The 72089-nt window shown below is 48.2% G+C and overlaps 1 protein-coding gene, 1 long non-coding RNA gene and 1 pseudogene across 4 annotated transcripts in view; 2 read left to right on the top strand and 1 right to left on the bottom strand.

The window, feature by feature from the left end:
* Positions 1-9593, top strand: part of LOC125944513 (uncharacterized) — a 28521-nt gene extending 18928 nt beyond the window's left edge. For 2 of the 3 annotated variants that reach the window (XR_007466250.1, XR_007466249.1), the window contains exons 2-4: positions 1240-1283; positions 3050-3130; positions 9293-9588. This is a non-coding gene — a long non-coding RNA (uncharacterized LOC125944513). Of the gene's footprint in view, positions 1-1239; positions 1284-3049; positions 3131-9292 lie in introns of all 3 variants that reach the window. The other variant, XR_007466251.1, reaches the window with a different exon arrangement.
* Positions 9594-16883: 7290 nt separating this feature from the next.
* LOC125943877 (uncharacterized) lies at positions 16884-52839 on the bottom strand. Its single transcript, XM_049663436.1, has 2 exons — positions 52620-52839; positions 16884-17111 (listed from the first exon to the last, which is right to left on the bottom strand). The coding sequence occupies exons 1-2, from the start codon at positions 52750-52752 to the stop codon at positions 16891-16893; spliced, it is 354 nt and encodes a 117-aa protein (XP_049519393.1). The 5' UTR covers positions 52753-52839; the 3' UTR covers positions 16884-16890.
* Positions 52840-62011: 9172 nt separating this feature from the next.
* Positions 62012-64072, top strand: LOC125943876 (uncharacterized; annotated as a pseudogene).
* Positions 64073-72089: the final 8017 nt, after the last annotated feature.

The following is a 72089-nucleotide window of genomic DNA, read 5'->3' as shown; positions in this document are numbered from 1 at the left end:
AGCTATTCACTGCTCCTATTCTGGAGGCCACGCCGAAGACACGTGGCTGACTTCATGTGCGTGGTCGTACCGCAACAAGTCGCCCTCGGGGGCTATACCGAGCTGTGGGTACGTTGCCCAGGTAGCACGCTCGTTGGAAGCCATCCTCCCGTATAGCGGCGTGTTACAGCGTTGTCTCATACTGCTGTGCCACCCTTGATATGCGAGAGCTTCGGCTCGTGAGCACCACGCCGATAGGGTGACGCCAAGGTAGTCGTCTAATAAACGCCTCCCTTGTACCTTGGGTCTTCTCCTTGCAGCTTTCTGTCTCACTCCCAGTGGAGACCGAACGAGCGTACGCTTCCAGCACACGCAACACACGCGGCTGAGCTGATCGTCCGCCTGAGGAGCTCGATCCTCGGACCCACGCGGTGGTCTAGGTGACTCCCGGTGGAGCACCGCAAGACGGAGACCTCGACTAATAATAACATTTTTTTATTATGTTTTGTGCTGCTAGCTCTTCTCAACGGCTGCGTGCAAGTATAAACTTTGTAAGAAGCTTCTTATTCATGTCTGCTGCACCTAATATCTGCTTGTGGCAGTAAAATATCTGCCCGTTTCAAAGAGCATCTTGCATGTCCCTCAGCTTCATCTGGCGGTAAATAAAACTCCTAATAAAATAAATGTAATTTCTTGGTGCCAAGAGGTCCCGTTTCACGAGATTGCATTCTATCTAAAAACAGTCACAAGAATTTCTTTTTTTTTCTAACTACTGCCCAAGTTTTGTTATTCGATTTATGAACAAACCAGCCCACGGTTGCTTTGTAAAACGCCTCAATACAAAATTTAGCCATTCTAACTCATAAAAGGTATGCCAATTTCGTTTTCAGTTCATCGGTGAGGAATGAAACTATATACAATAATTTGTGTGACACTTACGCGATGGCTTTCTTTAATGAGTGCTGTAGTTCTGTGTCATTGTGATTGTTACAGAGGAATTCATGCCTGACGCTGGCGAACGACTACCCATAACAGATTTTTGTGAAGATAACGATCGCATAACCGTCAGGACTGAGGCAGGGCTTATGTATCGTTGTCAACTGCTTGTGCGTTAATTTATTGATTTTGTTTGCTGTGTCCGAAATTTATACTGTCTCTGAAATACAGACCCGTGAATTTACACTAAATATTGTTCTTCTCGCATGAAATATTATCTATTGACGTGAGCATATGAACTCTCCCATTGTTTATTTCTTGCAGCTGCACCAGCGATGTGCTATTGGACAAATTCGTCGGCGGGTCTGGTACGTGCTTAGAACATTCATATATTTCTTCATCTGTAGGAAAACGTTGCAGCATACCTATATCTCGAGAAATATATACAAAAGTTTCACTGATTCTATAATTATTCGCATGAAATTCAAGCAGAAATCGGTCGACATCAGTAATTCTTCGAGTTTGGAGTTCGTTTACTGCGATAGCATTGACACACCCTGCGCTCCGACGTGCTCTCAGTGCGCCAGCACTGACATTGAGTGTTTATTTTCGTCATATGTTTCAGCGCTGCTGCTTGTCAATAAAAAGAAAAGAACGCCGCTATTCGGCTAACCTTTATATACACTCTTAAACGCCGCGAAACTGTCGCGCATGTATAGACGTGTACCACCAATGCCACGACAGACCCTCCGAGTCATTTACTGTACATAGCGTTCAATGTTGTGCAGACTAGCGAGAGTTTTTGTTGTAGCTGCGTTCACACCAAGAAAGCTTTTTTTTTACTGGAAATTACGTTACATTCTTTTATTTATGTGGGCTCAGTAATAAATGAACTTTTTTTAATGTTCAAGTCAAGCTAACTGTAATCTACTCATATTTAAAAGTTGTTTTTGGTTATTTAGCATTTCGTTGTCTTTCCTTACGGGGGTTTAACTTGCAGCCCGGCGCGGCGCACCGGGCGCAAGCTGACGCTCAGCTTTACTTGACGACGAAATGCGCGCAGTTATACTTTCTGATAACCGAACTCCTTTCGTGGTAGATTTCACGGCGTTGCACGCTAAATATGAAACGGAGTACGAGTTACCAGACGACGTAGAACACCAGGCCGCGTCGCCCCTCCGCAGCTATAAAATATGAGTGCCCGGGTATAAGGTCTCATTATGAATATTTACAATGGTATCTTAAACTAGTCGATAACAGAAATTATTTGACTCGCATATGATAACATGACCCTCGTTCCCTGCGAATTTTGACGCACTAGTTTTCAGTGGCTGTCAGATTTCGTTCTGCCAGGATCCCGGTAAACTCAGAGTATAATGCTTTCGAACGCTTTCCCGCGCTCGAATAAGTTATTGTCTGATATAATTCAACTGCAGTTTTTGCTTTGGCTGCACATCACCTCTAGCATGATCTCCATTCCTACGAAATGTGAACTCGGTGCGACATTCTGGTCTCGGTGCGACATTCAGGCGGCTACCTGTGGTTAACAAGAAGTGTTTTACTATTGTACGAGCCAATGAAGTCACGCAAGAATTTTTTAGCAGTAATTGAGAAGTGGCCTTCTCTGTAAAACTTCATTGTAAATATTTAACAAACCATGACGGCTTCGCTGACCGTTCCAATACGCGCCGTAAAGGTTCTTTTGGTTCGGCTACCTGCTCTTGGTTTTGACATTGTCATGTTGCGGCACTCCACTTTGTGGAAAATGAGCCTGCCGGAAGTACAGGGCTTTCAGCAGAAACGAGTTGAATAGAGACTGTTGACAGCATCTAGTTATTCTTTCACAGTTCCGAAACATGCAGTGCGCAGTTCATAATGAACACATTAGGCGCACTTTTTAACCTGCTTTTGTGGGGGGCTTTTTTCCATAAGACTAAAAATAATTACATTTTCTTTTTTTTATAAACAACATCTATGGAAGTGGGGGGAGCGGCCAGTTTGGAGTGATTAAGAAGCACAAGAAGAATATAATATTCAGAAAGCAGAAATACTTCTGCGCAATAACCCAATCAATAACCTACTACAAAAGACTACTGCGCAATAACCTGCCGCGTTTCAATTTTTATTCCTTTAGATTTCAAACAACTGTACCGTGCCTTGTCACAATGACACGTCGTCGTGGAATCAAACCGATCTTGAGAATGCTACATGTTACGTGAGTACCTTGAGCAACGTCTTTACACGCGTTGAAAACGTACTTTATTTCAGGTTAAATTGGGGTTAACTTCCTGAATTCTTGGAACGTATAATTCCGCCTAGTAGTCTTAGGTGGTAATAAAACAAAGCTTTACCGAGATTTACTGGGTCTTTAGCGCTAGAGTGCGAAGAAACAATAACGTATAATAATTTGTCAATGAGAAAAAGCACTCCGTAGTACAAGAATCCCTGTGCGCTAGCATGCGAAGACTTCGTCTTGTCGAATGGGCCTTTATTCCTGGCGATCGAGAGTGAATCTCAAAACAACTTTTGAAATAATGCCCGAATTCGCATAGCAGTTCTGAGTTGAGGAGAAGCGAATGTCAGCAACACTTTTCATTTCCCATAAAGGGACAAAGGTCGAAGAAATTTCCCGTCTAGCATTTGGGTCTGAAGAGTCACTTTTGACTAAGCAAAAATATGCACATAGCTCACATCGGCAGTTTACCACCTACGGTATTGTCAATGCGCGATGCCACACCCGACAACAATGATTGGAAGCCCATTTTGGCAGAGCTTCGGCAACACTTCATTTCATGATTATACTGGGTGTTCAAACTTAAGCTTTACGGATTTTTAAAAATCGCCTGTGGCAGGTGGCATAATTCTTATCGTTGAGCTGGGTTATTCGCAGTAGCACGAGAGATCGGAACACATATTCAACTAATTAACAAAAATCACTAATTAACTTGTCAGTTAATTACTTTACGACAGATATTGCAATTTACGAATTGTAGCCGGTGCACTTGTAAGGCGTATCCACTTGAAATTAATTTCTAGAATGACACCAGTTTGGAGATATGTGCCATCAAACTCGCCGTAAAAATGCATTGTTGTTCCGCTTACTTTTTTACCAAAATGCAGTTTTACACATTGAAGCACAATAGTAACTGGAACGCCCATGTATTTTGTCCCACACTTTGGGAAATATTATCTCGAAACTGGTGTCATCCTGGAAATTAATTTCAAGTGGATACGTCTTGCAAACTCACCGGCTACAACTCGTAATTTGCTATTAATACGTGGCGTACAGTAATTATCTAAGAAGGGCATTAGTCAATTTTTGTTAATTAGATGAATACGTGTTTCCATTTCTCGTGCTACTAATGTCCACCTCTTCGAATAATAACCCAGCTCAGTGATAAGAATTATGCTACCTACCACAGGCGATCTTTAAAAATTCCGTAAAGCTTAATTTTGAATACTCGGTTCACTTGTGCAAGGGCCGCACTTTTTCTTTCGCGATTTTCACGAGATGTGGCCTTTACACAGGGTCGGCCCATTTGGTCTAATTTTTCCGCCTACGTATTCTGCCAACTTGCACGCTCTTGCACAGAACGCCTTCCCCGATTTGTTCGTTGCAGCGAGCTTCTCGTTCAGCGTCCGCCAACGATGTATTCGCAGGTTGTCAAAGCTGTAGTTGCAGCCAGCTTCTCGTTTTTCGTGTTCCTCGTCTTACGCGACACATTGATTTTAAATACAGCGCCGAACGTCATCAAAAGTTTCCTCTTGATTATGGACTCCCGGCAGGCAGCTGGCCGATTAGCCGAAGGAGCTGGCTGAGCTGGCTGCAAAAACTAACCACTCAGAAAATATGGTGACTGCGCCTTGCCCACTGCCACGTAGGAACACGGAGGAGCAGGTCCTGGGGCCACATCCCAGATGTCAGAGGTGAAAGCTCAGCTTTTGCGATCTAGTAATGGAGCGCGAAAGTAAGCTGCCCGCCGAAATTCAATGAAGCACGCGCGTGCGGCATCCGCGCACCGAGCGCGATTGCTTCTCGGTTCGAACTTTTTTGCTATAAATTTTGAGTTGCAGAGTTGGAGTTGCGGCCCATGTATGGGTGCAGCTTTTAGTCGAGATTATACGGTAGTTACAAAGGCATGAGTTATCGTGGAGATGGCTGTAGTAAGTAGTGTCCTCCCTCCGGTCCCCGAGGGCGTGCAGGATAGCAGTAGTTTTCAATGAATAAAAAAGGGCTTAGACAAGAGGCACCTCAAAGGAATTCTTTCCAGTTTATGCGTGTTCTGAGAGCTCCGAAAGTGCCATGGCCTTGCATTTGAGCGGGAAGTCTGAAGCGCTACTGGTCACTTAATCTGCTGCGCTACCACATCGTCCACAATGCCTCGAGTAACGTGCTATGTTCTCTTTATAGAAAAGGGCGCGAAATGCAAAAGCGCTGGTGTGTTCTCTATAATATGCAGGATTCAGCGTTTTCGGAGTTTCTTTGAGGGGTAAATCGGAAGGTGTTCTTCACACTTTCTTTTTTTTTTTGTTCACAGAAAACGAAGCTTATTGGAGCTTTCATTTTATGTGCAATAAAATTCCGATGTTGCCGGCTTTTTTAGCCATAGTCGCCTTTTACTTCCGTCTCATTTCACAAAAATAGCCTAGACTGTAAATGAACAACGAAAATGATATAGCCGCAAGAACGTTTTTATTTAGTTACAACTCACAACAGCAGAAATCTTATCGCCGTTGCAATTTCGTGTAATATTTCCATGCACATTGGAACATCCTTCATCGTCGCCGCGTGTATGTGACAGGCCATGAAAACGAATCTCGCCACTATCGTTACTGCTCCAAACGCCGGCAGCATCTGCCCGAAATTGTGCACTTACATCGTATGAAGCCATACTTCTCCTACTGACATCAAGTTTGCACATTCTCTACACCACTCCTTCTCTACAGAGCTTGGTGCATCGGGACGATTTTTTTTTCAAAGGAAGGGCTAATGCCACATTCTGTATCGTCTCCGCGTGTGTGTGCCAGGCCAGGCCATGAAAACGACGCTGAAGTAGCGCGCGGGTAGAAAAACAGAGGCAACGACGTCGCGTTCACTGTTCTTATATCTCACAGAATCTTACTTTCTAAGCTCCAGCTTTCAAATTGATAGTTCCCCTGTTCCTATAGACCGAATTTAACCACCCAATTTACGGCCAATCCCCCACTGTGGGTATGCGCTACAACCACTCAGGTCAACAGCAACAACATGTCCGTGATGTACACCGGCTTTCTCGTCTCCTACTATGTCGTGACAATATTTACAAACCTTGCACTCGGTTATTGCGGCATGCTTTCCTGTTAACAAAACGAAACATCGTGCACGCCGTTTCCACGTTGGCAATCGATACACAAAGAGGCAAGGCATCCGGCGCATGACTTGAAAGGACGGGCTAGCCGTAACCTGCTACCTGCCTAAAACTATGGGCTCAACAAATTTTTCAACAGTATGCGCCTGATATTCTGAGAGCTTCCTTGCTAGCTAGTTGATGTCAAGTACCAGAGGGAAAACGGCAGAAAGCAACTATTCATACGTGTCGAACGCTGCCCGCAGTTCTGCCTTCATGTTTCAGAGAAAAAGGAGGACAAATGCGAGACAGGGCTGTCAACCAGGTCTGAGCCCAGTTCGATAAGCTGCACTTTTTGAAGAGAAATGGGAGGAAATGGCTAAGAGAATGGGGAAAGTCCAGTGTTGATGTCGTCGACGTATTGAAAATTCTGAATACCTTTTGTATCACAGTCGGTCCCTCAGTCTGGTTCCCTTCAGGAATCGCAGCAGTGCGTTTGTGACTTTCTGGAGCTGCGATATGCTAGGCCATGTTCTCATTTTCTTGTTTAACGAGAAAGGTCTTCTGTCCTGCTGGTTGAGAGGGGTGCAGAGGGAAAGCGTGTCATTTTCGAAGAATGGGCAGTATTATAGCCTGAAGGCATTATGCTCCACAAATTAACATATTAAAGTCAGCCTCCTTCTGCCAATTAGCGAACACTGGTTTTTTTTCTTTTTTTTCGCTACTGAGTATTTGCGAAGAGAAAGAACCGAATTAATTCTGTCTGGTTGCGGAACAACTTAAAATGGAGCAATTACACAAAAATCGAACCAAGTTTATTGAATACAACCAAACATTTCGGAGTTCTTCCGATTACTTCATTAGGGGTAACATTGTAACAGTGAGCTACAATTAAACCATCCGAAGCTTTTTATGGACCGCGCATGCAATCCTAGCTTTTTTTGTGGTCCCGAGACGAACTTGCGTAGACCGCTTATGTAAAGCAGTGGCAAAGCTCACAATGACTGATTCAGTGCTTTCGATGGCAGCCCGACTGTTATACAGCTCCTTGCGTAGGTTAGTCGGGGTGTAAAATTATGGGCTCCATCGGTATCATGATTATACTAGATCCAGGATATCATTTAGCATGCGCAAATAAAAATAACACTGACATACGAAGGCCTCAAGGGGGCACTTGTGATTTTGAGGGGGGAGCCGCAGCATCTCCAGGGCACCCAAGGCACAGTGTAGGAATCAACGCTGCAACCAGGGTACGAAAGCGCGGCTCTAAAGGCAAAGAAAATATGGCTTTGAATTAAAGTGGCCCTGAACCACCCCTCGCGCTTTGCGAAGTAACATAGCCCGCGGGTAGCATACGCTGCTGTGAACGCCTCAGCCAAGTTTTGCCTTCGTACGCGGTGCGTGGAGCCTGCAAGCGGTGCGCGAAATCACCTTTTTTTTTTTCAAACGCTCTCTTTTCAATAGAAGTCATGTTCCTCATTCTTTTCTGGACGCTTTATTTCCTAATAAAGCGGATTCCCATACGCGGTTGCTATTGTTAGCTGCGGTCGGTTACGTGGCGTAATATCCTTTAGTGCGTCGTAGGCACAAATATCAGAAGTCGTGGAGTCTGCATTAACATCTTAAATCAAATTTGGCCACGACCCACTCCGCCGTAGCCTTCGCAGTGCAAGGCATTGAAGAAGAAACAGGAGCCCAGGGGAGACCGTATTTATTGCAATAACTCCGTTTCTGCTGAACGCATTGAATTACTTTTTATTTGCGGCAAGTTTTCTGAAATAGCCTATTCTCACTTCAAATGCCTTTCTTCACTTCGATAAAAAAAAGTCACAGGCCTGCGCGGCACACGCAGCACAGTCATAGCGTAAGCTGGTGAACCGGCTCAAGAGTAACTGCAATTTCGGCACCACGCACAACAGGGTCTTCGCGGCAAAGTCTGTTCGCCTCGTTTTGACGAGAACAATATGAACTGTCCGCCCGGCGTCGACGGCGAGCTGCGGCTTGTAATTCTCTCTGCACAGCAGTCTGCTCAGCCCGATGATTCTTGGTTGTAGCCGCGCACGTAGCTCTACGATTCGCTTCTTCAGCAGCGGTTCATACCTTGCGAGGAGACGCCATAACATGTGCCGAACAGGTATCCAGAATACGTGGCGCACATCTCACATCCCTTGACCCATGGCACGGTTCGTTGTTGGTGTGGTGATGATGATGATGATTTTTTATTGGAATCTTCAAAACGGGCTGGTGACAAATAGTCACCTAGCCTGCTTGAGTTACTTAAGGCCAGTTACATGCAGCATGCAACTGCTATATGCAACTTACATGTCGGGCACGCTGCGTTTCCAGGCACCTTAACTAGATGGCGCCATCATACTGGCAGAGGCTCGGGATAGCGTTGATTGCGCGCTTTGTCTGCATCGCATCTCGTCGTTTGCGCCTGCGCGCCGGCCCAGGGTGAATTTATAGGGCATTTTTCGGCTGCCTGACAGCAAGCGCTTGCGTGGCTCAGTGGTATAGCGTCTGACTCCCACGAGGCCGGCACAGATCCGATCCCGGCGGGAACTGGATACTCTTTTTCGCATTTCCGGTGATAGCAGTTACGTACACCGGCCGCCGGCGGCGGAGGCAGACACCATCCGAACCGAAACGGCTATTGGAATGAGCCCATAACAGCTTACGCTGTAAAAGTGGTTCAAGGCCCCTTTAAGTACTGTGTTGAACCAAATCCATCGGTCAACTTAAACTACAACATGGGTGATGAGGATAGTTCGAGGCCTCACTCTTCGACAGCAGCCACCACCTGTAAAGCGGAAGGAAGAGGGGGGAAACTTGGCGTTGCTTCAAGAGGAGGAAAGCCATTTTAGGCTGCCAAAAGCAAATTATGATAAAGATAAGCATTGCGTTTTAGGTAATTCTTATCAGGTGAGCAGTAGCGGCACAAATCCAAACGCGCGAATTAGCGCGTGCATGCTAAGACAGTGTTAAAATTTCTTACAAATGCAGTGGTAATAGGTCAGTTTCTGGAACTTAACAGTTTATTTCTCTTTCAGTACGATTACACTGGGCCAGAACAACTTCTGGGAGAATACATATATATAACTGCAGTTTGGGTCACTGCGTCAATGGCAGTTGCATCCCAGACGGTACATGCGGTGACTGCTGGTCACGGAAGCAAGAGGAAGCATGACGTATTCGCTGAAAGTGCTTACAACCCCACGAGTGAAGAAAACCAGCACTTCCATTTGGCGTTTAGGCTTAATAAGGTCATCTAGAAGCAGTTCAGCAGAAGTTGTGGGTTGGTAAAAGGAAATAAATTTTTCATTGGATGAGAAACGTTGTGCCGTGACGTAAAGACTTGAGTACTGCTTCGTATAATATCACATGTACTAGTGCGTCGTTTAAAGTGTTCGATGCAATATTTTGCATGAGCACAGTTATGTCAATTAATTCTTAAGCACCCTAGGTGGAATAGGTTCTTCATCTCGGATATATATTTTTCATCACGCACCGAAGCAGTGAATAATGTTTATAAGAACTTGGCAACTCTACGAAAAAAAATATATTGCATACTTTTGCTACATTGCAGAGTTACAACTACTTTTTGAAACTCCGTGATGGCACCCCCGCCCCACCTCACCATCCGCCTAACAGAATTTGTTAATATGTTCCGGTACTCATGCCCCTCTCTGCACAACCGCGCGAGCGGCAGCTCCTGTGCAGATTTCGGTGGCTGTGAACGCCGTGTCCACTTGTAGTTAACACTCGCAATTCCACAAATATTAACTTCGCGACAGCCCAAGAAAAATATTTATCTAAGATTTTCGAGCCTTTAAATGTGTTTTTCCGACCGTGAAAGCAGCCGCGAATACACGCAAAGTGCCTCGAGCGGCCAGTCGCGCGGCAATTCTGCGTGTAATTCGCGGGATCCTTTCACACTCGGAAAAATACTTTTATGTATACCAAGTATTGAGCAACAGAAAGCTGTTTCGGAAGTTTTTCATGTTCCTCTAAAATATTCTCAGTATGAAACTTTTCATCTAATTATATTAGAGAAATTGATTAATAAATTAGGACTTAGTATGTAATTAGGCGGTATGAAAAAAAAAATATCTGAGTATTTCCAAGCGGCGGCAAACAATAGTACTTTGCAACTGTTTAGGTACGTAGCATTTGTACTGTGTAAGTTGGTATAAAGATGGACAATGTGCATGTATAGGTGTTGCTTGTTTTTATTCTGCGATTTTCCGTGCCAAGGAAAACGGGATAGTGGCGTTGTCACGCTAATAACACAGCAGCCTTTTGCTCCTATGCTAGCGTTTTCTTTTTTTTCGCCATCTTTTTCTGTAAATAGGGGGAAAAGGGAAACGCAAAAATGGGGAACAAGAGAAATGATGAAAAAAATTGGAGTGGATTGCTTGATATGCACATTTTTAAACCTTGGGGCATGATAGCTGGGACACGCTGCATATCTATACGCACACACACACACACATATATATATATATATATATATATATATATATATATATATATATATATATATATATATATATGAACGCGAAGAACGGGAACCGGAGGCGGAGTTGGCCTCCCATGATATATATATATATATATATATATATATATATATATATATTGTAACGGATGGGATGGATTTATGTACAAGAATGACGGATGGTTAGGGCAGCGCAAGGGACAGGACGGTCATCCATGCCCAACAGGCAGCGGCCAGCTCCTCGCGCACCTTTCTACTTCCTCTTCCTTCGGCTGCGCCGTGCAGCGTGACAATTTCTCTGAGGGCATACGAAGCTCTCCGAGCGAGTTACATAGCCCGATGGTGGTACAGTTTGAGTCGGGCGACGTGCACGACTTGGGTGTTACGTGACCGCCGGTTGTGCGAAGTCACTGTTGCGATGACGTAGGTCACATCACTCAGTGGTTTCAGTATGACGTATGGGCCAGTGTATCGAGACAGAAACTTCGTGCACAGCCCCTTTTTCCGCACAGGTGTCCAAAGCCAAACAAAGTCCCTAGGAGCATATGTGACGAGTACATGTCGAGCGTCATAACGAGTCTTGGCACGATCTTGAGAGGAGAGAGTCCTGAGGCGGGCCAGTCGACGCGCTTCTTCGGCACGACATAAGTCTGGCCAAATGAGTAGTCATCATGTGGCGACCATGCAGGGAAGGATGTTGTCGATAAAGCTTTGGGAGTTGCGAGCATAGAGAAGAAAGAAAGGCGCATAGCCGGTGACTTCGTGCTTGGCAGTATTGTAAGCGTACGTAACAAATGTTAAGATTGAATCCCCGTTTTTGTGATTGGTGGAGGCATACATGGCAAGCATGATGGTCAGTGTACGATTCGTGCGCTCAGTGAGTCCGTTTGTTTGCGGATGGTAAGGGGTCGAATGCTGGTAATCAGATCCACAAAGACGTAGTAGTTCTTCAACAACGTCCGCAGTAAACTGCCGTCCACGATCACTAATCACAACGCGTGGAGCACCATGGCGGAGAATGACGGAGTACAGCAGGAACGGTGAAACGTCTGCTCCCGTAGCCGAAGCGAGCGCCGCCGTCTCAGTGTACTGGGTCAAATAGTCCACACACACATTAATCCAGCGACGACCGGAAGTAGACTTGGGGAAGGGACCTAGCAAGTCGACACCAACTTTTTCAAATGGCACGGTCGGCGGTTTACCTGGCTGCAAGGCACCCGCAGGAGGCGTCGTTGGCTACTCATGGCAATGGCAAACGGCACAGCTGGAAACGTACTGCTTCACCGTCTTCCAGAGCTTGGGCTAATAGAAACGCTGGCGCAGTCGGTGAAGTGTCCGGGCAAAGCCAAGGTGGCCTGACGTGATGTCATCGTGCGTGGCGTGAATTTTCATAGGCCTCAACGGCTGAGGAACCACGAGCAGAAGTGGAGCGCCTTCTGCAGAATAATTCGTCTTATACAATAAATCTTCAAAAATAATGAAAGGTGAGCCACGTGCCGGTGACCGCGCGGCGTCAAGAATAGCTCGAATAGAAAGGTCATTCTGTTGCTCACGCTTGAAGGCGGTGGCACCAGGAAGCTCTGAGGAGATGGCAAGGAGGTATTCATCTAAGTCATCGTCCTTATCTCGCGTGCTTGCTGACGGAAGGCGAGATGAACAGCCAGCATCGGTGTGACAGCGACCACTCTTGTAAGTGATAGAAAAGTCGTATTCTTGAAGCCGTAATGACCACCGAGCTAATCGGCTAGATGGATCGCGTAGTCCAACCAACCAGCAAAGAGAATAGTGGTCTGCCAATATCGTGAAGCAGCGGCCGTACAAGTATGGTCGAAACTTGTAGATGGCGAAGACTACCGCGAGGCATCCCATTTCTGTTACGGTGTAATTCCGCTCAGCCTTGGTAAGAGTACGGCTTGCATATGCGATGACTTATTGGCGTCAGCTATGTATCGGTACGAGTACAGCTCCAACACCCAGACCACTAGCATCGGTGTGAAGCTCATTTGGGGCCTCAGGGTCAAAGTGGCGCAAACTTGGAACTGAGGTGAGCAGAAATTTTAATTGACGGAATGCAGACTCACATTCAGCAGTTCATCTAAACGGTGAGTCCTTGTGAAGGAGTGACGTGAGTGGATCAGCTAGGCGTGCAAAGTCCTTAATGAAACGGCGAAAGTACGAACATAGTCCCAGGAAGCTGCAGAGGTCTTTCACCGTCTTCAGCTGGTTGAAGCCACGAACGGCCTCAAGCTTCCGGGGGTCAGGGCGGATGCCTTCTTTGTCGACGAGGAAACCCAAAACAAGCGTTTGACGTTCGCCAAAGTGGCACTTTTCGGAGTTTAGTATCAGTCCAGCTCGCCGTATGCAGTCAAGCACAACTTCGTGTCGTTGGTTGTGCTCGTGAAATGTCTTGCCGTAAATGACAATGTCGTCCAGGTAACACATACAGATTTCCCATCGAAGTCCCCACAGGATGGTGTCCATGAATCGCTCGAATGTCGCCGGAGCATTACACAAACCGAAAGGCATTACGTTAAACTCGAAGAGTCCATCCGGCGTTACGAAGGCATTCTTCTCCTTGTCTGGCGGGTGCATCGGTATTTGCCAGTAGCCTGAGCGCAGATCGACAGAGGAGAAGTACGAGGCAGAATGTAAACAGTCAATGGCGTCATCTATACGTGGCAGAGGATACACATCCTTCTTCGTTACTGCGTTTCGGCGTCTGTAATCGACGCAGAATCGCCACGAATCGTCTTCTTGATGAATATGACTGGAGCCACCCAGGGACTATTGCACTCCTGGATGACGCCTTTCTGTAGCATGTCTGTAACTTGCTCGGCGATCACTTTGCGCTCGGCAGGAGAGACGTGGTACGGTTTCTGTCGTATTGGCGACGCTGTTCCAGTATTGATGCGGTGGTGTACGCGGGAGTGCGGCGGTGACCGCAGACGCTCTTGAGCAAAGTCAAACACTGGCGCATAGCGGGCAAGGAACTCTTGGAGCGCTTGTTGGTGGGAAGATGGGAGCGGTTTATTAATCATGCTCCTAAATTTTGAAGAGTGGTCACTGAGTGGCGACCTTGCGTCCATAGAAATAGCAACCGTACGAATGCTCGCAACACTATCTTCTTCAAAGCGTGCTACCTTCAGTCTGGCAGCCAAAACAACTGACTCGGAGGACACATTCACCGTCCAAGCGTGAGCACAACCTTCTATGACTTCCATCAATGACCGAGGGACAAGTGCATTCTTCTTTAGAGTGTAGGCTCCCTCCCTACCTCGCCAGTGTTTGCTCCGACGCCTGGACTACTGTCTACTATTATGTTCCTGTTTCCTGTAGTGTAATAACTCGTCGGCAGCCAACTACGGCTGTACAGACGCAACAATTGACGACGAGTAAGACTCTGGACTCACCGGCACTTCACTGAAGGAACAACATGGCGACGCCGTACTTTGGTCGCCTACACGAATTCAGTGGTAGTTCCGGCTCATGAATATCCTGGTATGGGAGGCTTCCATTCTTTTTCGAAGCTAACGACATTTCGGGCGCAACCAAGAAACGTGCTCATCTGCTCACGTTGTGCGGGGAACAGACTTACAACATTGTGTGCGCTCTCGTTCAACCCAAGCAGCCCAGCCTGGTGAGCTACGAGGACGTCCTCGAGATGCTCACTGCTTATTTTGATCCACGACCTTGTGAAGTCTTCAGCAGAGCACGCTTCCAACGACGTGACCAACTGCACGGCGAAACGGTAAGTGATTACGTGACAGCGCAAGAAACTAGCAGCTGATTGTAATTTTGGAACCAGCACAGACATGGCTGCGAATCCGACAATGCTGCCTATTGACGTAATGTGGTGGGATCGTTTCGTTTGTGGTCTCCGGGACGAGCAGGTCCAGCAATGGTTGTTCGCAGAAAATGACTTGACGTTCAAGAAAACGTTTGACTTTGCACTGGGAGCTGAAAACGCCGTTGAAGATAAAAAAAACGTGAAGGCGGAATTCAAAGACTTTCACGAAGCCAGTACGAGCATCTTCAAGACAGAAAATCAAGGTAGTTGTAATACTTATGCCCCAAAGAAAAATCAACGCTGTTGGCATTGTGACGCGCAGAATAGTGCGGACATTTGCAAGTTTCAGACAGCTTCCTGCAACTACTGCAAGAAACGCGGAAACATTGAAAAAGTGTGCATAAAGAAGCGGAAAGAAGCAAGAACTAAGAGGAACAACAATATCGAAAATCCACGACAAGGAATTTCGCCAACTCGCCAAACCTCACCCACCAACACCCACCGCACTAACACTACACGCATCATATCTACGGCCGAGCAGTGGAAGACTTTGCTGCTCAGTTTGGACCCAGAAGAGCAGCTGTGGGCCGTCCGGATGGCCAAGGGCACCGCCAGAAAGCAAGTACTGGCCACCGTCTGGGGAAGGGGGTACTGGGAGTTGGTCTCCCAAACTCCGCCACCCCCGGACCTCATCATGGACAAAATAAAGTTTTATCTCTCTCTCAGCAATATCGTCCAAGTGATTCCGGTCTACAGCCAACATACTAGCGTAGAAACTGTAAAAAGTCACAGGCCTGCGCGGCGCATGCAGCACAGTCACAGCGTAAGTTGGCTGAGCGGCGCAAGAGTAGCTCCAATTTCAGCACCACGCACAACAAGGTCTTCGCGGCAAAGTGTCTTCGCCTCAATTTTGACGAAAAAGATCTGAACTGTTCGGCCGGTGTCGACGGCGAGCTGCGGCTTGTAATGCTCTCTGCACAACAGTCTGCTGAGCCCGATGATGCCTGGTGGTAGCCGCACACGTAGCTCTACAATTCGCTTCTTCAGCAGCGGTTCGTACCTTGCGAGGAGACGCCATAACGTGTACCGAAGAGGTACCCAGAATACGTGGCGCACACGTAACATCGGGATAGCGCTGATTGCGCGCCTCGTCTGAATCGCATCTCGTCACACGCGGCGGTTGCAGGCACGTTAACTAGATGGCGCCATCATACTGGCGGAGACTCGGGTCGCCTGCGCCTGCGCGCCTGCGTATAGGGCACGTATAAAGGATTTTTTTTTCTGCCAGGTAGCAATCGTTTGTGTGGCTCCATGGTAAAGTATCCGACTCCCACGCAGCGGGCCTGGGTTCGATCCCGGTGGAGAGCGGGTACTTTTCTTCGCATTTCCGTCGACAGCGGTTACAGGGCGGCGGCAGTATCATCGCGACCAGAAACGGTTATTGGAATGAGCCCATAACAGATTACGCTGTAAAAAAAAATAACCCGAACCAATTAAATCGTACAACTCTATACCATAGCATGCAGCAACACTCGAAAACATTACTCGCAGTGCGAAACTCGAAGGACCGCTCAGCGGCGTTCAATTGAACATTAATGCTTTCGCATTCACAACACATAAGAAGTGCTTAGGTATCCTGGGTTTTCTATTATTATTATTTTTACTGCTATGCAAACGGACTCGTTGTTATCATTGTACTGTGACTCTATAGATCTCTTTCTTTTATTTTCATTTCGATAAAAAAATAACAAACTTTGCTAGGAACAGTTTCCTGGCGCGGTAGCGACTCCGTCTACATTGGCGACTTTGGCGACTTTGTCACGCTTGTGACAAAGGCTTGTGTTCTCTGGCGCTGTTTTACTGCGGATATGAACCAACTGGCCCAAAAATACGTCTTGACCAATTTTGAAAAGTGCCTCAAACAACATATGTACGATGTCAAAACAAAAAACTAAAAAAGAGTGCCGCACGACTAGTCGCGGACTTTGACGCACTGCTTTAAGGCTTGGAAGATACTTTTACGTAGCACGTATTGAGCAAAAGAAAGCTGCATCGGCCATTTTTCCGGATGGTCTAGAATTTTGCAAGTGACTCTTTTGCTCTGAATAATATCATTTATTGATGACAGTTATTTAATTATAACTAAATATGCATTTAGGCGAAATACAAAAAAGTAGTCTGACTTGCCCGAAGGGAAGGCAACCTCCAACGCCTAGGATCTGTCCAGCTACGGGGCACTTGCATATTTTTAAATGTTCGCACTAGTTACCTGGGACACATGGTAGATGTTTATGTGCCAGCTAATTACTGTGCCGAAGAAACGACGCCGACCGTGGAGAGACAAAATATCTTTTTTTTTGCATTTATTAGCTGGCTTGAGGCTGCTCAATGGGCACTTCAGCAGACGCTGGAGTTGCAGTGGGTAGTAGAAGACCCAGCAGGCTCAGACCTTCCTTGATTCCATGACCCACCAGGTTCAGTCCTTCCTTTATTCCAGCGTCGACGACCTCTATAATATTGTTGAAGAGGTCTGCGATGAAACCGGTCACTGGTCCCAGCTGACTACTTGCGCCTGCTGGGGCAGCAGCTGCAGTGCAAACACAGTTATTTGTAGCCAAAAAAAAAAACATGACATTTTATTTGTGCTATCAAAGGGATATCGGGGACATTTGTGACCGAAAGAATCAATCTCGCGATACATGATTAGCGCAAGCTAAAGCTCGGAGTATAATTGCATTACACGTCGAATCGGTTTATGAATGTAATTAACCAGTTGAGGGAAAAACAGTCTATAGGCACGCAGAAGCATGCTTTCTCAATCAGAATGCACATTTTACTCATGTGCGTGAAATTTTATAGAACGTGAAATGGTAACCACTACACAACATGCGTGTGGTAAAGCGTTCTTCGGGAATATTTGGATAATAGCTGGAGATGTTCCAGCAGGGAAACTGCCTGTTTAATCGCTTACGTTCCTTTCTTTTTTTTGCAAAGTGCTCCAGGTTGCTTTTGTCCAGGGTCTATTCGTCTACTGCACGACCAAAAATTCTGTTTGCTTGTTTCTTTGCGTGTAGCTAAAGATACAAATACGCTAACAGAAAGCCACCTGCAGCAGCAAGCCGCGTTATGATGCGAAGGCCCATGGCGAGAATATAGCACATGACCATCGCTCGTGGCTCGGAGCCAGCCGAGTTACTATAGGTAATGCCCGCTTCGATGCGAGAGCGTAGTGGACAGCGCTTCAAAAACAACCCCCCCCCCCCCCCGTCTGGTAACAAGAGGTGCTGTTTTGTCACACCTTAATATCTACTCATCATCATATTCATAGACAGAAAAAGATTGGATGAAATTTCCTGCCTTGGGGGGGGGGGGGGGGGCTATACAAAGCATGGGTGGTATTTGGCAATGAACCAATGGGTGCAGCACTCACTGCTGTCGTTGCTCATAGAGAAGATTGACAGCTGTTCTAGCTTAGCATAAAATACATCTCAAAGCATGAAATACATCTTAAGCATGAAAACATCTGTCTGGTCTTTGCAGTGACGGCGCTCAGGTGGCCTGTGGCCACGGTCGACCGTGCGCAACATTTAGTGGTGCCGCTAATGTCTCGCCTGCAGAAATAACGCTTGAACCCATTCGCTCCCTGGCAGGGAAATATTGAGCCGCCAGTTCCCCTTGCGCCCGGTCGCAAGATACACGACGGAAGACATTGCGTTTGCTCTCAGCCGTGCGTTCGCTCTCCATGAAAGGGCGCGTCCCTCGCGCGCTTTCACTCGCACATACAGCACACAGCGCGCGGCGACGATTTTATCACTCTTGGACTTTATATGGAACCTCACTGCGACGACGACGCCGGCGGCAGAAATCCGCTTGGATGGTCCATATAATTGCTATCGCAATAATAAAATAGTGGCGATCGGTATTTCCGAAGGGTCCAATGGCCTTTAGTACTGCCCTCTTACTTGAACCGCGCTTCACTGCACCACCGTCGCCCAAGATCTACAACCATGTTAATGGTTTCCTGATATGATTGTGGACACAGAAGCGACAAGCTCCAGACGAAAAAGAAATTTCACTTTAACGGAACAATGTGTTGCAGTCTTGATTGCGAAGTACACAACCCAGGGACTTAAGCTCCACATTCGGATCAGGCACCTCGGTGGTGCCTATGATGACGTCACGTTCGTTTTCGCCAATCAGAGCCCCTTATCCATCCCGCGGCGTCCCCCGCAGCCCCTACTGCTCGTTTTCGCTTAATTAAAGCGACTTGCGGTGTTCTATAGACCTGATAAATAGCGATTATGGTATTCAAGGGCTGAATAACTATTATAACTCGCTGTAAGCGCACTTCTTTTTAAAGTGCTTCAGCTTCCCTTAATCAAGTTATCGAAAGCGTAACATGCAGGCAACATTCAAACGGGTGGATCATATGCCAGCAGCGTTTTAAGGCGAAAGCCTTTTATAGTGGCTCGTACTCGCGGCGTCCGACCGTGCGTCCGCGCCCTGGAACGGTGCCAGCTGTGGTCTCTCCCCCTCACACTCTCTCAGCAATCACGTGATGGCACAGTGGCGCATAGCAACACTTGCGCCGTCACCTCAGGCCCTGGAAGGGTGCCAACTGTGGTCTCTCCCACTCCCTCATCAATCACGTGATGACACAGCGGCGGCGTCCGACCGTCCGTCCGTCCGTCCGTGCCCTGGAACGGTGCCAACTGTGGCCTCTCCCCCTCACACCCTCTCAGCAATCGCATGAAGGCACAGCGTCGCATAGCAACAGTTGCGCCGCCACAGCTGTGGCCTCTCTCCCTTACACTCTCTCAGCAATCACGCGATCGCACAGCGGCGGCGTCCGACCGTCCGTGCAGTGGAACGGTGTCAGCTGTGGCCTCTCCACCTCACACCCTCTCGGCAATCACGTGAAGGCACAGCGGCGCATAGCAACAGTTGCGCCGCCACAGCTGTGGCCTCTCCCGCTTAAACTCTCTCAGCAATCACGTGATGGCACAGCAGCGTGCGCGGCAACGCTCCTTCGTCAGACGTCTCGTTGCAGCAGTCGAGTTAGTCGGGTGGCTCCCAAGCGGCCCGGTGATGATTCCACGGCAAGAGGTTCGGAGAAGCACCCCAAGAACGTGGATTCCCCCTATACCAGACGTGGCATAGTTCCAGACATGGCATAGTGCCAAACATGGCATAGTCAGTCGAATGGCCACAGGCTTTCGCCGAACACACTTTGGAATTTAGTGCCCTTCAAATTTTAAAGTATGCGGTTTAACTTGAGAAACTGAAATTCACAATGCGACGGCTTGAAAGAAGCAGCTACCCTGTAAATTTTGAGATTGTTCTGCGAAGTCCCACAAGTCTGCCTTCTTTCGCATTAAACCAAAAATCAAAGCTTTCAGAGGACGTGCTAACCTTACCGGACAACGAAATCAGGCGCCAAATTTCAACTTGATTGTAATGGGGTTCATGTTATGAGCCATTTTCTGGTGAAGCTTAACATGTCGAGTTTAACTGCAGCCTTTACCGTTACTTACATATATAAGCCTCTTCAATACTTTGTACCCCTGTTTTACGAACCGCGCAGAATGTTTGCGTGCATGCTGTCTTAAAAGAACGAAATAAGGCGCCAGGATAAATTTTCTTGGAAATAGAAGCCGCGTTATGGCTGACTAATTTGTAAAGTCATCGCGATTTTGCAGTTAATTACATGCCAAGGTTATAAAGGCATTACATACGCACCTTGTGACAGCTTCCTGCGAGAACATGTTACACTCAGTTTACTTGCCATAGAGGGGGCCATTTTATTGGTCATATGTGGGCAAAGTTTAAAATCTGTGGCTTGTTGCCTTGCACTAGAACATTATTACAACTGCTCGAAAAAAAATGGCTTCAGTTGAGATTGGGCTATAATGCACCAGGAACGCAGATCTTTTTTTTTATTTTATTACATGTTTCATTTCGGCTGTTATTTATTTTAGTGTAGTGTCCTACATTGCTCTGTTGCGTTAGGGTGATTCAATGAAAGATCAAAAGGCGTACAAAAATTGATATTTCAGATTTCATAGAATATTTTATATTTTATGCGCATATCGTCCACTTTACGCATGCTTCAGACTAAGTCCTATCCCAACCTGGCCCTTTTCATTCGATCACTCCAGAGGCTTTTAGCTCTACTTGCCCCGACTGTGCGGCTGTTAGCAATCTAGAACACATGCTCTGGCGATGCCCCTCGTTACAGGGGCCCAATCGCATCACGGAAGAATGGAGCTCTGCCATCCAGAGCTCAGAACTGTCACGACAAACTTGGGCTGTCCAGAGAGCCCACGATGCGGCGGTTAGGCTCGGCCTACCCGTCCCCACGTGGGAGCGGCCCGCAGCTCTGCCCTAGGGCAGGGCTTCTCAGGACCTATTTAATAAAGTTCTTTGTCTGTCTGCGCATATCACTTGTTAGCACGAAGGCAAACTTCGTTTGTTTACTAATTAGGTAGTTTAGGAGAAAGAAAATGTCGAATTTCTTCAGTGTAAAGGCGCCATTTTTATGCACTGGGCTTTCTCGCAAATGCACCGTGATATAAAATACAAAAAATACGGCTACCAAGAACGCGCTTTGTTGCGTGAAACGTAAACATAAAGAAGACTAAGGTACCGTGGTTTGAGGTCTCTGGGCAAAACGGCAATATTTATGACAACTTTCAATATATGCGGCACCTTTTAAAGGTTGGTAGTTTACGAAATTCTTGTCTCGTAGGCTTCCAATTGCCCGGCACTGCCTAGTGGTTTACCTCGCGCCGGAGAACTGCTTCTTTTCAGGCAGCAGTCTGGCTTTGCCCCCATGTTAGCGTACTAGAAAAGTGCCAGGCTTACACAAGACGTCGAGCAGAAGCGAGTAAGGTGTTTAAACTAACGACGACGTACATACATGGCGCTTAGAAAAGCGGCCACACCTGCCCCGACTGCAAACAACTAGTACGACACATCGCCAAGCACCTGGGGCCAGATTCACAAAGCTTTTCTTTCGTAAGTGCTATTTGCCATTATCAAGCAGCCTTAGATAATAATACGTCTTGCATCCGGATTGGCTGAAATTCTTTTTTACGAACAATTCCAACGTAAGAAGTTTTTGTGAATTCGGGCGCTCATCCGTGAATGTCCGGCACAGCGGTGGTGCGGAGAAACCACCTTCGCCAGAAAGACATGCCGGGCTACGTGGAGTGAATCTGACCGGTGGGCGGTCTCGGGGGACCGCCACGCCTCCCTGGAGTGCTCCTGTGACTTTTGTGAGGAATTCGTGGATTTACACAACTGTGTAGACCCTCCTCCTCGCATAGTGCCTTCCACGTACGTCACACTTTTTCGTTATCCTCATTACTCGCATTGGACAAAAGCGACATCCAACAAACAAAACATCTATTCAATCAATGAAACAATTTCCTAGACCAGTGCATGCATCTTTTGAAACCTGATGGGGTGTAAGAGCTTACTTTTTCAGAAATTTTGCTCAATATTGCTGCTCAAGAACAAATATAATTTTTTACAAATTGCCTCAACTTTTCAGTCTAAACAAAAGTGGCGCCTACATCAAAACACAAAAAACTACCTTTCGTTTTCCGAAAAATCTCCTAAACAGCTGTTCAGACACTGAAAAGTGAACATAAAAAATCAGGTTGCATTAACTGCTTTGCAACGACCGTATAGGTGGTCGAAATCAGAGCTTCGCCAGGATGCCGTGATGTGCGAAGAAAAAGATACATCGGGATAAAAAAAAACGTCGATAAGCCTCTGACTTGTCAAAACGTGACCGTTATTGCAAGAGAAAGGCCGTTTTGGTAAATTAGAACTAGTTGCGCAATGCCTTCTGCCCTAAACTAAAGCACCGAGCCTTCTCCTTGACCGTCGTTCGCGCCTTCATGTTGTTCCCGCTTTCGGGTAAGGCTGTTGTATGTGTATTTTGTTTTCAACGTATTGGTATACTGTAACCCGCCGTGGTTGCTCAGTGGCTATGGTGTTCGGCTGCTGAGCACGAGGTCGCGGGATCGAATCCCGGCCACGGCGGCTGCATTTCGATGGGGGCGAAATGCGAAAACACCCGTGTACTTAGATTTAGGCGCTCGTTAAAAAAACCCTGGTGGTCCAAATTTCCGGAGTCGCCCACTACGGCGTGCCTCATAATCAGAACTGGTTTTGGCACGTAAAACCTCATTTTTTTTTTTAATAGGTATAGTGTAGTAGAATGGGGAGTGGGTCTACAAGAGGCAGAGGCAGACGAAGCAAGTGAAGCAAAAGAAAAAAAAAACTGTCAGCCCTTCCACTGGGGTGGAGATGGAAGACCAGCGAAGCTATACTATGGTGGGAATTACGTATTTCCAATTATGACTATTAAGATCTGATGGTGTAATTAGTTATTTCAACTATTAAAGAATGAGAAATATACAGGGTGTTTCAGGCGAACACTTTCAAAATTCTTAAAGGTTGCCTGTGGCAAATAGCACAATTCTAGTTCTTCTAGTTCATGAGCTGGTCTACTCGAAGAGGCGGACATTACTTGCACAAGAAATTGAAATGCATAATCCATAGGTAACAGAAATTCACTAATTAAGTTTTTAACTAATTACCTAATGGCCATATTGCAATTTACAAATTGTAGCCGTGGAGTTCGCAAGGCGGATCCACTTGGAACGAATTCTCGGTATGACACCAGTTTCGAGATGGATCGATGGATGGGATAACTTTATTGCAAGCTCCTGCGGGCTACGGGGCGCAAGGCCCCATAGAGCGGGCTACTCCCACGTTGGGACCGGGAGTTTAGCTCCCTGGCCGCATCGTGGGCTCTCTGGACGGCCCTGAGCTGTTCTGCCAGGTCTGTGCTGCGTAGTGCTTCTTGTAGCCTGGCGGAGTCTTGATTCTTGTTTGCGTGGGTCCGACCACACGGCCAAAGCAAGTGATGTACGTCTAGTACTCTAAGGCAATTTTCGCAATATGATGTTGTGTATAGCTCAGGCATGTAGTGATGCAGTCTATTCTGCGTGGGGTACGTGTTGGTTTGAAGCATTCTGAAGGTGATGGCTTGAGGCCTGGTCAGCTTATTGTGAGGTGTGCTGTATATTCTGCGGTCTAGAAAAAAGTGCATTGTGACCTCGTTGTATGTGGAGGGAGGGTCCCGATTCTCGCGGGGATGGTCACGACCAGAATAGGTGGCGTCGCGGAGGGTTAGGTCTCGCGCGCTCCTGTGAGCCATCTCGTTGAGATTGGGAGGGGCGTCCTCGATCTCTCCGAGGTGTGCCGGGAACCAGCAGATGGTGTGATGCTGCAGCGGTGTGGATGTGTTGATTATTTGTAGTGCTTGTCCTGCAACGGCGCCTTTCTGAAAGGCTTCGACGGCCGAGCGTGAATTGCTGTAGACGTGGGTGGTGGTCGGGTCTGTGAGCGCGAGTGCGATGGCGACCTGTTCTGCTATCTCGGACTTGTGGGTCTTGACTGTGAGAGCGTTTGTGACTTGACCTTGCTTATTGTCCGTGGTGGCAACGAAGGCCTGCCTGGACAGGTACTGTGCCGCGTCTGTGAAACAGGCTTGGATCTTCTTATCACGTATTTCGCGCGGGATGAACGATCCGCGTGCCAGCCTTCTGGGTTGATGGTGCGCGGGGTCCATGTTGCGCGGGAGTGGGCGAACCGTGTATGAGTTGCGTGTGTCCGTCGGAACACTTTCATATAGATTTCTCGAATGTGCGAATGAAAGCGTCCGACCATTCCAACTGGGACGCTGTGCTTCCGTCACAATATATTATTCTATTTTAGCAAGCTGTACGTACGCTACATTGCTATATAATTTGTGGATACGCTTTATTTTACCAAGAATTCAACGACAATGTTCCTGCGAAAATCTATTAAGCGAAGCATCGAACTGTGAAATTTCAATAAAAGAAGAAGAGGTGGGGGCAGCGATGTGGATGCGTCGTAAAGCAGCTGTGAGTTAGAACATAAGCGATGTGGAAGTCCTGTTATGACAAACCATACCATCTGTGCAGTGAGAGCGATAGCACCTAGCGCAGTAAACTTTGTGCCTGTTTTTCATGCCAACGGTAGAACTCTGTCTTTGGAGTTCGAGTTGCATTATTTAGAGAATCCCTAAATAAAACGTGCATTTAATTATTCTAGAGAAGCTGCTGTGACGTAACACTGCATTCTGAGATCAAATTTGTTGCCGCTCCAATTGGTACTCGAAAAAATACGACGGTAAGTGTACGAGGCCTCTCCCAGAAGTTAAGCGTTTTCGTAACGATTTCATTTCCACTTGAATTGTCGTTACATCCCCGAAATGCAGCCACCAGAGCTCCAACCAGTTTGCATTTCGGAAGATAAAAATGTCGCAGGTGATTTAATCCGCAAAGTAGGAAGAGTGTTCCAGCAAAATAATGATATTGCTTGCACAAGCTCACGGAATATCAGTTTGAAGTTAGGAGAGTGTTCGAGCACAGAAGTTGCAGAAGCTGACGTAATCTTAATCTAAAGAGCGCAGAAGCATTATCGTGGTGCGGAATTAAGCACCCCTCTTTCAACAAATCCGTCGCACACGGCGCACCCGATATTTCTGATCTTTAAGACCTCCACGAAGAAAGCTGCGTTGACAGCAGTTACCAATTCGTGGGGGACAATTAGGTGGCAGTACATAAACACTATAAACATGGCTTTCACATTGACTTTGTTTTAGCGCTTTTTTGCTGATCTATAAGTTTACACTTCTTGCTCTGCGACTCCTTCGCGATGTCGTCTGCGTAAATCCATGTTTCGTCGCTGGTGACAACGCTTTGCGAGAATTCAGTGCTCTCCTCTGAATGCAACATTCTTTAAGTGGCAACTTTGGTCACGACTCAGCAGTTTCGACGCCATCTCGTCGTAAACCTTTTCCCTTTTCTGAAAGGAAGGCATTCCTAAACCAAGCACTTCTGATATCATGGTAATAGTCATTCGGCGGTGACTCAGCACAAGAGAACGCGCATGATCGATGTTTTCATTTTTGCGCGGAGTGTGTGTGTGTTTGGGGAGGCGGGTTCTGACCTTGCATGGTCCTTCAGGTCTTCAGGGCCTTCCTGACATACTTGAACACATTTCTTTCTTTTTCGGCATCCTTTGTGCAGTCCTCTTGCTACATTTGATGACTGCCTGACCATTTCAAGCCCAATTTCACAAGGAATGTGGTATTGATCATTTTTCGTCTGTTCGTCGATCGCCCTTTCGACAAGGACTAAGAATAGGTTGCACAAAGAGTGCACGCCTATAATTCTGCCTTGGCATACCGCGGTCCTGCTCGTGCTACAGGCCGAGCGGGTTCTTTCGAATAAAGAAAGCCAGAGAGCGGCGTCGCTGCGCCCTCTCTCCCTGTTTGTTTAGAGTATCACTGCATGAACTTTTGGGACAGATGTTCTAAAGACACACACACGCGGGCGCCAATTTCCAAATGTGCATTCGTTTCTTCAGGACCCGCAATCGTATGCATCCTGCAGCCGCTGCTAATGTACTACTGTGAGCTTCAGGGATTGCCGCGTACGTTTTATCTTTTATTTACCTCGCAACAGCACTTGAATTTTGTCATCAATAAGCTGTTTCGCTGCCTGGTAGATAGCTGGCTTGCGGCGGGGATTGAGGCAGGGGGTAGCGAGATAGAGAGAGAGGATGGGGTGGAGGAAAACATTTTTAGCATAATTTTGTGTGAAAAGAATGCACGCGCAAATATCTTAAGCGGTGATACTTAAAAATAACACGAAATAAAGGATACTAGAGCACTATAACGTAAAACTATGCCATACTATTTCTATTCCATTTCAGCAATCAGCCCTCCACAATTGGTCAAAACTTTCCCGGGCCAACCCCACTTCTCCTGTCTGTCACGCGACGTCAAAAAATTGCGAAAAAAATCCCCATATGATATTGCCACGAGACTGTGAAGGGGCTGCTACTGTCGGTCGGACGAAGACTACGGCGACGAAGAAGTCAGAGGCGTGCGACAGCCTTACATCCGTCGCCGCTGCTTGTCCAAACCTTGCATATAGCAATAGTTCCTGAATAAACGTTATTCCCGTAACATCTTCTGTTGGAAGTGCTGGGTAAACCTGCCAGCGTGCCGGCCGGCTCCGTCAACCAAACACGGAACTTCGAAGCGGTCGCCATCTTGGTTGCTACGCGATGACCAGCGAAGTGCCGACGGTGCAGCAGCCACCGGATCCTGTGATTCTTTTGCACCCACAAGACCCGGGAACCTTTTCTGGCACAGATGGCTTGGAGGTCGAAGACTGGATCGACATGTACGAACGCGTCAGCAACCACAACAGGTGGGACCCCACGGTTATGTTAGCCAATGTCATATTCTATCTCAAAGGAACGGCACGCGTGTGGTACCAGACGCATGAAGAAGATCTTACAAGTTGGGACGCTTGCAAGGCGAAGCTGCGTGAGTTGTTCGGCAGATCATTTGGCCGACATCAGGCCGACAGCAGGCCGCCAAAAGGAGGTGGGATCTCGTCTGAATCGTACATTTCGTACATACAGGACGTACTGGGCCTTTGTCGAAAAGTTGACGCTAAAATGGCCGAAGATGACAAGATATCGCGTATTTTGAAAGGGATAGCCGACGACGCGTTTAATCTACTTGTATGTAAGCACTGTACGATGGTCGACGCCATAGTCAAGGAATGCCAGCGCTTTGAACAAGCGAAGAGTCGCCGCATCACCCGCCAGTTGCTTCGGCTACCTAACACCGCCGCCACATGACCATGCGAAGACCCACCGATGCCTGTACAGGCTACAGCGTCAGAAGATGTAATGCGCATTGGCCGCCACGAACTCGAAGCACTAGTTTCTACGGCCGTTCTTCCAGACGTTCAGTCAGGCAACCTGCCCACCGTGTCGATCATACAAGTAGTCGGCCGCCACGAGTTCGCGAACATTGGATTATCATCGGCCGTCTGTTCCATCCTTACATCCGAACGTACCCCTGCAAATGTCACCCAGAACCAGGTCTACTCTTCACGCTACAGAAACCCGGCTGACTGAAGGACGGCAGACGGCCGACCCATATGTTTCAACTGCTCTCGCGTTGGACACATTGCCCGTCACTGCCGCAGTAGCTGGTCGTCGCCTTCAAGCTGGAGCACTGGATCTTGATGTCGTCCTGGAGGCAGCATTCGACGGTTTTCCTCTCGCTCTGATCCACATGCTTCTGATGCTTCCGATGTCACCGTTCCACACTCCAGGTTTAGCCGCTCATCGTCCCCACAAGGCCGTCGATGTCGATCGCCACGACCATACGGGTCATCGTCCCCTGCACGGCCTGGCACCTACGCTCCGGAAAACTAAGCCGTGCAACTCCCGAAGGTGACGCTGCATCAGTGACCCGATATACCAATCCTCTGTTGACTGTACCTATGCGCCGAAACCTTCTGGACATTCAAGTGGACGACGTCACCGTTACAGCCCTCATAGACACCGGAGCGCAGATTTCAATAATGAGCGCTGCTCTCCGTACTCAGCTCCGCAAAGTGATTACGTCCGCAATTCAGAGCACAGTACGGGTCGCTGATGGCAGCTCGTCTGCCGTTCTTGGAATGTGCACTGCCCGAGTGTGCATTGCTGGCCATCAGACATTGGTTTGTTTGCCGTGCTTGCGCAGTGTCCCCACGACGTGATCATCGGCCTAGACTTTCTCTCGACGCACTCAGCCCTTATCGACTGCTCCACAGGTGTTCTTCAACTGGAACTCCGTTTTGACGCCCACGTACTATCGGCCACTCCCAGCCGCTTATGTTCTGTCGAGTTCCTCTACCTGCCACCGCAAGCCTCCCCGTACGTCCCATTAAGTCCCTCTCCTCCTGTGTGCGATGGTGAATACGTTGATTCCCCGATTCTCGACGTGGACCTGATGCACTCTGTCGTCCTCCTGCACACTGTGGTTACCGTACGCGACAACAAAACCTGCCTGCCGCTTTTGAACTTTGGTCTTTCTACCCACGTGCTACCTGCTGGTATCGCGCTTGCCACATTGTCGTCGTTGTAGGAATGCGCGATGTCTGTGTTAGCCATCGACGGCCCTCGAACTGTTTCCGGCTCTCTCACAGCCACCTCGTCGCTATGTGCCAATTCCGAAAAAAAAATTATATCAGCCGACCTCCCGCATTCGCAAGCAGATCTTCGTCGGGTCTTGTTATCGTATTCTGATATCTTTGATCTCGAAAATCGCCCTTTAGGCCATACATCAGTTGTAAAGCACTCCATCCACACCGGTGATGCTCAACCGGTTCACCGGCGCCCTTACCGTGTTTCCGCTGCGGAACGCGTCATAATCCAAAAAGAAGTCGACAAAATGCTCGCCATGAACATCATCGAACCGTCCTCGAGTCCTTGGGCCGCTCCTGTTGTGCTGGTCAAGCAGAAAGGCAACACCAGGCGATTTTGTGTTGTATATCTACACCTCAACAAAATCACGAAAAAGGACATTTATCCCTTGCCCCGTATCGATGACGCACTCAACTGTTTTCACGGCGCCCAATATTTCTCGTCTATTGACCTTCGCTCAAGTTATTGGCAGATTGCTGTTGACCCACTGGACTGCAAAAAAACCGCATTCGTAACTCCCGATGGCCTCTATCACTTTAAAGTGACGCCTTTCGGTCTTTGCAAAGCGCCGGCCACATTCGAGCGTATGACGGATTCGCTTCTTCGTGACTTGAAATGGTTAACCTGCTTGTGCTATCTTGACGATGTCATTGTTTTTTCGCAAACATTTTACAGCCATCTTCAGCGCCTCTCCGCCATTCTCAAGGTATTCAGCAATGCCGGTCTCCAACTCAACGCCTCAAAATGTCGTTTCTGACGCCGTGAAATAACCGTACTTGGCCATCTCGTCAACGAGACAGGTGTCCAGCCCAATCCTGAAGAAGTTCGCGCCATGAAGCATTTTCCTGTACCTTGTTCGGCTAAAGATGTACGCAGTTTCATAGGATTATGCTCCTATTTCCCACGTTTTATTCGTAATTTCGCCGACATTGCGTGTCCCCTTACTGCATTCCTCAAAATAGACGTTGCTTTTACACGGGGCTCACCCCAAGCTGCTGCCTTTTCAGCGCTTATCGATGCCCTCACGACTTCTCCTGTTTTAGCGCATTTTGATCCGACTGCACAGACGGAACTTCGCACAGATGCCAGCGGCCCTGGAATCGGTGCTGTCCTCGCTCAGCGTCAGGGTGGCCACGACTGTGTTATTGCGCACGCTAGCCGCTTCCTGTCCGCACCGGAGAAAAATTACTCCATCACGGAACGAAAAATTCTTGCTCTTGTCTGGGCTGTCGTCAAATTTCGTCCCTACTTGTTTGGCCGCACCTTTACCGTCGTAACTGATCATCATGCCCTCTGTTGGCTTTCTTCGCTCAATGAAACTACAGGCCGCCTTGGTCGTTGGACTCTGCGCCTCCAAGAATACTCGTTTTCAGTGGTGCACAAGTCCGGTCAGCTTCATCAAGATGCCGACTGTCTATAACAGCATCCCGTGGATTCCCCTGACGTCATCGAGCAAGACACCGACGCATGCGTCTTGTCTATCTCGGACCTAGTTGATATACGGGACGAACAACGCCGCGATTCGGCTTTACGGTCTATCATCGACAGTCTCAACTCCGTCACACCCGACCCTTCACTCCACTTGTTCTTCCTTCGGGACGGCACCTTATACAGCCATAATATGCATCCTGAAGGCCCTGAACACCTCCTTGTCGTGCCTGCTCATCTGCAGTCAGCTCTCCTTCCCCAGCTTCACGATGAGCCCACTGCTGGTCACCTTGGTGTCACCCGCACTTATGATCGCGTCAGGCGCCGTTTCTTCTGGCCTGGTCTCTATCGCTCCGTCCAACGATATGTCGCTGCCTGCGACAAATGCCAGCGCCGCAAGAGGCCAGCTATGTTAACTGCCGGCCTGCTTCATCCTATAGACATTCCCGCCGAACTGTTCTTTCGTGTTGGGCTCGACCTTCTTGGCCCATTTCCAACCTCGACATCAGGCCACAAGTGGGTCGCCGTCGCGACCGACTACGCGACGCGATACGCCATTACCCCCCCCCCCCCCGACCAACTGCGCTACGGATATCGCCGACTTTCTCCTTCATGACATCATCCTGCATCAGGGTGCTCCTCGAAAGCCTCTGACCAATCAAGGCCGATACCTTTTGTTTCGCGTCATCGATGACATCTTTCGTTCCTGCTCTACCCGCCACAAGCTCAAAACTGCTTATCACCCGCAAACGAATGGACTCACAGAGCGCCTGAACCGAACTCTGACCGATATGCTTGCAATGTACGTCTCCGCCGATCACCGCGACTGGGACGCTACTTTGCCGTACGTTACTTTCGCCTACAACCCGTCACGACATTACACCACTGGCTACTCCGTTTTATCTCCTCTATGGACGCAAACCTTCTCTGCCTATCGATACTTCCTGCCAGCTCAACCACTACGTACGTTCGCGACGCCATAGCGCGCACCGACACAGCTCGCCAGATCGCTCGTGAACGGCTCACAGTGTTTCAGGCTTCCCAAAAAGGCCTGTATGATAGTCGCCACAGAGACGTTTGTTACTCCCCAGGTGCCATCGTGCTGCTGTGGTCTCCGTCCCGCCGCATCGGTCTCTCCGAAAAGCTATTGTCCCGCTACGATGGTCCTTACAGGGTGCTACGTCAAGTCACCGACGTTACGTATGAGATCGAGCCAGTCATCACGCCAGCGCCGTCTACGCCATCACCCTCTGCTATCGTGCACGTTGCGAGACTTAAGCCCAAACTGGCCCCTCTGGTCCGTCGTAGCAAGCACTGGTTTGGTGCTCTCACCCGAGGGGGGGGGGGGGGGGGGATAGTGCCACGAGACAGTGAAGGGGCTGCTACTGTCGGTCGGACGAAGACGACGGCGACGAAGTTGGCAGAGGCGCGCGATAGCCTTGCATCCGTTCTAACACCACTAAAAAATGTTTGCTGTTTCTATACAACTACAATTATTTTAATTGCGCCTCTGCCCTGTAAATCTCTTTCCAAATTATCATAAACATTATACTTCACCCTCATTTACTTTTTCGTCTGTATTTTTTTCTTTCTCCCCCTTCCCTTTAACCTTTAACCGCCGGCTTCTTGGCCAATCCCCCGTAGTGGGTAAGCGCCACGGATGAGGATCAAGCAAGCAAGCAAGCATCCGTCGCCGCTGCTTGTCCAAACCTTGTATATAGTAATACTTCCTAAATAAACGTTATCCCCGTAACAATATGACGGTACACACTGATTATGCATGATTAGACCGAACAAAAGGAAATTATTTTTGATTCATGCCTTTTTTGGCATTGGCCCACTGCTATTGGTCAGCATGTTTTCGGGCTGCTCCCACTTCTCCTGTCTGTCACCCGACATCACAAAACCGCAAAAACTCCCTATGTCAGCGTGACGTGTACGCAATAAAAACGGACTATTTGCCGAACAAAACGGCATTTTTTTTTTCGAAATAGCCAGAGACTGCACCGTTCCGTAATGAATAGAAGATGTCTGCCCGCCGGTCGCTGTGGTAATGGCTACTCGGAGCTGCCGGGCAGAATTATTTATTCGCTTATAATAAAAAAAAATGTGTAGCAGTATAACGTTGTCGAGCATTTTTGGCCACGTATGCGACACCCCTCTGCCAACTCATATAAACTAAGCACCCGCTTAAGCAGGCATTTTAACAGCGAAGCTGTTTAATTAAGCCAGCCGTGACTTGTGGTTTGTTGTTCGGATCAAGAAACTACTGCGCTGTAGCCATGGCAACCAGGAGGAGAAGACCGCGTGCATGCACACGCGGTCACCTCCTCGCCAGTTCCTTCTCTTCCCAACCCCCGCCTCTCTTCTCTCCGCGGCGCGCTGAGTCAGGAGAAAGAAAAAATGTGGTTGATCCCTCTTATATAGGAATCGGTATAGAACACGAAAGTGAAACGTGTCTTCACAGAAGTAGTGTAATGTTCATTGCACATTGATATATAATGTCTATTGGTGTTTTGTGGCTAAAGCACCCTTAGGCGTTGATGCACCCACGCTGACGCCTGGTGGCACGTCTCCTCCATCACGACTACCAACGTCGATGACCATGAGCAACCGTCGTGCATATGGAAGCTGCACTACGCTGCACACGCTAGCACAACGCGAAAGACGAAGCACGTAACTGACACACTAATACAACGCGCAAGACAAAGCACGTAACTGAATCGTCACCGAGTCAAATCAGCGCGTACAGCGCGTCGTAATTGCAGCCTCCGCGATCAACTTCAGAAACATTTTCAGAGCTAATTGCGGAGGCCACGCTCCGCTGTGCTGAGTACGGTGAACGCCACCTAGGTGGCGTTGGTAGTGCTTCTTGATGCCAGCGTCCCTTCGAATGCTGGCATCGAGGCGTCGTAGTGCTGAGACCACCGAAGCGTTCACTGTCGGTGCGCGTTAGTGTCATAATGCAGTACTTCTCTTTTCTGCTCGTAGGCGGCGGCACCGCCCCGAGCAAGAGCGCGGGTACACGGAGGAGTGTTAGATATATAAGGCGCGTCTGTGTAGCTCTCTGCAAATGCGTTTGTGGCGCAATGGGTTAAACGCTCGGCGATCTATCGTCGCGGACCGAGAGGTCGTGGGTTCGATTTCCAAATTTTGCATGTTTGTGGAACTTTTTCTTCTGGTTTCTTTCTTTGTATTATGTTCGTGTACATTGTAAGCTGACGTATTTCCGTGACGGAAATACGTCAGTGAAGTCTTGGTGGACCCCGGCATAAAACACTTTCGTGTTAAAAGCTGGCCGATTGATATCGAGTGGCTAGCCTCCAACGCGTTCGGCGTCGGCAAGCAACAACGTTCTTGGCACTGTGCCAACCTTGGTTTGCCTGCCTGCGTTTGTGGCATGCCAGGAACGCTGTCGCTCGTAGGCGCCGACGAGTCCAGCGCTATATCACGCGAAATGTCGCGAAAGGGAAGGTACCTCCGAAAATTATCGCTCGAGAATACTTTCCTACATGCAAGTTAAACCAAGTTAAGACCTTGCAGCAACCACTACCTAGCAGTAGCTGCCAGTAAGACTTGAGAATCGACAGTTTCGCTGTGTCTAAGCTATGCACGACCGCGTGCAAACTTGCCCTTTTAGGGGCGAAGCTCCTTAGGGCGTGGGTCTGTCCTTCCTCCGATGTAGTATGTAGCCACCTGTAGTTTTATGAAGTGTTCACTAGATGGCATAAGTGTCGATCTTTCTATATATATATATATATATATATATAATGTCACTAGATGGCGCTAGTTTTTCGTATAGTTGATGAGATAACCTACAATGTAGTGCGACGGGTTACCGCTAGGGGTGTTATAATAAAAGGTGCTCGCTCTTGGCGCGCTTTCTCTTTCGCTCGGAGTCGCCGGATGGAAGACAAGGCTGCGGAGCGGAGAGCGCGGAAGGCGGCGGCGGCGCGCTACAATGCAGTGCGACGCGTTACCGCTAGAGGGTGTTGTAATAAAAGGTGCTCGCTCTTGGCGCTAGGGTTGCCAGATTGGGCTATTAATAGCCAAATTGGGCTACTTTTTACGCAGCTTGGCGTCGAAAATTCCGAGTTGGCTACATGGCTATATTTGGGCTATTTTTGTATTAAGGACGTCAGCACTGACAAAATTTGGGAACGCCGGTTTATCAATACCCAAAGCTCATTCCTTATGTAGGCAATCTCGAAGGCTGTGTTTTTAGGCAATGTCGGCGCTGATTGGATGGCGTTAAGTCATCTCTGCCGTGTTTACACGTCTTTCCAGGCTAAGCTCTCTTTTGTTTTGGTTTCGGCGCTATCTACTGCTGTCGCTTCACACGTGGTTCAGTAAGAAAACCGCTCTCAAAACTTACCATGGGCAAGTGGGCGAAATATGCACGGCTGTATTTCGTGCACTTGCCCATGCTAAGTTTGAGAGCGAAGGAATGGGAGAAGGTTCCCTCTTTCAAAGGTAAATTTTACTTTATGCGCATATTTGGTTTTGAAAGCGTCTGGTGGTGCATTGTTTCGGAATGCAGTAAGAAATTCGGCAAATTTCTTACTCTATTAGAAAATGTCCGAAGTTCATTCCGCATTCGACGGCAACTATTGCATCTGAAAAGCATTAAGCCATTCAGAATTTAAATTATTGCAGTTGAAAATGAGGATGTTATAAGGTAGCGTGAAGGTCTTGCGTGAGGCTCCCACATGATCACGAACTTCAGCACAGGCACGAGCGCGATGTCGCACTTCGTACTTACGGTGGACGTACTCGCTCGTCGTCTGCCGTTATCTCAAGATCGGTAGCCACGGCACGGTGCGCGTGGAGGACCGCTGCCGTTCCGTCCCCTCTTGCCCTTCCAGTCTTTGGAAACACGCAGATATTGCCGGCCCACCGGCTTTAATAAAGAAAGGATAATCGAATGCGCTACAGGATATTTAATGCGTTTCGCTTTTGCAGAAGTAAGACCACAGGTGCGCCATTTTCAGTTAGTGTGGCGTAGTGACAGTAACGGAGGGTGCGCCAGCCTGGTCGAGCCGATTGTGTTCGCGAAGAACGGGTTATCAGAGTGCGCGGGCTCGTTTCCTTTACTGTTCTCTGCCCCGGCGGGCTGACCACCCGTAAAATGAGTATTTTTGGAACGTGAGAATTCTTTCACTAGGTTTAACAAAAGTGGTTGTCTGAGTTAAAATAACAGGTAACCGAGCAAGAGGTATTTCCTGTTATTGCGATAGAAATTATATGGTCACTCCAAGCGCGTTTCTACCATGGTCGTCGTCGTCGCTGTGAGGTTGCGTCTAAAGTTCAAACACGGTAACATCGTCGCCGCGCGCGTATGTGTTCCCTAGTGGAATTACAATTCTTTATATTTTTTTTCAAGTCACACTGAAGGTAAGATACACAGCCCCCCTCGGAAATTTGGCAACACACGCATTCATGTCTGCATTCACAGAAACTTACGCACACGTTTTCAGATTGCAGGAATCTTGCCAGGGAATCCCCGTTTAAAAATTGCACAGTTCAACGCTTAGATACTAATACCCCCTGGGTTATTGTCAGCGCCGTAATCCAGGTGGCAATTGATACTGTAAACTTTAATTCACCTCTTCTGCTACGGGCCAGCAGGTCGTTCCGTTTTTGCACTCAAAGGCAAATTGCAGTCACAACTGTCCCTTCTACGAGAAGGTTTCAAGTTTTCTCCAGATTCCAGTGTGCCTCTAAGCGGCAGCATTTGCTAACTCAGCGTCAAGCTGCTTTGAGTAAAGAATACAAAATGAAGAAAGAGAGAGAGTGGGAAAGAAATAACATGCATGCTCATTTTATTAATCAAGTTTAGGAAAGGCATGACTATTCTAAAATGCATTGAGCTCGGGCCGCCTCTTGGGCACTCGATCGTGACCAGCCGAAGGTGATCCTAGAGGCTGAAGCTGGCAGTATTTTGCCGGACAGTTATAGCGAAATGCCTCGAGTAAAGCGAGGCGTCAGCTAAAGTTAGCTCACAACGTGGCTCAGTAAATACTGACAGCGTCATGAATCAATCGGAAACGAAATCCTTCAGCTCGTTGTAACAATAAGTGGTGTCCAAATCCACGTCTGAGTGACAGCTCTCACTAGAATTTTTTGCGCAGATCTTGAGGGCACTGTTGTGCTGGTAGCATGCGCCGGAAGTAATTTTGGAGCCTGAAATACGCGGGGAACCATCTGCACCATCAAACTTTTGGCTATGTTTTTGGCTACTTTTGGGTCACAAAAAATTTGGGTCTGGCTATCTTTGGGCTACATTTTGAGATCATTTGGCTACTTTTTGTTGGGGCCATCTGGCAACCCTACTTGGCGCGCTTTCTCTTTCGCTCGGAGTCGCCGGATGGAAGACAAGGCTGCGGAGCGGAGAGCACGGAATGCGGCGGCGGCGCGCGCTCGCCGGCAGAATCCCGCGGTGAGAGCCCGCGAGGCCGCGGCTTCACTACAGGCAGCGCGGCGGCGGCGCGAAGACCCCGTAGTGCGAGAACGAGAGGCAGAAGCGGCACGGCTGCGGCACGAAGACTCAGGCGTTCGCGAACGCGAAGCAGCGGCGCTACGGCGGCGGCTCGAAGCGGATCATCAAAATGTAAGGAACAGGGAAATGGCGCGAAAGCGCGCGTATCGACAGCCAGATCCCGAGGCTGTGAGAGCTAGTTAAGTGGCCACAAAACGCATCAGGCGAGCTCGGTCACAAGGTGCCGACGCGCGTTTCAAGCGGGACTTCCTCGACGTTACGGTCGGCCACAGCTGCGATGTATGCGACAGATTGTGGTTTTCCAATAATCTCGTCACGGTGTCCGGAATCAAGAACGATCATTACCGATGATCCCTCCGGAGCTTCGCTCCATCATCATAATTCACCTCGTGGATATGCTGTAATTTTTTTTTACCTTCCGTTGCATGCCGCGGCGATTTTCATTCAGCTGTAGCAAACTAAGCAAGGGGAAATGGACCAATCGCTGACATCGGCACCGCCCATCTCATTTGTTTATCTACTTTCACTGCGCTCGCTCGGCCCCACTGAAACACGAAGTTGCTCTTTGCTAGAACGCATCTATCTCGGCTAGCTGTATTTCGTCCAAGTTTCCACGATTGCCGGGGCGCTTTATTCATCCAGCCTTGCGGCTATGGACGCGGAGTGGCCAGAAGTCTACCACGGCGAGCTCTTCGTTGACAAGGGGCAACCGGTCCACCAGCCGTGAAGACTCCACTGAGGCTTCTGCTCTCGTGGCCATGGATGCGGATCCTGCAATCCCGCCGGGCCAGAGGTCTACTTTGACAAGCTCCTCAAGGAAGCGAGGTACTTGGTCTAGCACCAGCGAAGACACTGAGATTTACTCAGTCACAGGCGACGACTCATCGGACGGCAGCTTTGTATCGGTGAGGAGCCGAAAGGCAAAAAGGAGACTCATCAAGACGTCCCCACCCGGGAGTACATGAACCCTGCATGCAAAACCTGAGCGCTGGCTGCACACCATCCTTCTCATACCTGTGGATCATTCCATCAGCCTTCGAGGATGAAGCAGGCAAGCTCTCTCAGTTTTCCTTGAGGGAATGGCGCCAAACGAAATTAAGGAGGTCCGAATAAACACGCGAAAGAATGTATTGGCTGTCGACACGACCCGGGGAAATGCGCTGGATAAGCTCCGACAGATAACAAAATTGGGAAACATCAAAGTAAGGCCGCTTATACCAATGGAGGAAACCTGCACTGCCGGCGTAATCTACGACATTGACCTGGCAATTACGAACTCAGACCTGCCCATTCTGATTAAACCGACGTATGAAGGAGTAGTCATAACGCACGTATGCCGCCTCAGAAACAGCCCCTGCGTGAAGATAGTTTTCAAGGCCGACTCTATCCCTTCGCATGTCAAGGTCGGTCACTTCCGACATGTTGTTCGGCCGTTTGTCCCTAAGCCACTTCAATGCCACAAGTGCTTCAGGATTGGACATGTCAAGGGCGCCTGTGAAAAATCTAGTGTGCCCTCGGTGCGCGGAGTCGCACACTGCAGACGTCTGCCGCGCAACCAATATTAGATATGGCAACTGTAACGGTTCTCATGAAGCCACATCTAAAGACTGCCCGCGGATCAAAAAAGAATTTGCTATCCTGAAACAGATGGTTAGGGACAGCTCATCTCACAGTGAAGCTTCTGAAAAGATCCGGCGTCGACGTCGTCATCGACGGAAACGTACAACGCAAGGTGCAGTTCATGCACAGATTGTGCCAACGAGATCTGCTTCAAGTACAAGCAGACCCGAGATCACAAGGAGGCCTCCAACGAAAAATGCTTCTCTTGTAAAAGACTGGCCGGCACTCCCGAGCACCCAGCCTTCCAAGGAGCCTACACGTTTGATGCCTCCATCGAAGCAACCTTCAGTTGATGTTCTGCCAACAGTAGACCGCCAAATCATTCCGATGCTGTGGTCCATGATGGATGTCATCAGAGTAATGCTGACCAGCATGGAAACTCCATTCGCTCAAAGGGGACTACGAGTGCTGCACTCGCTGAGCCCAGTCCTAGCAACCCTCGAGTGAACCATGGCTGACAACCACCAGCCATTTCGTAAGGAGGTCAGAGAAGCATCGATTATTCAGTGAAACGCCAGAGGTCTAAGATCTCGCATTGCTGATTTTCGCCAGTTTGTACATGTTAACCGATTTCCAATAATCGTTATCTGCGAACCAAATTTAACACACCCTATCAGACTATCCGGCTACGAGTCAATTACGTCCTCAAATAATAACGGAAATGGCAAGGTAGTCGTCTTTATTCGCCGTGAGCTTACTTACGTCATCCAGTCTGTGCAACCTCATGGCGACAATCAGTATGTCTGCTTAACCGTCAAAAATAGGAAGCTCACATTTACACTTGTAGGCGCGTACCTATCTCCATCAAGCCCGTTTGACACCAAAAGACTAGAAGACATAATGAAAGCGTCTCCTGGTCCTTGGATTATCACCGGGGACTTTAACGCCCATCACACCATTTGGGGAAGCTCAAAAGTCAACGCAACCGGAGGAAGACTCGCTTCATTTTTCTCCAATCATGACCTCTTGCTGCTGAATGACACTAGTCCTACGTTTCTACGGGACACAGTGTACAGCGGCTGCCTGGACTTGACCTTTGTATCACGCCACATTTTCACGCGCGTTAAGTGGTTTTTGGACATTGAAACACATGGCAGTGATCACATCCCCACTTACCTCAAGATCGACGGCATGTCTAACACTCACCCGCCAAGTACACTACGAATAATTGATTGGACTGTGTTTAAAAACCACCTGGAGGACGCTTGTCAGAAAGGTCTCTTATCTGGACTGCAGGAAGCTATTAAAGAAGCGTCGCAGACCGCTATGTGCACGCTCATGTGCTCATCGAAGTACTCGCAATTCGACCTGGAGTTGGAGCGACTTTTTGCTATTCGTCGTCGCGCCGAACGAAGATACCGACGCACGAAGTCCATTCACAATCTCAGGACAGCCCGGCGCACTCAAAAGAAGATACAACGCCGCATAGATAAACTGGAATCCGAGCGATGGACAAAGTTTCGTGAGTCCCTTGACCCCCGCAAGCCACCGTCACAAATATGAAGAACTGCGAGAGGCCTACGTTCTGTTCCGGAACAACGCTTTCCATTCAAGGCACTAGCACTTTTCCAACGCCGACAAGACCTCGACTTAGCGGAAGATTTCTGTGCCATGATTACAGACAGACCAGTAAGCGGGATCAGTTCCCTTACCTTTGAGTACGTTCCGGACACACGGGACTCACACACGGATCTGCCGTTCACCACTCAAGAGCTCGACGCGGCACTTGCCCTATGTAATCGGTCGTCTTCACCTGGACCAGATGGTATTTCTTACCGTACCTTGTGCCACTTCGGTGAACTAGCGCGAAGGGCCCTGCTGAACATCTTCAATGAGTCCTGGGAGAATGTAAACGTTCCTCAAGAATGGAAGACGAGCCGCCTGGTACCACTCCTCAAACCTGGCAAGTCTCCTCTAGAGATTACTTCCTACCGCCCAATCGCGCTGGCTAGTTGCACTGGGAAGGTGATGGAACGAATGATCCTCGCCAGACTTGAATGGTACCTGGAACGCTATGAAGTTTATCCGGACGCAATGGCTGGCTTTCGACGTCACCGATGTTCCACTGACAACGTCGTCGATTTGGTTACTTACGTTCAACATCAAAAGACGTGTAAGCGATTATCCGTCGCCATGTTCCTCGACATCAAAGGAGCATATGACAATGTTCTTCATGAGGCTATATTAGAGGCTCTGGAAATGGTTGGCCTCGGCGGTCGGCTTTATTGTTGGACACGCAGTTATTTACATTTGCGGTCTCTATTTGTGAATACTGAAGACGGCCCAACTTCTCAACACTATACCCACCATGGAGTACCACAGGGTGGTGTGTTGAGCCCAACACTCTTCAACCTTGTGCTCATTGCTCTCGTAGAATGCCTACCAAATACGGTGAAGTTGTCAATATATGCGGATGACATATGCGTCTGGGCATCTGGCGTGACGCGTCCTCAAGTACGTGCAAAGCTCCAAAAATCTGCGGCGTTGATAACGCATACCTTAGTGAACAAGGCCTCAATATTTCTCCAGAAAAATGCGCATTGGTCGCATTTAGCCGGAAACGAATGACACCATACACCATATCCATCGATGGACAAAATATCTCTTACGTCAGAACGCACAGGTTCTTAGGGGTAATCATCGATCGTGACCTCTGTTGGAGTCCCCATGTCACCTACCTAAAGAAGCGCCTGACAGCCATCTCTCATCTCTTCAAGTTTCTTGGAGGAAAATCCTGGGGTACTTCAGTACACGCAATGATGCAACTCTACAGGACGCTGTTTCTCAGGTATCTGAGGCACAGCTTGGAAGTGCTGACCAATACCTGTAGAACTAACATTCGTACAATCGAAAGTGCTCAGGCACAGGCACTTAGGGTCTGTCTAGGATTGCCACGATGTACATCAACATCAGAAACCAGTCCAATTGCACATGATTACCAATTCAAGATTCACATTGTTATGGAAGCGCTCAGAGCACACGTCAGGCACCTTTCTCGCGCCCCTTTCCACTATCTAGCCTCACTGCCAGAAGACCGACCACGTGCCTCTTTTTGTCAGACTATACTGCCTTATCGTATATACCTTCCATCAGGTTACACAGCTGCAACGAGAGTTTTGTTTCCTCTTTGGTGCTTGACTCAGCCACAAGTTCGACTGACAGTGCCTGGAATTCGAACGAAAGCCGAACTCTCATCACCAGCTCTCAAGCAACTTTCGCTGATCATGCTGTACGAAAAATAAAGTGGTCATACCCCTCTATACACTGATGGTTCAACCACCATGGACGGTTCTGCAGGATCAGTGTTTTTTCCTGCGAAAGTCTCCACCTTGAAGTTCAAGACATCACACCAGACGACATCGACAGCCGCGGAGCTTGCTGCTCTTCGTAGCGCACTTCGCATAATTCGTGAGGAACCAGCTAACAAATGGAGTGTTTTCAGTGACTCCAAGGCAACGCTACATTGCTTCCTTTCCGCCTTACGCCATGGACCCTACGAACAACTAGTCCTCGAAATCCGAGAGCTCCTTCATCGCCTCGTCCAGCAAGGACACGACGTCACCTTTCAGTGGCTCCCTAGCCACTGTGGCGTAATGGGCAACGAATATGCCGATGAAGCTGCTCGATCTGCTCATGAAGGCGGCGCACAAGAACCAATCCCGCTGTCGAGAACAGATGCAGCAGCGAAACTTCGAGTGCTTGAAAACGATGCCACACAATCGTTGTGGAACACACCTAGTTTGCAACACACACGTCTGCATCGACTGGACCCCTGTCTTCGACTTCGACCCCCACCTGGACTATCCCGACCCGAAACAACGGTACTTTGCCGATTGTGGCTTGGTGTCGCATTTACAAAGTCGTTTGCTTTCCGCATCGCATGGGAGGATAGTGCTGCGTGTGACTACTGCGGCGACGTGGAAACAATCGAGCACGTACTGTGTGACTGTCCCCAATACAGCAATGCGCGCCGGAGAAGTCGGAGCTCCTCATAATCGAGAAGCGCTCGCGAGGACGATCAACAGCCCCGGCACCAACCATCCACCTGCGAATAGGTCCTAGAGAGATTACCAAGGTAGACAGACTTCGGATCCTCGGCTTACACTTACAAAAGGACGGGGGCGGAGGATACGCCATACAGAAGCTACAACACACGACCACGCAGATCTTGCGCATGATTCAACGAATTACTAGCAGGAAGAGGGGACTCAAGGAACAGGACCTTATTCGATTAGTGCAGGCTCTGATTGTGAGCCGCATTGCGTACTCGGCAGCATATTTAAATTTAAGGAACGCGGAAGTGGAGGTACTCGACCGGCTGATACGCAAGGCGTATAAGCAAGCGCTCGGACTCCCACCCGGAACGGCTACTTTTCGCCTCGAGGAGACAGGGGTGTACAACAACGCACGGGAAATCATAGAGGCCCACCTGGTAAGCCAGAAGGAAAGACTACTACGCACAATAGCGGGACGCTGCGTCTTGGAACGTCTTGGATATTCCGTACGGAAGACCAGCGCACTGACCAAAATCCCAACACGAATACAAGAAACTATGTACGTCTCACCGATTCCCAGGAACATGCACCCAAACTTCCACATCGGACGGACACAAGCCCGAGCGCAGGCGCTCGCGAGAAAGTATGGAAACCACCCCAATGTCTTGTACGTAGACGCGGCCAGCACCGCAAGAAGCACCGCATTCGTCACCAGCGTAGTCGACAATCACGAAATAAATGCAGAGTGAGCGCTGCGGAGGCAGAGGAACTAGCGATTGCGTTAGCCATCACGACGAGACCGCAGTGGGATTGCGTCATAGTTCTGACGGACTCTCAGACGGCATGCAGAAATTACTCCAGGGCCAAAATTTCCAGGGCTGCACATCGCATTCTGAATGGAGCGCACCAGCTGCCACCATACATACAAATCGTGTGGACTCCGGGGCATGAGTCCTTACGCGGCAATCAGCAGGCACACGCCTACGCCCGAGCGCATGCACACGGGTAGCCGCGAGATGACCACGCCGAGCAGTTCCAACCAGAGCCCATACCATTAACCTACACTCACATCCTACAACACTATCGCCTTTCACGAAGAACACTACCCCCACCTCATAATTCTCTGACGCGAGAGGAGGCCGTAATATGGCGAAAACTCCAAACACATATCCACATTTGAGTTTTTACCACGCCATACACCCTGCGCTGTATTCCTATAAATGTCCACACTGTGATCAATGTGCAACACTTTACCACATGGTATGGGCTTGCGCAAACACACCACAGCTAACACCCACAATACACCCCACCACACGGCAATGGGAAGCAGCGTTGTCGACGGACCAGCTCAACCTGGTCAACCGAGCGAGAAGGGCAGCTAAAGCCGCTGGACTCCTGGACTGAGGGGACCACCCACTGCAGAGCGGGGGAGCTACCTACGCTCGCGTGCTCTTTTTATTAAAGTTTATTCTCTCTCGCTCTCCCCCAATACAGCGCACATAGGCAGTCACTCGCGACCGCGCTGGCGCGTCTTGACGACCGGCCGCTTTTGGAGCAGACAGTCCTGGAACGCGGGCCTATACATTCGTCACACAAGGTAGTTAAGGCACTCTCAGAGTTTTTGCGAACGAGTGGACTATCTGACAAACTATAGTTCTCACAGACGTTTCCAACCTCCCCCCCCCCTTTTTTTTTATTCCTTGAATTTTCTTTTCGTGACTGCTTTTTCTCTTCCCTATTCTTTCCGCCTTTCATTTCCCCTTCCCCCAGTGCAGGGTAGCAAACCACAATCTTTTCTGGTTAACCTCCCTGCCTTTCCCACCACGTTTCTCTCTCTCTGTTCACTTCTACGTGGTGCTCGCCTCTCGTCAGCCAATTAGATAAGAAACAAAACATGTCAAGGTGGACAATATTTTTCACTCTGAAAGCAAACAAAGGTGTCCTCCTCATTTAAACAAGAAGTGCGCTTGATTGGGCTGTTCAAACAACACTGTGAGTCACCGCACATTTGCTTGCGTCGGCAGTTACGTAAATTTGACGTCAAGGGGTTGGAATAAAAACTGATTATAATGCATTTACGTTATAGCGCCCCAAGTTACTAGGAATAAGAAATTCACAAGTAAAACAGCGGGATAGAAATGGAGCTTTTAACAAAGCGGAAGGTATAACAGAAAATTTACATAATTTTTCAAAAGAAGATTACGCACTGTTTTCGAACAAACAGCTTCAACTTTGCAAAAAATTACAGAAAGGGAAGAAAAGCAGTTGTAAAAGATAACCAGAACTGTAATAGGACTGTAATAACCGTTAAAATCTATAAGTATATTAGCAAAGGTAGAGCCAAATTATATTCGTAGTCTATAAAACCTGCAAAAAATGCAATACCGTTGTAACAACGACATATCAGCCATACCAACATGGGACATAGTTAGGAACCACATAAATACGTAACTGCTTTCTTGGAAAGTAACATAGACGCCGCCGCGCTCAGGCACCGATTTCCAATCTTCACTACAATCATAGCTTCAGTGATGTCGGCCCTTTCGAATTTATATTGAGAGCGCGAGAATATTTCCGCTCTGTAAAACTCGGTGAAGCCACCGCATTGCTCGGTGGACGCTTCCAAACGTAGGTATTTAGAACGCAGGTGAATAACAGGACAGATCATCGGAGCGGCTGCGCTCATTGTCAACATTTTTCCCATGCGGATCGCTCAGCTGAGACAAAGAAGTCGCTAAATTATCGGCATGCGTTTTCGTGCAAGGTCGCTAACACTATCGAATAAATAATAAATAACGTAGGCAAAAGGTTTGGAGCACTAAAATATAGGCTACCATGGCGTAAAGCCTCTACGGAAATGTTACACCTTCGCCTAGTGTCCATGGCGGTAAGTAAAAAAAGACATAATGTACCAGAAAAGTGCCGGGTACTTTTACTTTATTAATGCATATAGAAAAAAAACCGCCGACACACCAAATTCAGCATTTCCAGATTGTAAGTCTACAAATCGTGCATGGTTCAAAGCAGCACAAGTGATCTGATCGTCTCAGCACATTGTGATCTGATCGTCCAGGGCCGCTGGGGCCCTGGACTGAAGGCTCCACCCACCACGGAGATCGACGCTTCTCCGTGCCTCATCAAAATAAAGTTCTCTCTCTCTCTCTCTCTCTCTCTCTCTCTCTCAGCACATAGGCGCACTTGGTCCAGGTTGTGCCACCAACTTTTTTTTTATGCTTAGAGCTCGTGAAAGGAGATCTACATCCTGTGAGAGAGGCTTGGTCATGTTAGCACGGCAATTACAATTAAGTGACCTATATATCGATCAAATACTGCGTTGCAGCCTCTTGATCCGCCTGAAAGTGTTAGTGATTTTTCAGGTGAGCTAGTGACTTGTCCGAAAGCCTTGAGAAACGGAAGCACTACGTACAATGCACGTCAGATTCGCGTTGAACGAGCCCAGCCGCTTGCCTTCACCCATTCTTGTTCTTAAATTCAAGCAGGAATATTTGCTTTAAGGGAAAAGGCATTCCACAGTTAACATGTCTCATAACTTACGCTCTGATCCTAAATCTTGTCATAATACTTATTGATTTCCGTTTTGGTAATTATTTAGTCACGCGCTTGCGGCCGTCCACCTGTCGGACCTACTTAGTCAAACTGCAGCACTTTAAAGGTTAAAACCGATTCTAGCAGTTTTTGTAAATTATAAATACAATACTTGCTTTGTGAGCATCATGTTAATCCTGTCTCCCTCGAAGAAATGAACTCCAGCGTCTGGCCTTCATCAGTGAAGTCTGCCGTTTCTTCATGAAAGTCACAGAGCCAACATGCCCGTACAGCCAATTTTGGTTGCCTAATGGCTTTTCAATAAAAAAGGGCGCTCTAAAAAGCCATTTTCGAGGCCACTTTCCTACCTTCAACATCACTAAAATATCGCCGAAGTGTTGTTTGATGCCGCTAAAAAAAAGTTGCTCGTTTCTAAGTAGAAAAATCTGTCGCTAAACCACAAAAGTCGCTATATCTTAGCGACAAAATTGCGAAAATAGCAACGCTGTTCTCAAGGATTTCGGGCATAGGAATACTGCACAGAGTTTTCAGGTCAATCAAGAGTTGACAAAGTTGCATTTGACCTCTATAAAGGTCACGTAATTTTCATTTCTGGTTTGACGACGTGACCAAGATTATGTCGCAGAATTTAGTTTTCCTTTCACGAGCAGTGAAAATTCATTTCCATAACGTAGACCAAGAGCGTCTTTGTGCTAAGAAAATCAAGCGAACCGTGTTCTTTCGAACCGTGCTGGAATTGTAACCCTACAATTTCAACATACACGCAGAATTTCAGCTGAAATCGTGCGCTGGTTTTGAAGTACATTTGCAAAGCAGTACTCCGCACAATGCTGGTAAATTCACTGTTGATTTCTGACTTGCGCAGACACCAGATGAACATAATACGTTCTTGGAGATCCGTTGTGCCATGTCAGCCTATAATGCAGTTTTCACAAGTTTAGTGGCTCTGAACAGAACAACAAAAATGATCGACTTCTTTGTCTCAGTTTAGCGACACTCTCTGAAAATGTTTGGTAACACTGATTCTCGTTGTAGGTGTGCAGTACAATTATAAAATAAAAAGGATATATTGAATATATGAATAGGTAAAGTCTTGAAAATTGCTAGGAATTGACACGCATGAGGTGATATGCGTTGAGCGTTTTTATAGCTAAGAGGGTATACACTGAATAAAAACTAATGTATCGTTTCCCCCAAAAAAAATTAAATTATGGGGTGTTTACGTGCCAAAACCACGATCTGTTTATGAGGCACGCCGTGGTGGGGGACTCGGGAAATTTGGACCACCTGGGGTTCCTTAACGTGCACCTAAATCTAAGTACACGGTTGTTTTCGCATTTCGCCCCCATCGAAATACGGCCGCCGTGGCCGGGATTTGATCCCGCCACCTCGTGCTCAGCAGTTCAACGCCATAGCCACTGAGAAACCACGGCGGGTGTCGTTTCCCCAAGCATTGAAGCCTCATAAAAGCACACGTGTTCTACATAAAAACATGAATCGTCTCCTGAACTCTGCGAGCATTTCAAAATTTACCTATAATTTTTTTTCATGAGCTATACCTTCCTAAATCGACATTGCTGAATTGTTGCAATATTCACACAGGATGGTTGGCAATTTCCTTTTTACGCATGAAGTCAGCAAGCGGGCTCTAACACTGTAGTCACATCAACGAGAAACGAGAGAAGCGCAACTTAATAACAAATTTTCTGCTAAGAAGCGCATTGCATGGAAAACCAGAGCGCTTAACAATGCTGTAGACGAATACGTGGCCTCCACGCATCAGTCAACTAGGAATAAAGCAAGCCTGAAGTCACACACGCACCTAAAGTTGATTTTGTTTTAAGGTAAAGCTTTCTTTGCCCCTTCTTCCGACTTTCCGGGCGCATGCTGCAACTTTGATGGTCTTGCCGCGCGTGCCGCTGTGTTTCTTGCAACACCACCAGATGGCGATCACGTCCTGGGCGTGCTAAAGTCACTGGAACCTGGAAACTACAGCAACCGCCGGAGCGCGCACAGGCGGTTGCGCGCTCCGGCGGTTGCGGTAGTTTCTCTCGGGCGGCAGCAGCTCAGCTATGTAGCTTCACTTTACGCGGTTTATATTATTATTATTAATTATATTATTATAATTAATTATAATTATAATTAATTAATTATATTCATTATTATTATATTATTATAGCAATTATATGGACACTTCTACCGGATTTCTGCCGTCGTCGTCGTCGCCATCGCCGTGAGGTTCCCTATAGATAAAATCTTCGCCGCGCGCCGTATGCCCGAGCGGAAGCGTGCGGGGACGCGCGCTATCACGGAGAGCGAACGCACTCAATCACATACGCGCAAGCCAGGAAGCGGGAAGCCAGCCCCGGAGGGAGTGCGGGGGGGGGGGGGGGGGGGCACTTCTACGCTGCCAACAACCGCGCTCGTCGCTCCGTCCGCACCGTCTCTTATCTCCACACGGCTCTGACCTTTATGCGCCGTGCATTCGCCGCTCAGTTTCCGTTGAAGCGATAGACCGCACGTACCTTCGCCCGCTGCTGCGGCGTATATATGCGCTTGCTGCCAGCGTTTTGACAGTCGTTGTCTGCAGTCATTCAGTGTGATCTATTCATGTTTGTTTGTGCGCGCTCACACCACGCTTGTTCAATCAGTTAGTAATAGTCGGGCCACATTTTCCAACGCACGCTACACATGCAATGCTGCCCGGATCGGCAGTGCAGCGCTACAGGTGTGTCCCTTCGCACGCGCTGCCCACGGGAAGCGCTTCTCATCAACACCACCGTTTCACACGCGCCTCCTCGTGGTCATCGAGTCTCTCTTCATGTCGGTCTACTTACGCCGCAGCACACCTGCTTACTTAATCAGCTCATGTTTACTACAATTCATATTGCTACCAAAGCCGCTCACCTTACTTCGTATGACATTGCTGTGTTGCTATCGCATTCATTGCTTCGCCCTGAGGGCGAAACTGTGACATTTTTATCACAAATCGACATATTTCATCGTGCTTTAGATAAAGGTTGAGATGGTGCATCTAATATCTGTGCGAAGCAGTACAGGGAAGTACGATCGGAACATTTTTACATGCGCCAAATTGCATGAAGCCAGACCAGCGACAGGGCGCGCTCTCAAGCGGCCGTCCTTTCGCTTGTTCTCCTTCCCGATAAGTTCTGTGCTCGTTTGTAAGGTATTCAAGGAATATACTAAATTGCTCAACAACGTGCATAATTTAGTAACGTTACTCGTATTTTAAGCATTTTATACGTCGCAACCCTACGCGAATTTTCGGTTTGTTTACATTGACTGTTTTACCCTCGTAGACTCGTTGCGCAAAACGCGAGCAGCTAGCTCTTCCTCGTGTTTCTTAGGCTTGCTACAGTGAAGAACACGATGGTTGTCGCAGTGGGCTTTGTGAAATCACAAGCAAAACCATATTTTGCTTGGCCAGATACGATATAAATTACATGCACTCGGAAAGTGAAGCATTCAACTGTGCGCCACCCGTTCTAAATGCAAAACGAACCCGATGTTCGTGCGTCACCCAGCATTTTTCAGCCTAAGAGCGCAGCCGAAGGGAAGCGCAGCCGAGGACGGCGCAAGTTGGAATCAGCTAGCGCAAGACAAGGGTAATTATATAGGGATCGCAGGGAGAGGCCTTCGTCCTGCAATGGACATAAGCTGGTGATGATGATGAGGAGGTGTCAAGCGCTACCACGCATCGTTTATAAGCGTGAGCCTAATCGCTTTATAACGTTGCTCCTGATTTGCCTGCTCGAAACGATTAATACAGATCGGCTTCGATGAAAATAAACGGTCCCTGACGGCAGTACACAGAAAGGGTTGCTAAAACAGAATTCTCCGGGTCACTATTGCGTTCTTTTATACAGTAATAAACAACAGCACACGAGAAAACGTATATTATTATTGAACATTGACAGGTCAATATATCTGTATTGCAGTGGTTTTCTCACTGCATTATGGTATTTTTGACACAGTCGCCCGCATTCTGACGCTCTTCGAGCCACATTTTCCGGGGTTCTGCGTATTTCTGAGCATCTCCTCGCTTTTATTCCGCAAGGCAAACCGCAGCCCGCCAAAAAAAAAAAAGCTCGTGAAGAAACTTTTTTGATCCCATCATGGCATTTAGGCAATTCGATGATACCGCGAAGCTTCTCAGCTTTGCGGTATGAGCAAATACACCTGATGGTAGTGAATTTGTCGCTCTGTATCCGGTGCAGCTGCAGATAGCACGGCGCTTGCTGTCGCTCTTTCCGCTTGGTATCGCGAAAAGCGCTTTTCCGGACTGCCGCCGGTTGCTACTCCCAAAAGCGCAGCACCTTGGCATTTCCTTTTGTTTTAGGTCTACGAAAGTTGCATATGGCCTAAATTACACAAAATGAGAAATCCGACCTCGTCGATGGCTCATACGCCTGGCATGTGCGAGCGATGCCTTTGTCTGCGTGTCCGGTTCGGCGTGGCGTGGACCATCTATGGCGGAGAGTGATCCCGTCACGGCAACTGACCAATCGGCGGGGCGGCAGCGAAGATAAATGGGCTGCAGGACTTTCCAGGTTCCAGTGACTTTAGGTCGTGCTCGCGTGTGCTGCTGAGTTTCTTGCAACAAAAGCAGATGGCGCTTGCCTCCGCGCATCCCGGGCGGCACCGTTAGTTACGCACCGTTAGTGCGTATGGCACGTGCTGTGCTTTATTTCCTATATGCGACGAAAATGCAGGTGCTGGGCTGTGGAGGTCGCGCGCTGTGCTGTGATATTGTAAACATTAAAATCGTCTATACCCTGAAGAGATCGCTTGGAGCTGGCGTCTCAACAGCGTGTTGGTCACTTATGCAGATAGAGCGCGTAAGCGCGCGCCAGTAAAATGGCTCCAAAGCGTGCACTTAGCGCCGAGGACACCCAGGCCCGAAAGAAGCGTCGCGTAGAACAGGAGCGTCCTCGCTACTCAACGAAACGTGGTGCAGACAACGAAAGTGTGCATAGAATGTATGCATACAATTATAATAATTAAATTAAGTACAGTCCCATAATTTAAGTTTAACACTTCTGCCGCGATGCGATGTGCCATGTGAGGCAATGATAATGCTGAACCCACACACAGATTATGAATAAGGCTCCGTGTTTTCGGTTTTATCCGAAAAAAATCCGATAAACATTCGCCGGTAAAATTTTTGACAATTCGGAGTTATCCAATAAACTCCGATTTCAAGGGACAATATGATCTGGTTCCGGTCTTTATCGAAAGGGCAAGTTCTAAGCGCCCATTTATACAACTCCTGGTTTGACCGATTTAAAGTTTACCGCGCGTCGACAGTATCTCGGAGACCGCAACCATCGCACATTTAATCGCGCACGAGGCGAGAGACGTCAACAGGTCAACGAATGTAGGCGCACCAGAAGCGCGTGACGGCATCTTGATATACGGTCCCCTGGCGACACTAATGTGCGCCAGGCGACAGCGGCGCTAGGGCGCCTAGACAACATCGAATATACGGGCCCCGGGCTTCGCCGCCCGCTGCCCCCCTCAAGAGAAATTGTGAACCCAAATGTGAAGCACGAGCTTTCCTGCGAGTTCGAAACCTATGCGCCTATTTTTCAATTAGTGCTTCTTGAAACTGACGACTTGAGCCAGCTCCTGAGTGATTTTGCGAACTATGAGTGCTATGAAATACGTAACATTGTTGAACCGCTGTCGTTTTGGAGACTTCACAATGTGGAGTGGCCAGTGCTTTCTCGCTGCGCGCTGCGTCTTCTGGCGCTTGCTGTTTCTAGCGCTAACGTTGAAAGGGCGTTTTCACAGCTGAGAGTCGTCAATGGAAAGGAGCGCGCTTCGATCACTGACAGCAATCTCGCAAAGTATGCTTGCGTGTTTTACAATAAGCTTTAAGCTAAGGTTTTTATACGCGAAATTAAAGGTGTTCTGTGTTCAAGTATTTCGCTTGTGTGTATACGTTTTTGTCCATTCAAACGTTCTAGGAAAAATAAAATGTGCTTCGTGTGTTTTGATATTTTAGTATCAGATATGAATTGATCTAAGATTTTCGGGTTTTGAGAATAATACGAAACTCCGAATTTCGGAGAATTGGGGATTTACGGGAAATAAACTCGGATAAACGCCGACTTTCCGCCAGAAATATAAACTCCGATAAACACCCGCCGATTTTCAAGAAAAATAAACACCGAGAACACGGAGCCCTAATTATGAACAATGACGCACAACAACGCCTCAAGCAAACATGTCTCCCTGTGTGTTCAGTGTACTACGCAGACAAACAGCAGTGGTGAACGCAAGGTAACTTCTAACATCAACTCGCCACTCCCGTATTGGACTAAACGCTGAAGAAGTTACACATTCGCCGCCAACATCACCGCTAATTATCGTCAATCAAAGCAAACAGCACAGAAAGATTCGCCCACGTCGATTCCCACAGTGCGTGGGATCCGAATATTTTTTGCTATTAAGTTCATTGATGTAAACTTACGTCACAAAGCAGCCCAAGTTCTATAAAAGACGCGAAAGCCGCCTGTAATAATTTTTACCACGTGACATTCTTAAACCTTGATACAGTACATCGGATTTCTTGCATTCCGTCCCCGTCGCTCTGCGGACGTCACGACATAAAATCGAACCTGCCACAATTCAGCGGCAGAACACCGTAGACACTACACCGCCACTGTGCGTTTTTGCCTTTTTCTGACCTGCGAGCCTGTTTCAGAAAGCAAACATTAAAGTGGCTTACGTGCCTCTTGAAAGAAGCGAAATATATGCCCACATGGCGTGTCTCTATCGCGCAATGATATCACGTTATCGCTTCAATCGAGATAAGAGAAAACGGAGAAGTGTGCGGGAACTCGCTATGCCTTACCCGCGATTGTCAAGCAAAGTATGAAGAGCCGAACGGTGCACTCTTGCATCCTGAAGTCGTTCTTTGTCAAAAGGTTGCAACGATACCTCTCCAGAGCTGCTGAGTCTGCCTCCACCGTTACTGCGAATAGCATTCGTAGTGGCACATTTCTGTGAATGCAGTATATACGTCACACTCAGTCTAGCTTGGTTGGCATTCATCGCAGGTGAGCAACGCATGTGCCGATGACTAATGTTCCCCAGATTTGCGCTTGTACTCTGCACCCAGGCTCAGCGGTGCAGACGCTTTCCGCAAGAGCACATGCGGGCGCGACACAGCTGCGGGTTAGGAAATCGGACATACCATGCTCTTGGCCTTCTCCGTGTACTTTTCATGTCACACAAACAATGGATTCGCCGTCTCAAATATACCTACGTACGCTTGCGTCACAACTGCTAGCGCGCCAATCGCCAGAGCTACAAACGAACGGACGCGCTCGGAGGCATGCCGGATGTTATGCCGTAGTGCTCCGATCAGTCTCCATCGTTCCCGCCAAAACTGTGTCATCGTTAGACTGCAGTCATAGTGCTTCATTAAAATGGTCAGTGAGGCAGCAATAGTGACTCAGAGCTTGCTGCCTGCTCCAACACAATGGGACCAGAGATGCCAGCCCATGGCCGACTATGCGAGATGAGAGATTGGGGCAAAACATACAGCGGAACGGAGGTGTCATGTGTCTGCATGATGCAGGTCCAAATGAACTTATGGCAGAAGTCATCCCACGATGACTGTCAACGGTAATACGATTAGCACTCGAGCAATGTAGCGACAAACCATATTCCTCAAGTAACGCTTATTTAACATCTGTAGTTGTCGTTCTGAGACTTTCGTTAGTTTGGGTACATGCGATATACTCCGATATTGTTCCCATGGGCGTCCGGATGGGGGGCAAGAGGGGCCCGGCTGCACCCCCCTAGAAATTTGGACAATAATTTTTTTTTCGCTCGAGCTAAAAAGTTGCTTAGCCCACTCGGGTTCCTAATATCCGTAGAAGCGTCATTCAGGATTGTGAGCAAATTTTGCACTCTGCACACTATGACGTCACCTTATTGGGGATGGCACGGCAGTGCGAAGATAGCGAACAATTCTGAGAGGACCGCTTGAGGATTTCTATCTTGAACTTCGCGATCTACGCAGTATTGTCGCGAGAACTTCCGCTTTCTCATAAATTGCCGGCTACATTTAGGAAAAAGTCTAGACTACCACACTTAGTAAGAAAAGTGTGACATCTTCCCGTTGCGTCACATTTGCTTGTAGACAATCCTTGCCGAAATGACGAAATTTCGACCACCGCGACACCCAAACCAAGCCTAACTCCGCCCCTCAAAGAGCTTGTACGCTTGTAGTGCACTGAAAGCCGAGGCCAGTAGTGTCATTACGCGATCCATTTCAACGAATTAAGATAGGACCACATAATTATTTTGGTCCCAGATAAATGCAATCGCAACTAAATTTTGTGTATGGCTACCTATCAAAACAGGATAGTGAATTAAATAAGCTTTTTTATTAATGGAAGAGTGTAATTCGTAGGAGTCTATGCTTTCTTTGCTTAATGTTCTGGTTATGAAAACGATTGTCAAGCGCTTCGGGCGAATTTATGCAGTGTAAACACCCAGAGAGCCTCACTGCCATGAAAACGGCTGCAGTGCGCGTCTGCGGTATGATTTGCAAGAGAAAAGGGGAGGAGGCAACGTTTTTTCTCATATATAAAAAGTGCTCGAAAGAAACACCAAAATGGAAGCCTGCGCGCTTTTTCCGTACTGCATATGAAATTCATGGACTTCCATTCTGTGCATGATCACATCACTGAGCTGCAACGTATTTTTCGCGGCCACCGGACAAATGCTGTAGAGGAGTTCTCTGACATCATGAATTCAGCAAGGGAGGCAGCCAATCACTTAAAGGGTCCCTGAAACGGTTCGGGAAAATTTTGTGGACGCGTAGGGTGCAGCTACAGTAAAACATTCGCGTCACAATTTAAGTGAAGCGTCTCATATTAAGAGAGCGACGGACGATTACAAGTTACCCTCCTCCTTATCCATGCATTTCCTCCTCAACTTGCTCGTCGAGTGATCGGGGCTAAGCTCCGCCTGCGCTGGCTCTACGTCATGTTGTGACGTACGTTGTCGTCTATTTCCGGATGTCTTGGAGCCAGCGCACGAAGGCTCGCCAACCTCTCCGCTAGCCGCCCGGCCGTCGATCCCCAGCGAGAGCGATCAAGCAGCGTGCGTTGCGAGCGTTCTGTCGCAGCGCCGAGCGTGTCCAGTAATCTGGTAACCACAGGCGAGATCGGTGTTTTGACGGATAGCCAGAGGCGTAAACTAAAGCCCCTCCATGTGAGCGGCCTGATCGGCATGCGCGGTCTAGCCATCTGGTGGTGCAGAGCTTAACCAACCAAAAACAGAGGTAATATTCCTGTAACCAAGTGTAAAACATTTTAAACATGACAACGTGTTCAAGATTATGCTCCTGCCAAAAATTTGAGCCAGCAGCAAAGTAGAAAAAAACTTGGTTACTGCTATATTAGCTGTGTGTTTGGTTGAGCTTTGTGCCGCCAGGTGGCGGCACCGTGCAAGCAGTTCATGTTATCACGTAAAACGTGATAAAGCGGCCGGTACACTTGCGCTTGCGTTTACTCGAATACCGGACACGCTAAACTCTATTGTGGCAAACCTTCGACGTGAAGCGACGGCCGCAAACGCGTAGATGCTGGCGCCGTTTGGATTGGTTTCGATACCGTAAGTCCGATGCGCTGCAGCCACTTCGCACGCCTGCTGCCTTGCAGCGGGGCACGATGTCGCAGCGGCGCACGATGTCACAGCTTGACATGTCGCCGATCGCTACGTTTGTAGCCCACAACGCAACAAGGGCGAACCGTGGTGTTCGCGAAAAGAAAGAACAAGACCAACACTGACCGCGCAGCTCTCGTCAACACGGAGCACGTTGTAACACAAGCAGACGACACTTGCTGTGGGCCGGAATGCAACACTCCATTTGCTAGTAGATACAGCGTTCGACCACTGGCGCCACGCTGCGCCGCTCGCGCCTATCGCGTTTCTAGGTGGTTTCTTTCGCCGAGGGCGCCCAAACGCAATCATATGGTTCGCATGCATGCAACCCTTGGAAGCGTGGCTGTATGGCTGAGTGGTTACGGCGCTCGCTTCGGTATCATGCGTACGCGGGTTGGAATCCCGCCGTGGCTAGAATTTTTTTTCTTAATCATGCTTTTCCTTTTTTTCCTCTGTGTTTGCCAGCGCGGTCGGCTGAACCCCGGTGCCACGGCGGCAGCCGTGGTGCCGGGCGCCGACGCGAACCGGCGGTCGTTGGGGTGTTGCTGAGCGCAGCGTAGCAACACCCCAAATAATAAATACTGCTCCAGTCAGGTAGACTGCTCCCTCCCTGATAGTGAGATTATATTTGGATCATCAAAACAGTTATGCGTTTATAATACCACCGATCCCAACAGCAGGCTAGTCACCACCCCAGCCCAGCGTTTTCTCCGTCAACGCCTCCTCCGTTCCAACGGCGGCGGCTAGAAACATGGTACGCGCGAGCGGCGCAGCGTGGCGCCAGCAGTAGAGAGCTGTATGTAACCGTAGGTAACGTGCAACTCCCAGAAGCGCTTGGGTTTAAAGTGGAAGGAAACATAAACAGATCAGCCGTAGAGATCAGCAAGAGACGATTAGAGTACTGGTGGAAAAAAAGCAGGGAAAAGATGGATACGACCTGATCTCTTAAAATCATAGGCAGCGGTACAAGCTAAATTTTTGAAAAAGGTATACAAAAATGCGAGATAAAGAACATGTGTAGTATACCTGATTAAATCAAGCAGGCTAGGTGACTATTTGTCGCCACCCCGTTTCAAAGGGGATGCCAATAAATCATCATCATCATCATGTATCTACTAGCAATTGGAAATACGCGGCCGGAAGTGCTTTTTGTGTAGTGATACATGTCCTTGTGCATTCTCTTTCTGTTACTTTCTTTTCATAGAAACAAATTAACTAACATCTAAAGTGTTACGAATAACATTTGTTCACCATAATGTTGGAAAAATTATCGATGACGCGCCCTGGGCAGCCAATCGGATAGCTGGCCGAGTGACGTATTTTGGGCAAATCCCGTGATCTGGGCTCAAAAATCCGCCGCTTTGCGTGCTGCAATCGGTAGCGATGTACATTTTTAAAACCTTAAATAAATTACACGCTTTACGTGGAGCGCTTAGATGCGTCAATTAATGGTCAGAAGGACCTACTCTAACGACTCAGTACTTTTGTACAGAATCGTCAAAATAGTTTCAGGGTCCTTTAAATGTGGTGATATCTGTACCAAGACAAGTCCTTCGTCAGGCCAACCGAGACAACTACAGGATTCAGTCGCTACCGTGTGGCAATATATGTACCGTACTTGGACTCTCTCACTGCTTCTTTAGCTCACCGCTTTTCTGAAAGCAATGAGAGGAGCTTCAAACTTCTCCAGCTGCATCCACCAAAAATGAAGCACTTGAGCCGTGTTGAGTTCGCTGCCCTCGCCGAAGAACTCCGATGCTTTTACGGCATCGACAACTTCAAGGAAGAGGCCATCTCTTGGTACGAGATGTGGTGCAAGAAAACTGGGGACCCATCAGAAATAACTTACTGCGGGCTTCTACATCATGCCAAGACATTCTTCCCCGGTGTTGCAAAAGCCATTGAGGTGGCTGTGGCTTTGCCACTTACTACCTGTACGGTCGAACGCTCCTTCAGTACAATGAGGAGAGTGAAAACCTGTCTACGCTCAACGATGACAAACGACAAGCTAGACGGCCTTTGTATGATGAGTGTGCACCGAGAGCGTGTAATGAAGCACATAAATGACTTTATCACCCGTGTCATCACGCAATTCGCCCAGAAAAGTCCGAGGCGTCTGCAGTTGCTGTTTAAGGAAGACTGGCTGAGTGACTGTAGTTGCGTGTTTGTGAACATATTGTGCTGTGTACTGGTCATCAATTCGAGTAAGTCGAGAACCCGCATGCAGCAAGACTGAACACTCTTCTCCACGAAGTGATAGCAGCTTTTTTTCATTTTTCATTAATTTTAATTGTTTGTTCATGAATAAACTTCAAGGTATCTTTCTAAGGCACGCATTAATTTGCTGTTTGTAATTTTTCTTTCATGTGTGTATTTTATTTGTTTATTTATACATAAATAAATCCATTTACTGTGCAAATAGCGTCTTTTTGCTGGAAACATACCGCTGCCCCCCCCCCCCCCCCCCTGCAGGAAGTTCTGCGGACGCCCTTGATTGTTCCTCTTTGCTATGGCACTCGCTGGCCAAGCTCGCCCGTGAATATGGCGGCATGATGACGACTGTATGACGACAAAGGGATGACGTTACTGAAGTGACGACAATGGAAAAACAACAGCGTCACGACGGCGGCATGATGACAATGTTACGGTGGGTAGATGCGCCATCGGAAATGTGATTCCATATTACCCCAGGAGGGGAGACAATCAAACCCGTGGAGGTTGTGGAGAGCATGAAGCGGAACCTCCCTGAAGATAAGGAAGAGGACGACCGAGACTGGGGCTGGGGGCACAGAGGAAGAAGAAGTTCAGTAAAATGGCGGACTAAACAGACCGTTTCATTATTACTTCCTTACATTTTTGGCGCAGCCCGCAGGATTGGAGATGCGGTGTGCCGTCCACCGGGCATGAAGAGTAGTAGTTCAGCGCTTCTCCGCATCATGACGACCAAATTGGCGCTGCATTCGGAGGTTTGCCGCAGGCGGAGCCCGTCGTCTGCTGCTGCGGCCGTATTACATTGGAACTGCGGCATGTTTACTATCGTATTTAAACTGAAAACCGTCTTTACAGTGGCATCATAGGCAGTTACAAATTTCTGAACGCAGCAGAGGTCTGTCACTTGCAAAGCTAACGTACTTCCCTCTTCCGTCACTTGTTTGGTTCCCCGTTTGAGGTGCAAAAATATAAGCTATTACCGCTGTTTAGTTCGGTAAACAAGCTAAACTTGAGTCTACGAGGAGAAGCACAAGTTCTGCATTGACGAAATAGCCCTTCATCAGTTCTTCTAAAGCGAGAAAGGCGAAAGTTTGCTCTGCTGAACAGATATGGTATGTAGGGGCTGTATGCCAACGGCAACTCGTGCAGGCTGTAATGCGCAAGAGAAATGATGTGGCTAGAAGGGATGTAAAATGCAATCGCATAAATATTGATATTCGTACAAGTAATATAATCTCGTTCAATTTCTTTGCCCGTATTGGGGCTATTCGCAATGCACACGGACTACAGGTGGCGCGCGAGGCGATCCATGATGGCGGACCGAGAGAGTATCAGAATAGGCGACTGCGCGTCCGTGTGGTAGCACGCCGGGCTTTTTCTCATCATTCTCGTCGCACGCCGAGTCTATTCTTATTTTTCAGATTTTATTCTCATCGGCTGCGGAATGCCGCTGCATAACCAAAAGCGTGCATAACGAGAAGTGCGTGCGTGCTTGTTATTTTACGGCGAATGACGCCCTTAACCTTTCTGAATGATGCATGCGACGCGAAGCGTATCTAGAACGAACGATATATGGCTGGAGTGCAGCGTTTTCGGTTTAAGTAAGAAAACGTACACCGATCATGGAACGGCAGAGAGCTGAGCTAGTTGGTAAAGATTCATAATGCAAAATACGTAAGGCGTGCAGACACGGACACAAGAGAAGTAAACAACGCAAACGGCGTTTGTGTTGTCCACTTCTCTTGTGTCCGTGTCTGCACGTCGATCTGCTTTTTCTTTTTTTCACCGATCTTGCTTTCCAATCGATCAAAAGAAAAAAAGATCAGTGCAAGCAAATTTACCACAGAGGTAGCGATCGGCACGAAGCTAGCTCTGTGGTAGTTACGCTCCGTCAGTTACGCTCGAAAACCAGTCACCAGCTGCCTAAATGGCTCTACAAATAATCAACTGTTGCGGGAGCGTTTGGGCAGCCTTATTTACAAATATTCAGCTGTAGCAGTAGCGTTCGGACGTAGTAAGGCATAGGCGCGAACTTGTTAGCTTGTCTTTTCGTGCCGCATTGAACGTGCCGTTCATGTAAGCTACAACTGCCACATCATAAAAGCGAAATCTTTATGCTTTCGTGAACAATGTCAGCGATTAGCATTCTGCTAACCGATGTTGCTCCAGAAGAAGTCTTCGGCGACGAAGTGTGCGCTACAAACTTTCATTGTCGGAGGCACAGGCTTGCCGATCCGCAGCTTCACCGCCGACTTCGTTTTAAGATGCGCGTCCAGCGCAAACAAATCAAGGCTTATCTCATCCTTCACCGCTCGGTTGGTGCACTGAGGTACGCAACACTTTTTTTCTTCTTCCATAGCGTATGCAGAAGCTGTTAAGAAAACAGAACGCGCCCGCGCATAGAGAGCCACACGGTAACACTGTGCCATTGACTGTGCGGATACTCTTTGAAATATTTCTCTCGCTGGCCACTACGCGGCGCGACCGTCTGTGTGCATTGCGAATTATAAACGAGACATCCTTGCAATGTAATTTAACAATCTTTTTTGACACTACAAATAAACTTGTTCATGATGAAAAAATTTTGCGAAAAACAAATTCTTAAGAGTATGGCTTTTTGGGCTAGTTCGTTAGTTATATCATAGGTGGTCATAGCGCTAGAAGACACGGACAAGAACGAGAGAACAGGACGAGCGCTATTTATTACTTTCAACTGAGTATTTATTTCGAGAAACAACCGTATTTGTAGGCCCGCACACAGATAAGGCCCAGTCACCGCACATGATAACTGGCCGCAACGAGGAACGCAACATCATTTGTAGTAGCGTTCGTCCTGTTTTCTCGTTCTTGTCCGTGTCTTCTTGCGCGATGACCACATCTGATACAAATTTTTACGTTGTTTGATGATGTATGATGAAAGGAGTGGCTTGTAGCATGGAAAATAATAGTTTGAATTCGTGATGACCGTATATGCGTATATTTGAATGCACTAATTATTTAGGTAATTCTTCGGTCGTACACGCAAACCAGCATCACCAAGCTTTTTTTCTGCAGCTATGGACTGCATCACAGCGCTCACAATACATGTAGCGTATAGCGTAAGGTGATTTTTTTTTCTTTTGGAGTACGCTTAGGAGCCAATTTAAGTTCTTGGTCGTCGCAAGGAAGAGCATTAGCTTGGTGATGCTGTTCGTAATTTAGATTTTATGCTGCCCACAACCAATCATTCCTGAACGCTTGAGCTGGCGAAAGGGGAAAAAATGCCAGTGGCAAGGCATCTGCCAGTAGTTTTGTTGCCAATTAACCGCGGCCGCTGCACTTCAAGCTAACTTTTCGCACACAGAATCATTGCGTCGGCCGTCTTTGAGCAGGCTAATCTCTTCACTTGTCTACAAATAGTAATCCTTCCCCTGCAGAAGAAGCGACATTTTCATTCGCACCCTTGCTGCTTGAAGCATGCGTAAGTTTGGCTCGCTGTCTCTTCAGGATTATTTCAATGGCCGATATCTCGTCGGTGCCTTGCTTGTTCTTTTTCTAGCAATTTTTTTCAATATGTAAGTCGCAGCGTCGGGCATCACCGAAGGAACAGTGTCACTCATTAGCCGCACATGCACCATCGAAATCTGCACAATCTTCCTGCCGGTCGATGGCATGTGTATCGTGTTTGATAAATCAGCAGTTTGGCGATGTGCCGCACAGTGTCATCACTGCGCACCCTCTGCGCGCAGTGTAGTCTTGCCCTTCTCCTCTTTCACTTTCTTCTGGAATGTACAAAAAGGCCGCGCTGAATAAACTCTGACTTTCTTTGTTGCGTTGAACTCGTCTAGTATGTTTCCCTGAAGGCCGCACAACGAAACATGGTGTCTGAAGTTAGTACTCACGTCTGAGCCACAGAACACCACCGACCATCCATTAGCCAAGGTATGAACTTCTTGAAACCACCAGAGCGCCTTCGCCTGGACGGGGATGTGAGCAAAAGATGGCAACTTTTTAAACATAAATTTTAACTGTTCCTCACAGCGTCGGAGACCGCTGGTGGGAAGCCTCGGACAGGGTCGACGAAAGTTGCATTGCTACTCTGCAGCTTGGCCGGTGACGAAGCTTTAAAGGTTTACAACAACTTCAGCTTCACTGCGCATGGTGGTGAGTCCAAGGACGACTTCGAGACAGTGGTTTTAAAATTTGATGATTATTGCAAGGCCCAGCTAAATGAAGTCCATGAACGCTTCGTGTTCCGTGAACGCGTCCAAGCCGAGGGTGAATCAGCCGAACAGTTAACTCAAGATTTGAGAAGACTCGCTCAGTCATGCAATTTTTTTACATCTGGGTATTTTCGGAGTTTTGGGGAAAAGCAAACAATGTACCTCTGCCATTGCCAGGGAACTACTAGCTACATGTCAATTTTGCTGCTAATTAGAAGAGAAATAAATGTATTTATATTTCGCTGCAAGAAGGAAATGTTGCACAGTGTTTTGGGAACTTAGCTCCACAAGTTTGCCCAGCAATGCGTTTTGTACGTTTACTTTAGATACTTAGCATCGGGGATGCAAATTCAAGATGTTGCCATGGCATTTAAGGTAGTCATATCGACTGCAAGTAACACTGTGAAGGAAGTATGTGCACTTCTGTAGCATGTCCTTAGACCCAAGTGTATGAAGGTAAGTTATCCTACAAATTTCTTAAATATGTAAGCTTGTTTAAGCAAGTTATGAGACATTCGTGGTGACCTACATGCATAAGTGTTATGCGAGTTATGAAACTTGATTTATTGAAGGTTTAACCAGAACAACTATTTTCCACGTTTAACCATTGCATTTTTTGTACGAGGGAAGACTGCAATATCTATGATTACTTAGTGCATTTTCAGTTCCCAGCAAACGTTGAGCAGTGGCACGCTATTGCCAAGGGCTTTGAGAGCAGGTGGGATTTCCCACACTGCATAGGTTCTATGGATGGGAAGCATGTCCAAATAGAAGCCCCTCCGCATTCGGGATCTCAATATTTTAATTATAAGGTAAGAAACCGTTAGTTATGTATTATTCTTACAACTACAAAGATTTAGTGAAACATTCCTCAATGAGATGTAATTCTCTGTCATTACAGGGCACCTACTTCATCGTTTTAATGGCTGTAGTGGACAGCCAGCTACGATTTGTCTGCGTTGATGTGGGTGCATACGGATCGCAGAGTGATGGTGGTGTATTCAAGGCATCGAAGATTGGGAAACTTCTCAGCCAAGGTGCTTTAAACCTACCGCCTCCTCAGCTGCTCCCACTGTCCACTGCCGTAGCCCCTTACGTCTTTGTCGGCGACGAGGCGTTCCAGTTGAGGCCAGACTTCCTGCGGCCTTATCCTGGCAGGTGCCTCGAAGAGGACCTGCTCCTCTTTAACTACCGCCTCAGCAGAGCAAGGTAACGCGTAACTTAAATTTATGAGTAATAGGTTCTACTATAATGTTTGTCTTGAATATTGCAGATGTGTCGAGAATGCATTTGGGGTGCTGGCATCAAGGTTCAGAATTTTCCATAGACCGATGAACCTTGTACCAGAAAATGCCAGAATGGTGACACTCGCTGCATGTGCTCCGCATAATTTTCTTCGTAATGACGTGTCCTACATTCCAGAAAGGTATGTGGACGAGGTAGACAACTTCGGCAACCTTGTGGAAGGGTAGTGGCGCCAGGAAGCTGAGGAGAATGCTTTCCTTGATCTGCAGCATCATGGTGCCCACAATTACACAAAGTCTGCAGCAGAAACGCGGGATGTGTTTCGCAACTATTTTGTGCACGAAGGAGCTGTACCGTGGCAACGCGAGCGCTGTGGCCTTCCACCATAGGTTTGATATGACCTTTCAAAGGACTCCTCAGTAGGACCCCATGAAATTTTTGTTGTAAGGTGCCGTTAGTATGCGCTTTTTTTTCAGATAACTCTACTTATTTGTTCCATTTAATGTGTGACACATTGGATACTATTTTGCAGCAAACATTGATTCTGCATGCATTTTTTGAAAATATATTACGCTTTAAGGATTTTCACATCTCGGTTGAGTCCATTCTACACATGAATGTCTATGTGGCTGCCAAAAAGTGTTTTGTTGTGCCAAGCAAATGTGAATTTGCAAGTGCTGCCGTGACAGATACACACATTTGTTCATTGTTATGGTAAATTGTTACATATTTAACGTATATAGAACACTTCGCTTTGCCTAAATAGTCTACACGAACTAATAATCGGCATTATTACTCTTCAAAAATGTTTTTACGTCCTTAATGTCACACTTCAGTTAAAGGGACACTAATGCGATAAAATGAAGTTCAGCTGTGTTAACAAATTTGTCTGGCCCATTGTAACCATATATGCATGTCACAATTCTTTGTTATGCGATGTTCATGTACCTGTAAATATATGTGCAGAAGTACATACTCAGTACTTGTATGTACAGTTTGAATGAATTTGATTGACTGATTCTTTATAGCTTTATCACAATACATTCGGCAGGAGGCGAAGGGAAAAGCCTGTCAAGAATATGGTTTGAGGGAGTCCTTTGGCCCCCCACTGGCAAAGACAGCAGCAGAGGTACAAGAATTTTGTTCATGTTGCCATACGCTTTGACAAAACCATCAAACAAATGCAACATTGTGATACGCTGTGACGAAACCATCATTCACCTTCTGGAATTCCTTGATACAGAAGCGCTGGTGGGTAAATGCCTCGGGCATAATGTGAGGCAACATGTATGAGTTCCATGTATAAGTGAGCTTTCATGTGCTCAGGCGTCGCAGCAACAAATGGCTCTATAGCCAACCCAAAGTGTGCACTTGGGCTCAATTCCCTGTACGCTGCAATTTGATTGCTCACTGCGTCGATCTGTTTATCAATTTCTTTCAGTGCTTTTCTTCGACCCCCAGTCCTTTCTTTCGCACTCCTTTTGCGACTTGAGCTGGCACTGCTCACCATGCTTGGACCTGGCGCCCTCTCTGAAATGCACTGATAAAGTTCATTCACAATCTCTGTTGGCTCTTCCGTCTGTTCTTCTGAGAGAGGAGCTGGCTCAACGAAGGCTATTTCTTCTTCGTTCTCGCTCACGTTGCTTACTGTTCTGCATAAAAAGAAAACATAAACATTACCAAAGGGGCTCGCAACAAATCCTCCATAAGTACTGGTTTATTACGAATCTACATGCCAAAAACACTGTGAAGTGACACAGCTACACAAGCTCTAACTGCTCTTTGACAAAAATAATACCACGTTTTAAGCAATCTCATTCGCAAAGAATCGCACTTCGCCACTCAGCGCCATATGGCTGAGGGACTACCATTCACAAGGTGATTTACAAGTGTACTACTCTGACAGTGAAATATCAGTTAGAACTCTGGAAAAAGTTTACTTTATTCTGCTACCCCTATGGGTCCCTTTCATTCAGTTCTCCTTTTCTTTGGGCAGAACTTACACTGGCTTTGCTGCAAAGAAAACAAAGCAACAAGGAAAATAAAGAAAGATAACAAGAACGAGATGCATAAATACAAGCAACTAAAAGTTCCGCTCCCTTTTCATTTTACCCGGACGCGGGCTCCTTTCCAGCCTATCTGTCCGGTTCCCGCCGTGCCGCGGGGCAACAACGGTCAAAACCGGCGCCACCCGCGCAGAGCTTCGCGGGTGCAAAGGACAGCTGTCAGCCTACACTGAACCATGTAATCAACATCGAACACATTTTACGAAGCTTACTGCCGCGGTGTGCCCAAGGAATTGAGTGCTTCAGAAAATACGTACACAGCTTCTTCCATGGTGTCATGTAGAAATGACAATGCTGTAATACGGCCACTCTTTTTTAGTTCCATCTTGAGAAGCACTCCCGCTTCTTTGATGCATCTTTCTTTTCTTCTTTTTTTTTGAAACGTGTCGCGGAGGCTACGCCAGCGGGTCTGCGCTTCGTCGGCTCTCACTGAAAATGGATAGACGAAAACATGCAGGTAGTCAAAAGCATTCGCGTGAATATATAGGCATGCTTCACTTTTTTGAGGCAAAAATATCAACACCATACAGCTGTACAAAACACTTAACATTACATTTGGTTTCACTTCTTTCAGCAGTTGTGCAATTTCATCCCACAGACGATCACGAAGGTCGGAATCGCGGTATTTCTCTAACCGCGTATTCCACAGAATTGGCCTCTTTTCGACTTCGGCAATAAGCTGCTCATTGAAAGCTGCCTTTGCCATTCTCGCGTGCGCGACACAGAAAGTACTTGCACACGACTAATCACTACAGCTTAGAAAAGGCTGCAGTGCTGATGCTGATTCGAGAGGGAAACCATCTGTGTGGTGAAGATCGTCTGCTGTGGATCGCACCATCCTGTCCCTCGCTGTTGATTGGATTGGATTGGATTATGAAAACATTTATTGAGCCTGCAGCGTCGCTTCCTCTAGCAGCGGCGGTGTACGCCCTGAGTTAGCTTCGCTTGGATGAAAAAAAATAAAAAATAAAAAAAAACGTGCCCTGGAAGCCGCTTGTAAACATGGAGTTGAATGTTTGAAATGCGCGCCGCGCGATGACGTATGAGCGAGCCACCTCCTATTGGCCGTCTGAAAAAACGCAGATGCCTTTTTCGCAGAGAAGTTCAGCATGCCGAACATCGAAAAAACGCACGCACGAAGGGTCCGGCGGCCTATTTTCCGCAGCTGCGAATTCGCACGTGCGAATTCGCAGACAAAATCGCACCATGTGAAACGGGCTTTATGCCAGCATTGTGACAGCAAGTGTTTGCGATCATCGAGTGAAATCTGTTCATGCCTGCCTGTGCGCACATGACACCGTGCTTGTTATTTTAATTATTTTAATTGGCCTCTTTTCGACTTCGGCAATAAGCTGCTCATTGAAAGCTGCCTTTGCCATTCTCGCGTGCGCGACACAGAAAGTCTTTACTGCAATCTATACAGCCGACAAAATTACGAACCTTATTTTGTGTAGTTGTCTAATAGTTTGCTATCACTTTCAGTGTTTCGCATATTGGGTGAAATTGCTATTAATTTTTAATGCGATTGGCATTTTGGGGCTTCTTCACGCACCTTCCGGGATCTCCCCATGTCTCTTCACCATTTCCCCATCAACCCAATTGGGTCACTGGGTTGTCCAAGGTCTAATGGGTAGCATGGGGCTGCTGTACTGAGGGAACCGTGTTATAAATGAACCGTTCGCCCAACTTGTGTAACTGAGTATGTTACACCAGGCATGCCTCGCTCTTCAATGAACCTCTATCACTGCAACTTAGGTCACATGGCTACGTGCCACTCTTCAATGAATCTTTTCGGCCCAAACTTGGGTCACTGGGTTTGTGCCGCCCTTCAATGAGAAACATTCTTGAATATTTCTCCGGTGCTGGGCATTCAGCCATGCGTCATATATATTGTGACAGAGCGATGAAGAATACGTTTTGAGATGACTTGAAGAAGACGACGCTCTGGACTTCGCGAGCTATGATCTTGTCAGCCGCTGTCATTCTTGTAAATACAGTCTAAATATATTTCTCACTTTCCCCGTAACATTTTTGGTGGAGTTTGCGGGCTCAAGCGCAAGACGGATTTACGCAGCGGGCGCTCCTTGGCTGCATCTACCATGCCAGCTCAAGGCGAGGATAATTCGGGCTCGTCGGCCCCCACGCCAACCGTCATTCTGGCACAACCGCGCGACCCCGGCACCTGTTCCGGCACTGACAACACGGATGTTGAAGATTGACTTGAACTTTATGAGCGGGTGAGCACGAGCAACCACTGGAACCAGACCGTCATGCTGGCTAATTTGATATTCTATCTCGCGGGAACGGCACGCGTCTGGTTACAGACCCACGAGGAGGAACTTACCACCTGGAACATTTGTAAACGGAAGCTCACGGATTTGTTTGGCAAGCCTGTCGGACGTCAGCGCGCCGCTCAAAAAGACCTCGCTTCGCGTAACCAGACGTGCACCGAGTCCTACCTCACATACATTCAGGACGTGCTCGCTCTGTGCCGCAAAATGAATCCGAGGATGTCCGAAGCTGATAAAGTCGCACATGTCATTAAGGGCATAGCAGATGATGCCTTTCACCTCCTTGTGTTTAAGAATTCTTCTACTGTACAAGCCATCATTACCGAATGCCGGCGATTTGAAGAAGCCAAGAGCCGCCGCATTGCCCACCCATTTTCCCGCCTCCCCAACACGGCTGCTGCATCCACCTGCGAAGACCTCCGCAGTCTGCCTACGCCCAATCGCTCTGATGACTTTGCCCACATCATCCGGCGTGAAATCGAAGCCGCGTCTCCTATCCCAACCCCAACCCTTGGCTCCGACAATTGCCAGGCCACCGTTTCCCTGATCCAGACCTTCGTACGCCAGGAATTGGCCAACGTTGGCTTGACCGTCTGCTGCATTAATCGGCCTGACTACGCTTCGTCCACCTCTGCCATGAGCCCCGGAAACGTGAATGCCCCTCCGCGGTATCGCAACCCGGCTGAATTGCGCACTCCAGACGACAGGCCAATATGCTTAACTTGTGGCCGTATCGGTCATATTTCACGTCACTGCCGCTCTTCGTGGAATTCAACCCCTTGGCCATATCTCCCATCCGACCGTCTGCCTCATGCTGCTTCTCGCTTCCCACAGCACACGCAACCAGTAACTCCTGGTGACACTTCTCGGCCCACTCGCTCTAGCCGCTCTCCTTCGCCACATCGCCGCTTCTCCCGCTCGCCCCCAACGCGTCGGTGACCGTCCCCAAGCTCCCTCCGGCGCACGCTTTCGGAAAACTAACGGGTGCACCACCTAGAGGTGATGCTGCTATACCGACCCGAAGACAAAATCCTCTTCTGACCCTACACACACATCGGAACCTCATCAGAGTGAACGTGGATGGTGTACCTGTTACGGCTCTGTTTGACACTGGCGCGCACGTATCTGTGATGAGTGCTCAGCTTCGCCATCGTCTCAAGAAAGTTCTCACTCCTGCCCCGTCGCCTGTGCTTCGAGTCGCCGACGGGGGAACGCCGGCCGTTATTGGCCTGTGTCCAGCTCGTGTGAGTGCCGCCGATCATCATACTTCTGTTTTATTCTATGTCCTAGAACACTGCCCTCACGACCTATTCCTGGGACTTGGCTTTCTCTAAGCCCATTCCGCCTTGATAGACTGTTCTGCTGGTGTTGTGCAACTCGCTCTACCTGTTGCTATTGATCCCCCCGATAGTGCTCCGATCCGGCTATGTTCCACAGAGCATATTCGCCTCCGTCAGCTTGCCGTTACCTACATAGGTGTTTCTCCCGTTCCGCCCGTTCCAGACGGTGACTATACATCGTATCCCCTAATCCGGATGTCCTGCTCTCGCATAACGTCGCATTTCCTCACACCGTCATTACCATTACGGACAACACGTCCTGTCTTCCGCTCGTGAACTTTGGACTTTGTGCACAAGCTCTCCCGCGCGGCATATCACTTGCGCAAATCACGCCGGCCCGAACACATTTCTGGTTTAACCGCTGACGACTCCTCGTGTACAACTCTTGCTGTGCCTCCTGCCCCTTCAGACTTCAATGCCCTAATGAAAATGATTGCGCCCGACCTTCCGCACCAGTGTGCCAATGAACTACGTTGCCTCCTTGCCTCCTACAGGGACTTATTCGACCTTGGAGACCATCCTCTCGGACAAACATCTGTGGTCAAACATCGCATCAACACCGGGGATGCGAGCCCAATCCATCGGCGACCCTACCGCGTCTCTCCTACTGAGGGAGACATCATCGAACACGAAGTTGACAAGATGCTTTCTCGTAACATCATTCAACCTTCTTGCAGCCCATGGGCATCCCCTGTTGTACTAGTTAAGAAAAAGGACAACAGTTGGCGATTTTGCGTAGATTATCGGCACCTAAACAAGGTAACCAAGAAGGACGTCTATCCGCTACCACGCATTGACGATGCCCTGGATTGCATCCATGGAGCACAATATTTTTCGTCCATAGACCTTCGCTCCGGGTACTGGAAAATTGCCCTCGACGACATGGACCGTGAGAAAACGGCTTTTATTACTCCCGACGACCTTTATCAGTTCAATATCATGCCTTTCGGGTTATGTAATGCCCCGGCCACATTTGAACGAATGATGGACGCCCTCCTACACGGTTTCAAGTGGTCCATCTGCCTCTGTTACTTGGACGATGTGATCGTTTTTTCTCCGACTTTTGCGACGCACCTCGAACGCCTATCGACGGTCCTATCTGTTTTTCGTCGGGCGGGGCTACTACTCAATTCGTCCAAATGCCACTTCGGTCGTCGTGAAATTTCTGTGCTCGGACATCTCGTCGATTCTTCTGGTGTACGTCCTGATCAAGATAAAATCCGGGCAGTGACGTTCGCAGCTTCTTGGGCCTCTGCTCCTACTTTCGTCGGTTTGTCCACAATTTTTCGAACGTTGCTCGCCCTCTTACTCAGCTCAAGAAAGACGCTGCCTTCATTTGGGGCCGCGAGCAAGCTGGTGCTTTCACTGAGCTGATCCGGCTGCTTACTTCCCCTCCCATTCTCGCTCACTTTGATGCGTCAGCTCCAACAGAAGTCCGTACCGATGCCAGCGGCCATGGTATTGGGGCTATCCAGGCCCAGAAACAAGAACGTGTTATTGCTTACACCAGCCACCTTCTTTCCCCTGCTGAGCGCAAATATTCTATCACTGAGCGCGAGTGTCTGGCTCTCGTTTGGGCAGTGGGAAAATTCTGCCCCTATTTGTACGGCCGGCAATTCACAGTCATCACTGACCACCACGCTCTGTGTTGGCTTTCTTCCTTGAAAGATCCTTCTGGGCGCCTTGGCCACTGTGCTCTGCGCCTTCAAGAATACAACTACTCAGTTGTATACAAGACCGGCCGGTTACACCAAGATGCAGACTGCTTGTCGCGCCATCCTGCCGACCTACCTGGCGTTTCTATGGCCTACATTCCTGTCACCGTTCTCTCTTTGAGTGCTTTTCACAATATCGGAGCGGAACAACACCGGGACGGCTCCTTAAAAGACCTTATTCACCGGCTGACTTCAACGACGCCCGACCCTTCGCTTCGAATGTTTGAACTCCACGATGGCATATTGTACCGCTGTAACATGCGCCCTGACGGCCCTGACCGACTCTTAGTTGTCCCTTCGCATCTGCGCCGGACTGTTCTTGCCCAGCTTCATGATGTGCCGACTGCCGGTCACCTTGGCGTGTCACGCACTTACGACCGCGTTCGTCGGCGCTTTTTTTTTTTTTTTTGGCCTGGTCTTTACCGTGACGTCTGCCGTTACATCGCTGCGTGCGACCTTTGTCAACGACGAAAAAAGCCGACCACACTCCCTGCTGGCCGCCTTCAACCACTTGACGTGCCATCATAACCATTCTTTCGTGTAGGCATTGATCTTTTAGGCCCCTTTCCTACGTCTGTTTCGGGAAATAAGTGGATTGCTATAGCAACAGACTACGCCACCCGATACGCAATCACACGGGCTCTTCCGACAAGCTGTGCAACCGATGTCGCCGATTTCCTACTAGAAAACGTCATCCTTCACCACGGTGCCCCTCGACAGCTCCTCACCGACCGAGGCCGCTACTTTCTTTGTAAAGTTGTTAATGACATTCTACACTCATGCGCCACTGAACACAAACTTGCTACTGCTTACCATCCACAAACGAATGGGCTAACCGAGCGTCTCAACCGGACCCTTACTGACATGCTGTCCATGTATGTCTCCGCTGACCATCGCGACTGGGACGTTGCATTACGATTTGTTACCTTTGCCTATTAGATGCAAGAGCATCTTAGGCTCGGGGCAGTGTCCGTTCTGCGGCGTCCGCACCCATACTGCGCACGCGCAACTCTCCCTCATTCTCCTCTCCTGCGCAGGTGTGCTCTCTCCTCCCCTCTCCACCACAGGTGCGGCGCAGCAAATCATTGCATATAACTCTCTCTGTCACTCTCTCCCTCTAAAGGTACGCCGGTAGGCGGCGCAAGTGTCGCGGCGCAGTATAAAGCGCGCGTTCGCTGTGCTTCCGTCATTCTCTCTCTGTGCAACGATGTGCGAAACGCCATGAACAACGTCAACGTCGGCGCTAGTTGCAGCACCACCGCCGCGGCGCAGAGGAAGGATCGGGAAGCCGAACGTAAACGTCAGCGTCGGCAAGCGGACCCCGAACTTCAGGCCAAGGAAGCCGAACGTAAACGTCAATAGGAAACTTCTACGGAAGCAACACGGGCTCGGCAAGCCGAAGTGGAACGTCAGCGTTATCAAGCCGACCCTGAACTCCGGGCTCGGAAAGTCGAAGCGCCACGGCGCCGCAGAACGGACACTTCCCCGAGCATAAGATGCTGTCGCATCTAAAAAATGTCACAGTTTCACCCGAAATGCGAAGCATCAATTGCGATAGCAAATTAGTAGAGA

Source organism: Dermacentor silvarum, chromosome 3, assembly GCF_013339745.2.
Source record: "Dermacentor silvarum isolate Dsil-2018 chromosome 3, BIME_Dsil_1.4, whole genome shotgun sequence".
Taxonomy (NCBI): Eukaryota; Metazoa; Arthropoda; class Arachnida; order Ixodida; family Ixodidae; genus Dermacentor; species Dermacentor silvarum.
This window is presented reverse-complemented; position numbering and strand designations above follow the sequence as displayed.

Excerpts from the sequence above, each read along its gene's own strand:
- LOC125943877 (XM_049663436.1), bottom strand. The coding sequence starts at position 52,752 with ATGCTATTCGCAGTAACGGTGGAGGCAGACTCAGCAGCTCTGGAGAGG. Across the intron at positions 17,112-52,619 it reads ACTTTGCTTGACAATCGCGG|CTGCTGCCCCAGCAGGCGCA; the intron begins GTAAGGCATAGC and ends TTTGCACTGCAG.